Here is a 72,089-nt window from a genome sequence, read left to right as displayed (position 1 = left end):
TGAAATAATTAGTAGACATTGGATCTCCTCAAGTTATTAAACTTTTGCAAAAAGAGGACCAATGCTCTAATACCAATTGTAGGTCCCGGGGACAACTGAGAGAGGGGGGTGAATCAGTTGTCTAATAAATTCAAACCAAAATCTTATTAACCAACTTATTGCTTAATACCGATAAGATAGTTAATTGTGTTGGTAAATAGTGTTAACAGGAAATGCTGTATTGGTAAGAATTAATGCATGAAACATAAGCACAAATTCAACCACAACACATGACATAAATATTTGTACGTGGAAACCCTGTAAGGGGAAAAACCACGGTGGGAAACCTTACCCACAATTAGATGATACTACTGCAGATAGTAAGTGTACAAGTGGGGTCTGCACATGCAGAAAGGCCAACAGCCTAGAGCTCACTGCTCAAACACAAATGGGAGTCACACTGACTACAGATGGATGGTTAAATCCAATGAGAATGTACTGCACAAAATAGCATCTTCATATGCTGGATTCAATACCAGTGTAATGCTGATATGCTTTTACAAAAACCTAGCTTCACCTTCAAATGATGTCTTCATGTATACCTCTGCTTAATCTCGCATATACCTTCTTACAATTCTTTTTCGCACTCCACACATTTGATCTTACAAATAGGATCTTACATTTATAGCATACCCTAAGACCAATTTTAGTAGGTCGGCTCTACAAGATATTACAATAAAACATTTTACAAATAATACAATATCCAATGCAATAACTGATTGAACATGTCAGCTTAATGCATTTACAACAATAATAAATCATCTCCATAGCGTGCCATGCTGATCTAGAAAAGATAAACCTGCCGGTGTAACCCTAGATAACCTAGACCTATTTGCTGGTGAAAGAAAATATGCAAATAAGAATATACCAATGATATTACTTCAAGGAAAAGTGTCCACATGATGTCTTCGACATTACCAAGTGTCTTCCATGTCATTGTAGGTACTGGTGAACATTATATCCTGCTGGTTAACTATATACCAGTGATTGTTGAACAGTTTACTAATTGCCGGTGAATGTTGCTGGATCTCCAAAGTAGGTGTATTTAGCAGGTGTTGACATCAATGACAAAACCATACCAAAATACTAACACTATCATGCCAAGTTCAGTACCAGTTTAAGATCATACTATAACCATAAACCTTATACAAAATCTTCCTTAATATTCGCTCATCACTTCTCTGCATTATTCATCAATGCAAAATGATTTACAAGATCTCATCCATATACGAGTCTATTACAATATACCTTGTTGGCTTTAAAAAAATATATTTACAATTAAATACAATAAACAAAAGTTTGTTCCTATCGGTTGGGGTGCTGGTATACATTCTTGCCACTGCCGGTGAAGTGTCTGCCGGTGCTAGTGTCTGTCAGTGATTTACCAGATAAGTGTCGGGTGGCTATCTATAGGTTGCTGGTAGGTTTCCAGTAGGTATCCATCAATGACAACACCATCATTTCTCACTAGAGTGTAGAATGCCAACAATCTCCCCCTTTGGCATTGATGGCAACACTCATGAGAAAAATCCAAAAATTTGTTTCCAAAAATGAAGTCCAAAAAGTTACCAAAAATGTGTGCTCCCCCTGAGCAAATGATCTCTACTAATAACCTCATCCCTCTCCCCAAGTACGTGGTCTCTTATAGACCAGTAGGTGGTGCCTCTCCTCTCTCTCTCTACCTGGTTATGTTGTCAAAAAATTGTCAAATGAGTGCAAAATTTCAACTTGAACTTTGTAACCAGTTGGTTACAATCTGGAATACATCTGCTAATACCAAGTTTAAGCTTTGTATAAATCTATTGCTGTCCTTCATAGTTGCCTCAGTTCTCTGGATTGTACTAGTGAGATGATGCATATGTTCCTCCGGTGTCTTTTGTCCTTGAATTAATGCCTTGAAGATTTCTTTCCTTAGAGAGATAAGGTTATCTAACTTAGGATTGAGTTTGCACTTAAGCTCTCTGGATTTTCCTTTGATCCTTTCTTTCTCTTTCTCTAACTTCTCTAATTTCTCCTCAAGTCTAGCAATTTCTTGCTCAATAACTGATATTGATTCAGATGAACCAATGATATTATCAGCTATATCATTTATCTCTTTTTGAACTTTGCTTATTTCCTTATCAATGTCCATTGTTAACATATTTGTCTTGCAAGTATCTTTGTACATTTCCTTATACTCCAAAATTGTTGTATTTAGTGCCGGTAAAAGTGTATTGATGTGTTCAGTGCACTTGTTTATTATTTCCTCAAATAATTTTCCTTTTTCCTTTTCCATTTTCTCCTTGAATATTTCCTCATTTATTTGATCAACTGTCAATATATTACTAGTAATATATTTAGACAATATGTCTAACTGACTTAAAGAATCCTTTACATTATCTATATTGCATTTGGGTGCAATCATCTTAAGAATAGGAATTGTGTCATCAATTGCCTTATAGGCCAATGCATTACAATATGTTATTTTCTTTATTGAGTCCAAAAGTACTTCAGTCACATTAGTAGGTCTAAATTTTGTTAGTGAAGTACCAAATGTCTGGCCAACTACCTTTACAATTTTTGTGCTTCTAGTGGGAGTAACCAATTTGCTTGAATCGACCTCTAGTGGGTCAATCTATGTTTGCATTTCCACTAGCAATGGTTTTGGTTTCTCTGTGATTGTTAGTTTCACTACCTCAATGTGTATCTGTGACTCTGTCGGTTTCTCAGTTTGTTTTTCTGTGTTATCCACTGTCAGTGTCTCAGTTACTATCTCTGCAAGTTTCTTAGTGCTTGCATCAATATTATCAGTAACCATTCCACTGTTCAATGTTTCCACTAAATGCTCAGCTTACTCTTCTTGTGTCTCAACCCCAATATTATCTATTGGTTGCTCAGTAGCAATATCATTTTTCTTTTCCTCTGTGTTCTCCTTATCAACTACAATGTTTACTTCTTGAGTGTCAATATTCATAGCATACAAAATTTCTGACTCAGGGTTGGTATCCTCATGTGGTGTACCCACATTCTCAATAGCCTTTGTGTTGTCAGTCTGTACCGGTGGAGTAACCAAAGGTGGTGGTAGGTTGTCAGTTACTTTTATATTTGGTAATCCACCTACTTTACCTTTCCCCTTGTCTCTACCCTTTTGATAAACTTTGAAAGTTTTCTTTGGTTTATTCAGCTCTTCCTGTTTTTCCTTCTCTATAAAGAAGATATCCCACTTGTCTATTGTTTCTTCTGCAATTTCATTGACTCTACCATCCATTAGGCTTACATGCCAGTGTCCACTTGCAAAAACTGATCTATTAGCTTCACTAATTAATTCATCAATTTCTTCTACAGAGTTGATCAGATGTATAGCTAGTAGTTTTTCAATCTTTAGTTTCTTGTCAAGCTCCATAACTGCAATCCTTTTTGCATCTAACCTCTTGTACAATTCACTTGGCAAATCATCTACACCTTCTATTAATACTTTCTTCTATATATCAAGATGTATTATTATACTATTCTCAATACTTTCCTTTTCTTCATTAGTGAATGTATTGTACAGTTTGCTAACATTAGCTAAGTTACCGTCATTAGTTATCTCACTCAGTAAGTTGTCCAATGGTGGTCTAACCTATTTTTTCTTTTTTTTCTTTGGTGTTAACTTCTTTGCCAGTGGTCTCACTCCCTGTTGCTTCTACCTTGGTGTTCTTGTTTTCTTGGGAGGAGGAGAGGGTACCGGTGAAGGTTTTCTCTTCCTATCAACTCTTTTAAACTCAGTGGGTATTTCACTCTTAGAGGATGTACCAACCGGTGAGAGATGTACCTCCGGTTGTAATCCTTCTAAGTCACTTTCTTTTATTCTAGTTATGTTCATGAGATTTTATTTTATTTCCTTAAATTGTTTAGATGCACTCCTTATGTACTTTTCTCTTCTCTTTCTCTATTTCAATGTTTGTACATCACTTTCTATTGTTTGTGCATTTCCAAAATCTTTTTCTTCCAGTTCTCTAGGGGCTTCTAATAGGGCTTTGGCATAAGTTTCAATGATGTTTACATCTGCCTCATACCCTATTTCTGTTACCCATAGAGTTCTAGAAAGAACTACCTCCATCCAGATTTCATCCTTTTTAATTACAAAATATATTTCTTTTTCATATTTGTCTACAATACTTTGTGGCAGTCTCTCTCTTGTTTTCATTTTTTCTTCAAATGTTTTGAAGTACTCTGTTATATTGTTATCCTTATCAGTGCCCATACGGGTGAAGATTTCTAACAGTTGTTTGCCTACCAGTATATCATAACCAAAGCCTTTCTTACCAATACTGGGAACCTCTTTTGTGAGATACAACATCCGACATACAAGAAGATTGCCAAAATGAAAAGTACCTTTCTTATCACCTTTGATCTTTTCAGGTTGTTCATCAACTCATCCTTTAACCAATCACATACATCTATTTTTGCATCATTATTGAGCATATCATAAGTACTTTTAATGCAAAGACTGGATACTGAGTTAAGTCGATTTGCAAGTGTGGTCTTATAACCTAGGATCATGCTTATAAATCTGACATTCTCATCTTTGACATCATTTACTCTCAGGGATCTTCTATCATATGTTTCTCCTATTAATTTCATGACAGTATTGTTAGGAACCTTCTTAGTCTTACCTGGCCTACTACCGGTGGAGGGTAAACTTGTCACTACCTTAATTGCTTCTCTGGTGATTTTACAAATAGAATCTAGCCAAAATAATTCTCCACGAACTCTGTTAAGGACAATCCTTACTACCTCTTTAGGAAAATCAAGGATGTCCAAGATTTCCACAAAACCTAAAGTTTCAATTACCTTGTGTTCGGGTTTTACATTTCCATTTTCATCAAAGATAATAGTTTTAAACATTTTCAATATTTCCTCAGAACCTAATTCCTCAATATGGAAATGAATATAGATTCTAGGGTCTTCAACATAAGCAACACCTTTTGGAATTTTTGAAAAATCACCTATGGAATCATCTTGTTTTGCTATCTTGGGAATGATTTTAAAAATGGGCCTAGGGCGCTTCACAACTTCTACAATAGTAGGGTTTGCAATAAATTCCCGAGAAGAGGAGGAAGCCATTGATAAATACCTTAATCTACCTGATAATGGTTTGAGTTCTTGAAAGAGATCACTTCACTTCTTTGTCTTGGATGTCTTCGCTTGGATTTTAGTGCTCTCTAAAAGTTTGAATGCTTGGTGAATTGAAAAAGACGGAAAATCAATGATTTATAATGTCTTCTCTTCCAACAACCGCAATAAATACTCATCAGTTAAGTAAAACTTAACACATTTGCCGGTAGAGAAGAAGTCCATCTTCTCACCATCAACCGAGGGTAAACTTGCATGATTTTCAACTTGTTGCAATACCCCCAAGGGTTACTTTTTTAGTTGGATGAAGAGTTTCCTGCCGATGGAGTAATACTCTGTTCTACTGGTGAAGGAATAGTTTCATCAACATTCTAATCTATCTTTCTAATCCATTGTCTTGAAAATTCTTGCTTTACCTCATCAACCTTCTCTTTGCCTTTCAAAATGGGTCCTTTATTGTTTGTCAGTGAAGTCTTGCTTCTACAAAATTTTGTAATATGTCCAATCTTGTTCTTAGCATAACAAGTCACATTATTCTTATGAATAGCCTTTCCATATCCTATGCTAGTTTGTGTTTTGAATTGATTAGTTAAGTTCCCAAATCTTCCACAAACATAACATCTTACATTCATTCTGCAATTTTTTGAATTGTGACCAATTTTGTTGCATTTGGAACATTGACCGATGGGTGCATTAATGTTCTGATTGTTTCTATATCTACATTGATTTTCTCTATGACCATACTTGTTACAGTTATATCATTTCCCATTAAATTTGTAAGGATTAGGTTGTCTTATAGGTTTACTATGATCATGATTGTTTGTAGTACCGAAACTTTTTCCAACTTCAAATCCAAGTCCATTAGTGTCTCCATTAGGTTTCTGACTTTTCAGCATACCATCAAGTTCTTCTAAACTTTTCTTGAATTTCTCTTTATGTTGATTTGTAGTAGCCAACTCATTTGCCAAAATTCCCTTTTGTCTCATAAGTTTAGTTTTATCATGTTCCATGTGAATCAAATCTGTCTTCAACATATCATTTTCATGACTAAGTCTTATATTTTCATTTCCAACATCATTGAGTCTCCTATTCAAGTCATATTCATTCTTCTTTCTGTCTTCAATGTCTTTACAAAACCTCATAGTCAGGTCTTGCATTTCATTCCTCACAGTCATGTTTTCTTGCCTCATCTTATTTACAAGCTCATTAAGAGTTTCCTTTTCATCATCATTACTCTGCATCTTCTCATGAAGTTCTTTTCTCTTATTTCTAGCAATAGTGACATTCTCCTGAAGTCCTTGAATGAATTCCTGTGCAGTCCTTAGATCATCTTCAAGTTTGACATTTTTCAACTTCTCTGCATCATAGTCCACAAGATCTCCTTCTAATTGCTTTCTTAAGTTTTCTATCTGTACCGGTGTTAGAATCTTCCTCAAGTTGTTAGACTTTTGAAAATAGAGGACCGGGCTCTGATACTAATTGTTGGGATTAATGATAGTCCCAAAGATACTGAGAGGGGGGGTGAATCAGTATCTAACCAGTTTACGAAATATTTAACCTTATTAAGTATTTTTCATTCCAAAATAGTGTACTGGTAAACAAGAATTAATGCAGTAATTAGGAACAGTAAAGACAACATAGAAAGCACACCATAACATAAGATGTTTAACGAGGAAATCTGGTGTGGGAAAAACCTTGGTGGGATTTGTGACCCACAATATTCACTCACTAGCCAATGAATGGATATTACTTACAAGAGGGGCCTACACATGCAGGAAGGCCAAATGCCTAGAGCTCACTGCTCAATTACAAAATGGATTATGAGAATTCAATATAATGTACTACAACAATTCAGCATCTGCCATGCCAAGTTCAGTAGCGGTTTAAGCTCATACTATAACCATAAACCTTATACAAAATCTTCCTTAATATTTGCTCATCACTTTTCTACATTATCCATCAATGCAAAATGATTTACAAGATCTCGTACATATATGAGTCTATTACAATATGCCTTGTCAGCTTTACAAAAAGATATTTACAATTAAATACAATAAATAAAAGTTTGTTCCTGTCGGCTGGGGTGCCGATATACATTCTTGCCGCTACCGGTGAAGTGTCTGCCGGTGTCGGTGTCTGCTGTTGATTTGCAAGATGAGTGTCGGGTGGCTATCTGTAGGTTGCTGGTAGGTTGCCAATAGGTTGCCATCAATGACAACACCATCATTTCTCACTAGAGTGTAGAATGCAAACATACTTTGCACTTTCTCTCTCAAGAAATGATACTTCAACTCAATATGCTTTGTCCTAGAATTCAACATTGAGTTCTTAGAAATGTTTATCGCACTAGTGTTATCACATAAAATCCTTACTGGTTCTGATGGGTTCAACTTGAAACCTTCCAGAATGTGTTTCATCCATATTTTGTGGGTACAATTCATATAAGCTGCAACATATTCAACTTTTGTAGTTGATTGAGAGATACAACTCTGTTTCTTGCTACTCCACGACACTAGTCTTCCTCCAAGAAAGAATGTTGCTCTAGTTGTACTCTTCCTGTCATCAAAATTGTCTACCCAGTATGCATCTTTATAGACTTTTAAATCAAATTCTCCTACATATGGATACCGTAATCCATAATCAATTGTGCCTTTCAGATATCTGAAAATTCTTTTGGTCGCTACAATGTGTGTCTCCTTTGGGCTTTTCTGAAATATGGAAACCAATCCTACTCCATGAGCAATGTTTGGTCTATTGTGGACAACATAATATAGTTTACCTATCATTGATCTATACTCCTTTTCATCCACTAATGTAGAACCATCTTCCTTAGACAGTTTATAGCATGTAACCATTGGTGTTCCAACTGGTTTACAGTCTCCCATTCCAAATGTCTTCAAAACTTCTTTCACATATTTGGATTGTGTGATGAAAATGTTGGCAATATGGAGGAATTGATTGTGTTTCATTGATGGTTTGTCAGTGATGTCAACACTAGCTATTATGATTGGTTACCGATAGACAGGTTTTGGTTACCGATAGAAGAACTAGTGTTACCGGTAAGGGTTTAAGGTTGTACCGGTAGAGATTTTACTAAGAATCTTTGACATAATGAATAAGTGGTGTTGGTGTGGCTTCTAGATGGAATTCAGGATGCAAAAGGTGATCCTTGATCATACCTTGATTGATTGGAGACATTGCTTTGGTGTGTTGGACCCAGATTAGGTCTGGTACCTATCTAGGTTATGGACTGGTATCATGTTAACGTGTTATCTACATGTTACTAGGATGTTTTATGGATTGGTTAATGTTGTTTTGGTCTAAAGCCTACATGTCATATCATAGTAATATGGATGTATGTAATGATCTTATTGTAATATCTTTTAGGTGGCCGACCTAATTGGTTTAGGCCTTAGGGTTTGTATAAATTGATGTAAGATCTCATTGTAGATTATGGTGGTGAAAAATTTTCTGGTCATGGAATGAAATATCATATGCAAAGAAGATTTGGTTGATCATAGGTGATCGAATTGGGTCTATGTAAGAGGTCAAAGGCCTCTAGTATTGAGCTTAACCGAGGCTGTGAGCAGGCATGGTATATGCTATCTCTGGCAGTTCATTCTTCTAGATTATTGTCCAATTATATTGAGGTGGTTATAACCTCTCTGTAGTTAGTGAGACTCCTTTGTAATGAGTAGTATGCTCTAGGCAGTGTGCTTTCCTTCATGTGCAGGCCCCTTATTGTATCACATACTTTTTGTAGAAGTATCATCTGACTATGGGTAGGCTTCCCACCGGGGTTTTTCCCTTTACCAAGTTTTCCACATACATATCATGGTGTTATGTGGAATGGTTGCATTGTGTTAATTCTCTGTTTCATTCTTAAGTTTTATTGCTTACCAAAAATATGTTTATGCTATTCCCATATTCAATGTTTATGTGCTCTAGTTAAAGGTTATAAAGTGGTTTGATTAATAGAATCTATTGACAACTAATTCACCCTCCCTCTCAATTGTCCACCAGTTATCCTATCAATTGGTATTAGAGCTTTGGTTCTCTTTTGCAGAAGCTTAACTGCTTGAGGTAGATCCTATGGCAACTAGTACTTAAAATTCACCGACAACTATTTTCAGAAGAGAAATCCCTAAGCTTGATGGAACAAATTATGGGATATGGAAAATCCGAATGGAGACTCATCTTAAATGTATTGGAAAGGATATTTGGGAGATCACTAGGAAAGGTTATATACCTTATAATTCGACATCTAGCAATCCTGCCCCTACAGACTTAGACAAGAATATTGAAAAGGATTGCAGAGCAAGAGACGCCCTCTTGTGTGCACTTACTGATTAGAAAATCATGGGAATGACTGATAAATCATCTACAAAGGTTATGTGGGATAAATTGCAAACTCTGAATGAAGGTGACCCTACTGTCAAAATTGCTAAACATGATGGTTATCGGGTAAGATATGAGAAGTTGAAGATGGAAGATAATGAAAGAATTGATACATTTATGGAAAGAGTAAATGAGATTGTCATGGGAATTCAATGTTGTGGAGGATCTCTGAGTGAAGGTGAAATAGTTTCTAAAGTCTTGAGATCCCTTCCACCGACTTACAAGATGAAGGCGACTGCAATTAATGAATTGAGAAAAATGGCAAACACTTCCGTTAATAAAGACATTCTAATTGGAAAATTATCTACTTTTGAGCTTGAAGAATTTAGACCCTCTGGAGCTACAAAATTTGAACCTACTTTTCATGCATCATCATCTACTGAAAAAAGTGATTGGAAAGCCCTATATGCAAAAGTATTGGAAGATATGAGGAAAGAAGATGAAGAATTTGAGCAACTTGAAGCCTTATTTTATAGAAGAGTACCTAAAGGACCGACAGGAAGTAAGTATGAAGGAAAAGCACCTTTCAAATGTTTTGCATGTAATAAGATTGGTTATTTTGCATCTAGATGTCCTGAAAGGAATGCAAGATTTGAAGAAAGAGTTAAAAAATCATTTAAGCCTAATCAAAATAGATATAGATTCAAGAAATGAAAACAATGCTACATAGCAGATGAGGAAGGAGTAAGTGATAACTCTAAGGATGAACTGACAGCACACTCTGCTAGTGGATCCGAAAATGGAAAGGAATGGGTGTTCTATGCCTTAAAGGAAGATGAACCAGAACTGGCTATCAAGAATGAAGAAAAGGCCCTGGCAGAAAAAGTTGAAGACAAGGATGAATGGGTAATTGATAGTGGATGCTCACATCATATGACTGGAGATAAAATAAATTTTTTGTCCCTGTAAGAATACAATGGAAGTCAAGTTAGATTTGGGGATGACAAAGCATGTATGATCAAAGGTAAAGGTATTATTTCTCTTTATGGCAAGCATAATACAGATAATGTCTATTATGTAGAAGGTTTAAAGCATAATCTTTTAAGTGTTGGTCAATTGGTGGATAAGGGATTCCAACTTTAGTTCAAAGATAGAAAATGCAAAATCATTAACAAAACTGGTTTGGAGATTGCAACCGGTACTCAGACTGGAGGTAATATCTTTCACTTGAACACTAGTAATAAAACATGTTTGATTTCTCATATTGATGAGAGTTGGCTATGGCATAAGAGGTTGTGTCATGTTAATTTTGATTGTATTGTTAAGATCAGTTCAACAAAGGCAATTAGAGATATACCTAATATTATAAAGCCTCATAATCTGGTATGTAAGGAATGTCAATTGGGAAAACAAGTTATAACTTCTTTTAAGAGAATGCATGATAAATATAATGATGTGCTTGATTTGATTCATATTAACTTATGTGGTCCAACAAGGATCATAAGCTTTCAAGGTGATAGATACTTCATGTTGATAATTGATGATTATTCTAGAATGATATGGGTGACTTTTATAAGGGAGAAGTATGAAGCTTTTGAGAAATTCAAGATTTTTAAAGCAAAGGTGGAAACAGACTCTCGATTGAAAATCAAATGTCCAAGATTAGATCAAGGTGGTGAGTTCACTTCTCATGAATTTAACAGTTATTGTGAGACAAATGGAATTAGGAGACAATTATCTTCACCCTAGACTCCTCAGTAGAATGGAGTAGTGGAAAGGAATAATAGAACCATTTTGGATGCAGCAAGAACCATGATGATGGAAGCCAAATTGCCTCACATCTACTGGAGAGAAGTAGTGCATACAACAGTCTACATATTCAATAGAGTTCATATCAAAGGTGAAACCGGTAAGACCCCTTATGAATTATGGTTTGGACATACACCTACTGTTAAATATTTCAAAAATTTTGGAAGTAAATGTTATATCAAAAGGGATGATTAAATTGGGAAGTTTGATCCTAGATGTGATGAAGGGATATTTCTTGGATATTCAATTCAGAGAAAAGAATATAGATGTTATAATAAAAGATTGCAGAAAATTGTGGAGAGCACAAATGTGAAAGTGGATGAGCAGTACGGAAATCAATCTATATAATATGAAAGGGAACCGACAGTGGAAATGATCATAATTAAACTAGCAATGCCTTAATTAGTACAAGGCATTGAGATAGTTACACTAGTACAATCAGAAAATTCAACTGTGACTGATGATTAGAATAGTGAACCTGAAGTTCAGAAGACACTAAGGTATGTAAGGTTAAATCATTCTGAAGATCAAATCATTGGAGATAGGAACAAGGGAGTTATGACAAGAAGAATACTGGCAAATAAAGAGGTATGTCTTATTTTTCAAATTGAATCGACATTTGTTATTGAAGCTTGTAAAGATAAACATTGGTTAAAGGCTATGGAAGATGAATTAGATCAGATATAGAAGAATAACACTTGGACTTTAGCTCCCCGGTCTAAGAATAAGAATGTTATTGGAACTAAATGAGGATGGTCAAGTTGTAAGAAACAAGGCTTGATTGGTTTGTAAAGGATATTCTCAAATGGAAGGAATTGATTATGGTGAGACATTTGCACCAATAGCTAGAATTGAAGTTGTTAGAGTATTTCTTGCCTATGCAGCATATAAGAACTATAAGGTCTATCAAATGGATGTTAAATGTGTATTTTCGAATGTTGAACTTGAGGAAGAGGTATACATTGAGAATCCTAATGGATTTTCACTGACAAATGACAAAGATATGGTTTACAGGTTAAGGAAACCATTATATGGATTGAAACAAGATCCTAGAGCTTGGTATGCAAGGTTGGATAAATATCTTTTGAAGCTTGGTTTTACTAAAGGCAATGCTGATAGTAATTTATATTACAATATCATTGATGATGATATTCTAATTATTAAAGTATTTGTTGATGATATCATTTTTGGAGGTGAAGATAAATTGTGCATGAAATTCTCTAATAATATGAAGCATGAATTTGAAATGTCCATGCTTGGTGAGATGAAATTTTTCTTAGGTTTGTAGATTACTCAAACTAACAATGGCATTTTTATTTGTCAAAGTAAGTATCTAAGGGAATTGTTGAAGAATTTTGGTATGGATAATTCTAAACCAGTAAGTAATCCTATGGTGACAGGTGAGAAATTATCTATCAAAGACACATCTGCACCGGTAAATTTGACAAGGTATAAGTCTATGATTGGTGGCTTGTTATATCTAACTCAGACTAGATCAAATATTATGAATGCAGTAAGTATTGTTTCAAGATATCAAAGTAATCCTAAATAAAAGCATGAATGTGTAGTAAAGAGGATATTTCGGTATTTGCAAGGAACAACAAAATATGGCTTATGGTATTCTAGAGATGACAACTTCACTTTATATGCATATACAGATTCAGATTGGGCAAGAGATATTGATGATAGGAAGAGAACTTCTGGTGGAGCTTTCTTTCTTGGAAAGAAATTCATTACATGGATTGGTAAAAAATAATCATGCATTTCTTTATGTACTGTAGAAACCAAATATGTTGCAGCAACAACTAATTGCACTCAAGTCTTGTGGATGAAGAAAATGTTGAAGGATATCAAGGTAAATTATAGTGAACCGATAGTTATCTATTGTGACAACTCTGCAGCTATTGACATGTCTAAGAATATAGTATTTCACTCTAAGACTAAACACATATCAATAAAATATAACTTTCTGAAGGACAAGGTGGAAGCAAAGGAAGTCAAATTGGTTTATGTGAACACTAAAGAGAAGATTACAGATATATTCACTAAATTGTTGTCCAAGGAATCACTTGAGTATTTGAGAGATAGGTTAGGGGTATCTACCCCTCCAGCAAAAACTTAATTGTTGGAGTAGACCATCAGTCCAATACACATCATCAACTTTATCCTTTTCTCCAGGTTGATGTAGTGGTGCTACTACTCAAGGGGGGTAGTCAACTTTGAGATTCACAAAATTTTGATATCTATGTCATATCTTTGGCATTGATGTCAAAGGGGGAGAGTTATATGTGAAAAATAATGTTTATGGGATTGAAATTAGTTTTAGATTAGATTGCACTCCTCAGGGGGAGTTGCTGGGATTTTTTAGTTTTTCATTGTTATATCTTCTATGAGAATTATTTGGCATTTCTTGGCACTTAGATGTTTTCTTTTCACATCTAGTGTTGTCATCAATGCCAAAGGGGGAGATTTTTGGAAATATGGAGGAATTGATTATGTGTTGCATTTATGTTTTTTCATTGATGCCAATACTAGTTGTTATTATTGGTTACCAACAGACAGGTTTTGGTTACCAATAGAAAAATAGTGTTACCAGTAAGGGTTTAAGGTTGTACCAACAGAGCTTTTACTAATAATATTTGACAAAATGCATAAGTGGTGTTGGTGTAGCTTCTAGATGGAATTCAGGGCGTAGAAGGTGATCCTTGATCCTGCCTTGACTAATTGGAGACATTGCTTTGGTGTGGTGGACCTAGATTAGGTCTGGTACCTATGTAGGTTATGGACCGGTATCATGTTAACATGTTCTCTACACGTTACTAAGATGTTTTATGGATTGGTTAATGTTGTTTTGGTCTAAATCCGACATTGCATATCATTGTAATATGGTTGTATGTAATGATCTTACTATAATATCTTTTAGTTGGCCGACCTAATTGGTTTAGGCCTTAGGGTTTGTATAAATTGATGTAAGATCTCATTGTAGATTGTGGTGGTGAATAAATGTTCGTTGTCATGGAATGAAATATCATATGCGAAGGAGATTTGGTCGATCATAGGTGATCTAATTGGGTTTATGTAAGAGGTCAAAGGCCTCTAGTATTGAGCCTATTAACCGAGACCGTAATCAGGCATGGTAGATGCTATCTCTGCAAGTTCATTCTTCTAGATTGTTGTCCAATTATATTGAGGTTGTTATAACCTCTCTATAGTCAGTGAGACTCCTTTGTAATGAGCAGTACGCTCTAGGCAATGTCCTTCTTACATGTGCAGGCCCCTTATTGTATCACATACTTTTTATAGAAGTATCATCTGACTATGGGTAGGCTTCCCACTGTGGTTTTTCCCTTTACTGGGTTTTCCATGTACAAGTCATGGTGTTATGTGGTATGGTTGCATTGTGTTAATTCTCTATTTCATTCTTAAGTTTTATTGCTTATCGGTGTCTATTTCTGCTATTCCAGTATTCAATGTTTATGTGCTCTGGTTAAAGGTTATAAAGTGGTTTGATTAATATAATCTATTGACAACTGATTCACCCTCCCCTCTCAGTTGTCCACTAGTTATCGTAACAGAAAATACCTTCTTTCATGTATTGGATTTCCAGACCTATGATTTTTTTTATCTTACCTACCACTGACATCTCAAACTCATTCTTCATTTCACCAGCAAAGTCATGACACATATCATCATTTCCTCCAAAAATGATATCATCAACAAATACCTTACCAGTATCTTATCTCCTTCTGACTTGAGATATATGTTACTGTCTTCACTGGTTCTTTGAAAACCTATCTTCACCAAGTGAGAGTGCAACCTTTCATACCATTCTCTAGGGGCTTTCTTCAGTCCATATAATGCCTTATCTAATTTGCACACCATGTCCTTTTCTACAGTCCAAGCATAACCATCTAGTTGTTCTATGTAGACTTCCTCTTCCAATATTCCATTTAGGAATGTTGACTTAATATCCATCTAATATAATTTGAATCCTTTGTATGCTGCAAATGCAAGTAGAGTCCTTACTCCTTCTAATCTTGCAACTGGTGCAAACACCTCACCATAGTTTTCACCTTCTTCTTGTGTATATCCTTTGCATACCAATCTGGCTTTATTTTTGACCACTACTCCATCTTCATTTAGTTGATTTTTGAATACCCATTTTGTACCTATTACATTCTTGTTCTTCGGTCTAGGTACTAATGACCAAGTATTGTTCTTCTCTATCTAGTCAAGTTCTTCTTCCATTGCCTTGATCTAGTCTTCATCTACAAATGCTTCTTTTGTAGTTCTAGGCTCAATGGTGGATATCATACAAGAGTTCTCTCTAAGCCTTGATCTTGTTAGCACACCTGCATTCATGTCTCCAATAATCTAATCGAGGCTATGCTTGAGTCTAACATACCTTGGAATGACATGATCTTGATTTCTAGGTTCTTCTTCTTCTTCACTTTCTTCTTCTTCTGCTAGACCTACCCATTCTGATTGAAATGGGGCTTGTTTGTTCTATTCTCCAACTTTTGGCTTCACTAGTTCCAGTTCCAAAAATAGTGTGTAAGGTTCTTCTTCTTCCTTCTCTTTACTAGTTTCTCCTGATTTCTTAGGAAACTCATCAACTTGGACATTTACACTTTCATTGATCTTCTTGGTCCGGTTGTTGTAACATTGTAAGCTTTTCTCTTGGTGGAGTAACCAAGAAATATGCCTTCACCACTCTTGGCATCAAACTTACCAACATAATCACCTCTTTTGATAAAACATCTGCTACCAAAATTTTTAAAGTAACTGACATTAGGTGATCTACCATACTAGTACTCATAGGGTGTTTTATCCTTACCTCTTTTAACCAGTATCTGGTTCATTGTGTAAATAGTTGTGATGACAACTTTTCTCTAGAGTGTCTTAGCTACACCTCCTTGAATTAGCATAGTCCTAGCATCTTCAACAAATGACCAGTTGTTCCTTTCTACAATACTATTTTGTTGTGGTGTCCTAGGTGTTGTCTTCAAAATCTGATTCCCTTTAACATCCTCAAATTAATATGGTTTAAAGCTTGGTACAAAAGTGATATCAAAGATAAGGAAATTTTCAAGGCAACATATGACAAGGTTTGGATAGACCTTCTACACTTTGGGCTTCCTCGGAGCCCAGGTGGGTATACCTTTGTGAATTAAATTCACACTTTCGAACATAAACCCATAGCAAACCAGTCCAGAAAACCAGTGGATTTATTCACCTTGAAATCAACTGAAAACAAAGGATAGGAATTGTACTTAATCTCAACATTTCGATCAACAATGAATGCAACAAACAACTTCAATTAATACTAGTGCCTTATCCAAGGTCACAGAGTCATCTAAACTCAGATAAAACTCCTTAAACAACACATCTTTATATTACCCATTGGTTTGGTTTCTATTAATCCTTATATATGCCTGACACATACAAGAATTCAAGCATTCCAAACTAAGATATGGTCCTCAGAATTCAAAGTTCCTCCCAAAGAAATTACTGGTATGAGTGATCTCGCGTATTTAATCTCCCTCCTAAAGAGAAAAGCTAACAAACACTTATACTAAAATTGCTTTGCAATTCCATTCAAACGGAACAACCCTGGATTATTCAGTATGAAAATAGTAAACAAACTTATGAACGAACTTGAAGACAACACAAAGCTTTACTCAAAACCGCTGGCCTATATATTGATATCCAGTTCAAGAAATATTACAATAAATTCTGATTCTCCATTAAACTTAGAAAAGCTCAGATAAATTTCTGCAGCATTTTCTTACAAAATTTTGTGATCCCCTTTCCTCTAGTCCTGGTATCCATTTCTAACAACATGGATGCACAAAGCTTCGAACCTTTTGAGGAGAGTTTGTTACAATCATTTCTTTTCAAAAATTAAAAGATTACAAGTTTTCCGCAAAAAATAGTTACAAGCTCTTTTCAACCTCTACAGTTTGTTCAATAGGCTGTTCGGTTGCAACCTCTTCTGTCTTTTCAGGGACGCTCTCCAATTGTTCCGGATCATGGGTGTCATACTTAATTTCCCACTCACCATATATCTCTTCTGTCGGCCATGAAAAATTAATCACATCATCTTTATTTTTAGTCAACCTTTTCCAAGAATTCCTCAGTTTGTTGACTTCTGAATTAAGAAAACCATAATGTGACTTAATTTTTTCTATCTCTTGTATTGTCATGACAAAGAAAGAAGTATCATCAAGATCAATGATTCCTTTGACTCTTGCTGACAATTTGGCTTTTATCTCCTTAAGCCATATCTGCTTGCCTTTTAACTGATCCGGATTAGCAAAAACTCCTGGGAGCAACTCACAAACTTGATTAGTGTATTCCTTCTTAAGCAATTTAACCCTTCTATCCACATTATCCACCTCTGTTGCCAATTGCATTAAGACCTTAGCAACATTAGAAGTGGATTTGATAATGGGATTAGCTCTTGCTTCATCACAGGATACACACATGAACTCTAGATCTTGCTCCCTAGGTCTCCATCTGTCAAAAATGGGTGTCAAAATTGCCTTATCTCTTCTCAGCTCATTCCATATCTCCATAATTTTTCCCACATTGTTGTAAAGCAATGAGGCATTTATCGTATCTGCAAAACTGGAGATTGTGGCCCTTACCTTTTCCTCATATTTCCCTGCATATAAGGCCTGAGCCTGTTTTAGGTTTTCTAGTTCTTGAGGAGTAATCTCAATCATTTGAGAGCTGGAGGGTGCTGGAGATGGTGGAAATTCGATGATGGGACTAGTGGGTGGAGGTCTTGCAGGAGAAGAGGAAATCATCAGTGTTGAAGACTCACCTTGTTGGTGTTGTCCCATCAACTGGCTTTGCAGCTTAGCAATGATGCTATCTTTACCTCTCACCTCCTCCTTGGCACTGTTATAGGCCTTCAAAACTGTCTCCAACTTAATTTGGAGGGCCTCTTTTTCTTTGGCTTCCTTCTCTGCCACTGCAACACTAAATTTTGCAGCTTCCAACACAGTGCTAGCAGCCTCTACTACCCCTGTACTCTGTACTCTCTTTATCATCATTCCACCAAGGTAACTTGACCCTGGGGTGTCTTTGCCTTTCTTGCCCTCATTTCTCTTGAGAGACCACATGACCAGTGCAACATTATCCTTATGGAAGGTAACTCCTTCCATGGGTTTGGTCTCTTTTCTTACTGCATCTAACACCAGGGCATCTGCAATATCCCACTCTGGTAAGATAAGCACTCCAGCTTGTGCTACCATATCCCTTCCCTGCTCAGGGGTGATGGTTTTGAATTCCTCCATCATTTCTTATTTTATTTCTTCCTCCACTGAGGCTGAATCTTTATTAGGTTGCTCAGCCTTTCTTGCCTCACACCTAGCATTATATCTATCTATATGTTGTTTCCAAATGAATTGCATAAATGCTTCTGATGTGACAAAGTTGTCATCAGCTAAAAAGGCACTACTTGCCTTTTTAATCTCAGGATCCCATTCCCAGCCTTTGAGTTCAGTGGAGGTAATGTCCATTTCAGCATCAATGGGCTCTTCTGGCATCCCTTCCTCCACTTCATCATAGGTGTATGCGATTTCACCTAAGCTACCCAACTGCAAGAGGTATTCAGTTGCTGCTTGTTCATCTCCTATATGGATAGGGGATTGGGATGGGGAATACAAAGGTGTATCTGATTGCACTTCCTTCCCCACCCTTTGCTTCTTTGGGCTATCTTGGATGTCAATGACATCTTGTATCTTCCTCTTTCCTTTGGATGTAGAGGGCTCCCCTGTTGTAGGCACTAGCATACTGTAACCTGATTTCTTGTGCAATGTGTAATCACTAGGAGGAACTACTTTGCTGGAAGCTGACCTGCTTAGGATCATTCTAGCTTTTTCAGGGTTGCTCTTAACCACAGCTTCCCTCTTCTCCTTCAGTGTTTGCATCACATCTTCAAAGCAAACAATCAAAAATTTTATTTTTTCTTCCAATGGGAAGAAGCTAGACAATGGGTCATAGCTAGCATCAAACTGATGCACAAAATCCAAGGCTTTCTTATATGCCACCCACTTTTCTTTCCTTAGTTCCTGCTCATCTAGATCAAATTCATTCTTGATGAGGTCTTCAGGAAATTGGAATTGATGAGGCCTACCTCTGCATGCTACCTTCTTCTTAAACACACCGTTGAAGAAGTCCTCTGGGTCAGCACACCTGGACACTGTAGTGGATAAATGATAAGGTTTGAAGAAATCCTCAAAGCAATTCCAGCTTCCCTTTGTTATTACGAATTGGTGGGCTATGGTAGCTGTAGGGAAAATAGTCCCTTTACCTCTGCCTGTTAACTCTGCCTCTTGTAGGCCACCAATTTGCCTAAGGATCTCCGCTATTCCCACTTTGAGAGGGACCTGGTAAGGTAGCAAAAATGGAGTACCCCTGAAACCAAAAACTCTGAAAACTGTGGAGACTGGATATAAATAGATGTCACCCTAGTTATGAACAATTTTGATGTTCTCTGTGAATTCTTTTGGCCTTATGAATTCCAGAAGAACCTTGGGGACTCTTGGGTTATCAGAGCAGAGGAGAGTCCTTATTTTGGATGCAAAATATTTATCAAACTTTAGGAAACTAGCATCCTCTCTATCCCATGACAACACAGTACTCCATAATTGTACTGGCATTTTCTCTCCTTCCTTCTCCTTAACCAGGTCTAGTCCACTGGCGAAATAATCACCACCTTTGAAGAGAAAAAGGTGCATTAGGAGCGAATACCATCTGAAAGGTCTATCCACCTTTCCATTCTTTATTCCTATCAACCCTCCATGGACATCATCGGCAATGAAAGAGGCATAATCAAATGTGATAGCAAGAGAAGGATTCAAAATCTGGACAATCATTAGCAAGTAATGATTCGACATATTTGCTTCAGCATCTTCTCCTAGAACTTGACAAAGTGCCCAGTACATTCCCTTAGCCCTCAAGGTAAACATACTTAATAAGAAAGGCTCTTCCCTGTTAGGTCCTACAACTGCTAACCCTCCTATTTTCACAAAAAGTTCCTTGAGAGGCCCATTCCTGAGATGATTCCTCTGTGCACCATAAACTTGGGCTAATGATGTGAAATTTATAGGTTCTAAGAAGTTTGTGAACTCATTAAGCCCAAATGCTGTTCTAAATTCTTCAGCATTAATTTCCACAAGGGTTTTCCCATTTACATCCCGGATGCATCTTGTTACTGGATCATAATTTAATGCCATTTGGGTTAGCAGGTCTGTATCCATGAATACCCCTGGGACTACTAACTTCCTAACATCTAGTTCCCAGATACTATTTTGAGGAGCAGGAGAATTTCTCATTCCAAATCCAACTTTAAATAACCCCAACCCGGACAGCCCAACCTGTGGGTCTCTCAGCCAATTACCTTTGTCATACAACCCTTCTCCTATTTTCAGACGTGGAGCCCTGGGCACTAACTCTTTGGCCTTTGATGCCTGATTAGTTGATAACGTTAACTGCTCTAAAAAATCATCACATACACTTCTTTCTAAATAGTTAACCTTGCCGGAAAATTCCCTTTTAGGAGCCATTTTGAAAATGCACTGAAATGAATATCACTCTTAAACAATCCTGCAACAAAAGAATTCTTACTTAGAACACCACACAAGAATTGCTACAAAAATATGAGAGAACCTGATCTCTGCTTGAAGGAATTTTTTTTTTTTTTTGCAACTGAACCGTCTTGCTCTGGATATGAAGGAGATAACTCTGCGTCTGCTCTTCTGCAAAATCTTTTAAAAGATATCTTCACTTGGTAGTTAGGAAATCAAATATTTGTACTCAGGGCCTTAACTGTAACATTGATTCCGCATGCTCCGGCCGTCCCTTCGAAATTGAATTCACACGAGAATTCGTATTTTTCACTCCAACGGGTCACAAAATTCCTGCAAGTGTTCCATTTTGCTCTTTCGCAACTTCGCGAAGCATAACCATTGGGCAGCTTAGTCATGCGAAATAGCGCCAACCGTTCGATCAAAAGAAACTTGATCGAACATTAGATTAACTGATGGCTTTTAGCCTTTTTCTGGGTCACGCTTTTTTATTAGCTACATAATACCACGTGGCATCGAATCATTGGCCTTGAAATTCCCTTTGCATTCTGCTTGATACTGGCCGCGTGTCTTTCTTTTATACCAACGTTTCCACCTTGGCGGGCCCACACTTTCTTCTTTGACCACGTATCATCATGACACGTGGACGGTTCTCGTTCATTCTCGCTATTTCGCGGGCATAATGAGTGAGCACTTTACCCTTGTGAAATAGCGCCAGCCATTGGATCATCTCTGAAGTTGATCGGCATTTAATCCTCCAAGAAGGCTCTCAGGAATGGTGGGCCCGCTGACTCGTCATGAACACTTGGCACCCAGTCACCTGCGGAGCTGACATGTCACTTTGTCATTCGCCAGAAGGAAACCATGGGGGCCCCACATTCGTCTCAATAGCCCTATAGTCCAGGTCATCATTATGACACATGGACGGTTCTCGTTCATTCTCGCTATTTCGCAGGCATAAAGAGTGAGCACTTTACCCTTGCGAAATAGCACCGGCCATTGGATCATCTCTGAAGTTGATCGGCATTTAATCCTCCGAGAAGGCTCTCAGGAATGGTGGGCCCGCTGACTCGTCATGAACACTTGGCACCCAGTCACCTGTGGAGCTGACTTGTCACTCTGTCATTCGCCAGAAGGAAACCACGGGGGCCCCACATTCATCTCAACAGCCCTATAGTCCAGGTCATCTCCATCTACGACTTGACTCACCTCCGGGACCCACCTCTCAGCTTTTTAATTCTGACCCACTGACTGTTGTCTTCAAGTGCCATGTGCTGCCATTTTACTCGCTGTCAACAACCAGCTGGACTATCTATGTGTCATGCCATGTGGTTTTTGTAACTTCGCGGGTTTTAAACTACGCGCAACTTCACCTAGCAAAATAGCGCGAACCATGGATTAATCCACGAGATGCGCACTGGTTACCGGGCCCGACAACTTTAGAAGAAAAATACACAAGACATAAAATTTTTGATTAATCAACATAACCCGCCTAGGCAAACAACAAGGGGGAACACATCTTACGACCCCACGACCCATTACTTAAGTGAATAAAGTAACGACAGATTAGAAACCAGAGGGTTTAAAACAAATAAGATAGGATCTAAAATAAAAAACCCTTAAACCCTCAAAGGCTAGAACAAAGCTGAAGCACTTGGAACTACACCCTATTCAAAAATTTGAACAAACTATAGCCAATTATGGGAAAAGAAAAACCCAATTTTAATCAGTGATAACACCAGGTGCAGAAAGATGCCTCTTAATTCCATTGTCTTCATAGTATCTAGTGAATTCCTTTGAAGTAAATTCACCACCTTGATTGGTTCTTAAGCACTTTATCTTCTTTCCACTTTCATTTTCAACTAAGGCTCTGAATGCCTTAAACTTGCTAAATTCTTATGTCTTGTCTTTCAAGAATGTGACCCACATCATCCTTGAGCAATCATTGGTAAAAATCATGTAGTACTAATCACCTTGAATACTCCTAGTCCTCATTGGTCCACAAAGGTCGGTATGAACCAAATCTAGAAATGTTCTATTGAGAAATTTTTGCTCTTTAAGGTTGAGGATGTCATCTTCCCTAAATGACATTCCTTGCACAAAACATTCACCGGTTTGTCCAACTATGGCAAACCTCTTACTGATTTGGACTTACTGACTTTTACAATGATATCAAAATTTACATGACAAAAACTTCGATGCAAAAGCCAACTATCTTCTATTTTTGCAATTAAACAATTGTTGACTTTAGAACTTAAATGAAACAACTTACCTCTGGTTTGTTTGCCGGTTGCAATCAGTTTACCTTTTCTTCTATAAATCTTATAGACTCCATTCTTGAATTCTAGTGGGTAACCTTTGTCATTGAGTTGAGAAACACTTAAAAGATTGTGTTTCAGTCCTTCAACATAGTAGACATCATTTGCTCTACTTTTACCATTCAGAGAGATGAATCCCTTTCCTTTCACCATGTAGGTTGAGTCATTCCCAAATCTCACAACACCTCCATTAAACTCTCCAAGTAAGAAACTTACTCTAGTCACTGGTCATGTGGAGTGAACCACTATCTATAATCTAGTCATCAGAACTATCCATGTGAGAGACTAATGCCTTCTGATCTAATGTCTCTTCTTTAATAAAAACAAATACAATGTCCTCATTTTAATCTTCCTCATAGTCCTCATCTGTAATTCCTCCATCCAGTGCAATGAGACAATCTCTTTTACCTTTGCCTTTATACTTCTTATACTTATCATATTTTTTTCTCATTATCTCCATTAGGATAGTTAGGTGCAATATGTCCAATTCGATTACATGCAAAAAACTTGAAAGTTAATTTACCTTTGTACTTACCGGTACCTTTGGGTAACCTCTTGGCTAACAATGCTTCAAGATCAATCAGACTATCTTCATCATCTACTTCTTTGTTGGATCTAGACTCATGACTGTAGCTCACTTCTTTGCTTTTCCTTACCGGTAGGGTTGAAATTGAGGCTCTAAATGCAGATTCTGATCTCTAAACACTTCCATCAAAATCATTTAATTCAACTATAGTTAACTTACCAATGATGGAGTCAAGAGTTACCTTTGTTTTATCAATAGACTTGAGTTCTTAAATGGCTGCAACTCAGATAGCATAGACCGATAGAAGGGCTCTCAACACCTTGCTAACCATTGTGGTATCCTCCATTGTACCTCCAACACTTTTGATCTCTCCAACTATCTCCTTGATCCTCTAACCATACTCTTGAATGTTTTCTCCTTTAGCCATCCGCATATCATCAAATTTACCTCTCAGAATCTCTTCTTTGGCAATCTACACATGCTCATCACTGCTATAGATATCTTCCAGTTTATTCCACACTTCATATGCAATCTTCAATCCATGAACATCAACATACTTTGAATCGGATAAGGAGTTGATAATGGCCTCCAATGCTTGATTGTTCTCTTGTTGCTCCTTCTTTTGATCATCTGACAAAATCCCACTAGGCAAGTTATATTTAGTAACAACGTGTTCCCAATACTGACTTCCTAAGCTCTTGAAATAGATATTCATCCTATCACTCTAGACTCTATAATTTTCCCTATTGAACTTCAAACCTTCTTTCTTCATCATGTTCTCCTAGATCTTTTCCTCAACCTATTAGGCTAAACATAAGAGGACCTGAAATGATCTAATACCAATTGATAATATGATGAAACAATAAGGATCTGGTTAACTACTGAGAGGGGGGGTGAATCAGTAGATAGAAAAAAAATTAAACTTTCACCAAATTTAATCCCAACTCATAAACAACTTGCTAAACTAAATGGTTTAGTCACTATATCTAAAACTACAACTTCACTGTCAAACTTTACCAGTTGACCAAACCATCAATGATACAATGTAACAGATCTGAAACTTACAAACCATTTAACCAAAACATTAAACCACTTTACTAACATCGGTAATAACTCATTTCAGATCACTTTCGGTCATCTAAACATATCTAAGTGGCTTTCCCAGTTAATCATATCAACCATATCAAAACACATCACCAAAATCATTCACCACTTGACACAATGATTTTTCACATGGAAACCCAAATGGGAAAAACCATGGTGGGGATGAATACCCACAAGTATTTTGAACTCTTCTGGAGCTCACCCAGTTAGGAGCCAAGCCTTGTTAGAAGCTTATACAATAATGTCCTGTTAAAAAAAAATTCAGTTAGAGACCACTCGGTTAAGGGATTGACTACAATACCCTGTTAAAGGTAATAACCTGTTAGGAGTAACCTCGGTAGAGGATTTCAAATCCAAGCTAATGGATTACCTGGTTAGAGGATTTAAACAACACCAAGCCTGTTAAAGCTTACCTGGTTAAGGGATTTAATTGTTGTAATAGTTAGAGAATAATAGGGTCTTTGTTAATCTGGTAATAGAACTTCTCTACTTAGTTAGATCCTTTTATGCTCCTATCTACCTTCACAATATTCTATAGATACACAATTACAAAACAACTCATCAACCTTATAAGAAAATATAATAGGTTGGTAACACAATACAAAACCTACAAATCTCATAAAGATTACAAACATATCAGTTCAATCATAACTGTTGGATTACATAGCAATCAACTACACATTGTTCTAGACAACTTCAACCGCTCCTGTATCACCACACATTGGATCTTGCAGCTCATCACGCATTTTCCACCTCATGCTATGCATTTTACCATTCCCAAGATAAATGGTTATCTTCACATGCCAAAACTACTTTGAAACTCATCACATGCATCATGCTTACATGGCATCTCTGTCTCCAATCATCATTCGATCAAATATCATCATGACCGATTCACCAAGCTCCATTAGTTAGGGTTATCGGTTGATCACTTTGCTTGAATAGCAATACCAATACTGGTTTCCTTCATTGTGTTACTACCGGTTGCATTATTGCATCACTACCGGTTGCAATACAACTCCATTACCGGTTACTATTGACATCAATGACAACTTCATCAATGCAATCTCCATGCAATGCCAACACTATTCATGGCATGCCCAATAATTTGACCTACAATCTTTTGTTAGGAAGACCATGGATTCATATTATGCAAGTTGTCCCTTCCACTTTTCATAGGAAAGTTAAGTTCATCTATAACAATAAGATGTATACTTTGTTTTCCAATACCAATTTACAAGCTTGTTTGCAAACATCATCTTCTAAATCTTCTTCAACCACTTTTTATTTTTCTTCAAGCATTTCTACTTCTTCAAATACTTGTAGTGTGTCCAATACTCCTAAAAAATATTTCACTCAAATTGAATCACCATCTTCTCTTGAAGAGACTTCTTCTCCCAAGGGGGTCCTCTTAGGTGATGATTGGGAGTCTTTAGACTTTACCCCTACTTTTTTAGGAGAATATAAAGTCCCTCCAAGAGAGCCTAAGGCTGAAAAGGCAAAAGATATGGATGAACCTCAAAAGCAACCCACTTTGTCTAAGCAACTAAGTAACAACTTTGTGGCTACTTCAAAGTCTACACCTCCATCCACTTCTACTTCAACTAATTATGGTATTCAAACATATGAGGCTCTTCCCTCCCTTACATAAATGGCTTCTCTTTATGGTCTTGGTTTTCACATCTTAGCTAAGATTTGATATAATGGAAATTTTTGTGGTTCTCAAGAACAAGGGATAAAGGTTCCTTTAGAAAATAACGCTTGTGAAACATCTTTTGGACTTGGATATAATACCTTTGAACCCACCAAATCTTCTAAGAGACCACCCCTTAATGTCAATGTCATTTTATCATTTTCTAACTCACTTTCCTTAAAACATCTTGAATACATTGATTATGATTCTCATTTACCTTCCTTTGATGTCTTCTCTATCAATGATTCCTTGGTCGAGTTCCTTGGAGCCTATGATAGCCTTCCTCATTATCACCATAGTGGATTTCCCTATTGTTTGAATGCAGAAGCATACTTTGGGAAATATGTTGAACTATTTAAGGATAATGATTAGATGATAAATGAATTCCCTCAACCAATGGATGTTCCCTAAGAAAGTAACCTTCTTATAAGTGATATTGTTGATGTCAAGATGGATCCTTTTAATGAAGAGAAAATCATAAATATTGGGAAATGTTTAACCGATGAAGAAAAAAATGAATATTTTGAATTACTACATGAGTTTCCTGAGATCTTTGCTTGGATTTATTTCAACATGCCTGGCATTGATCCCAAAATTATAACTCAAAATTTTTTCCTAATTCTCGATGCTAAGCCTGTGAAGAAAAAAATTAGAAAGATGAATTCCAAAATAGGTTTGCTTGTCAAGGTTGAAATTGAAAAGCTCTTAGATGTAGGCAATATTCACCCTATTAATTATTCCCCTTGGATTTTGAATATTGTTGTTGTTGCCAAACCTGATAACAAAATTATGATGTGCACTAACTTTTAAGATCTCAATAAGGCTTCTTTGTAAGATGACTTTTCACTTCCAAACATTGATATGATAGTAGATTCCATTGTTTGTCATTCTTTGTTATCCTTTGTGGATGGTTTCTCAGGATACAATCTCAATTTCATTAACTCTCAAGATCAATTCAAAACTACTTTTACTACTCCTTGGGGTATGTTTTTTAAGGTTATGATGCCTTTTAGATTGAAGAATGCAAGCACTACTTATCAGCATGCTATGACTCATTTTTCATGACTACATGCATAAAACCTTAGAAACTTACATTTATGACATCTTAGCTAAGTCTATACTTCCTCAAGATGATTATAAGATCCTTCGTTAGATATTTGAAATAATTCGTAAATAGAACATGTGGTTGAACCTTCAAAAATGTGTTTTTGGTGTGGATAGTAGAAAAGTATTAGGGTTCATAGTTTCGCATTGTGGTATTGAGATGGATACAAAGAAAATAGATGTTATAGTTTGTTGTTCTCAAATTCCAATTCCCTCTAACATCCCTGGTAATAAAATAATAAACTCTGTCTGTAGAAGAGAAATCAAAGAGAAGGAAAACTTTAGAGCAACATATGACAAGGTTTTATGACTTTCTACACTTTGAACTTATAAAAAGTTCAGGCGGGTATATCCTAGGTGAATTCTTTCACACTTTTAAACAAAACCCACAGTAACCATTGTCCCAAAAACTAGTGGATTTCATCGCCTTAGAATTGACTGAAATAGAGAAATGAAACTTAAATTCATGTTCAGTATTGACCTACAAGATATGCAGAAGAAAACTACAACAGATACCAGTGCCTTATCCAGGCCACAGAGTCATCTAAGTTTCTACAATACTCCCACAATCAAATATCCCCACACATCCCATCACCTCGGCTTCTATAAAACCCCACATATGCCTAACATATGTAAGAATTAACCCTTAGCAAAACCAGCTTGCATTTATCAAATTCAAAGTCTTCAACAAAGAATTTACTGATAGAAGTGCTTCATGCATATTTAATTTCCCTCCTGAAGAGAAAAGCTAAGAAACTCTCCTATTTAAGATTTCCTTACAACCCATATTCAAATGAATAACCATAGATTATTCAAATCGAAAACAATAAATATTTGCAAACACATTTGAAGACAACACAAATTCTAGGATCAAAGTTGTTGGTCTGTATATTGATATTATCATATTACAAAAACATTTGGATGTTCTTCATGATACTTGGAAAAAAGCTCAGATTAATTTCTGCAACATTTCTTTACATATCCTTGCGATCCCCTTACATTGGTCCTCGTATCCATTTATATAATCATGGATGCAAACAAGCTTCGGACCATCCTTTCAAAAAGTTTGTTACAAAATACTACTTCACTCAAGAAGCAGTTACATGTCCTTTTCTGCTTCAACTGCTTCTTCAGTTGGTGGCTCCTCCGCAATGTCCTCTAACCATTCAGAAGCGCCTTCTAACTGTTCCAGAGCATCTTCTTCTTGAACCTCCACATCGGCCACCGCATACTTTTGGGACCATCCTTGGAAAACATCATCATTAGGTCATGAGTGGCCAATAATTTTTTTATTCAACTTTAACAACTTTTTCCAGGTGTTCCTCACTTTCCTTACCTCTGAATCCAAAAACCCATAATGAGATTTGATCTTCTCTATTTCATCAATTGTTTTAACAAACAAAGAGGTTTCATCTTTATTGATTATCTCATTTACCCTTAAGGATAAATTAGCCCCTAACTCATCTAGCCATGCCTGTTTATCCTTTAACTAATTCTGGTTGAGAAAACCTCCAGGGAACAATGCAAATTTATGCTCGATATATTCTTTCTGATGCAAATTAGCTTTTCTTTCCACATTAGTTCTTCCTTCGGCCAACTTTGTCAATTCTTTTGCCAACTTACATGTAGACTTGATAGTGACATTGGCCTCTGCCTCATCATATGATGCACACATCAGTTCTAAGTCCACTTCCCTGGGAAACCATCTATTCATAATAGGCTCTAAAATATCCTTATCCTCATTCAACTCATTAAGAGTATCCAAAATTCCTTTCATATTGAAATATACTATAGGAGCATCAATAGTGTCAGCAAAGCTTGAAATTGTTGCCTTTATCTTCTCCTCATACTTGCTTGCAAATAAGGCTTGGGCTTGTTTCAACTTTTCCATTTCAGGTTGATAAGTATCAGCCGGTTGGAAACCAAAAGGCATAGGAGAAAGAGGGAATTCTATAATTGGACTAGTAGGTGGGGGTCTTGCTAGAGAGGAAGCGATCATCAATGTTGAAGGCTCACCTTGATGATGTTGACTTGCCAATTGGCTCTGGAGTTTAGTGATGATGTTGTCCCTATTGTCTATTCCTTCCTTAGCTTCATTATAAGCTTTTAAAATAGTCTCCAACTTCAATTGGAGAGTAGCCTTTTCTTGGGCTTCTTTCTCTACTACTGCCACATTAAACTTTGCAGTTTCTAGAACAGTACTAGCTGCCTCCACCACTCCTGTGTCCTGAACCCTCTTGACAATCATTCCTCCAAAGGGGCTAGAATCTGAGGTATTTTCTTTCCTCCTATTCTTAACTTTCTTTAATGACCATAGGACAAGAGCAACATTATCCTTGTTGAAGGTCACACCTTCCATTGGCTTTGTTTCCTTTCTTACTGCATCAAGGATCAATGCATCAGCTATGTCCCACTAAGGAAGAATTAACACACTAGCTTTATCCAACATATCCCTCCCTTTCTCAGGGGTGATTGCTTTGAACTCCTCCATCATTTATTTCTTAACTTCTTCTTCTACTTGGGCTGCATCTTTGAGAGGCTTCTCATTTACCCTTTTCTCACATCTGATCTTGAATTGATCAATGTTCTATTTCCAAAGAAATTGTAGAAAAGCTCCTGATGTGATGAAGTTGCTGTCAGCTAGGAATTCTTCACTATCTTGCTTAACAGTAAGGTCCAATTCTTGGCCCTTTAACTCACCATCAGTTAAATGCATTTCAGCATTTGGTGGCTCTTCGGGCATCCCTTCTTGGGTCTCCTCATAAGTATAGGCAATCTCACCAAGACTCCCTAACTGCAATAATTGTTCAGCCACAGCTTGTTCATCTCCAATGTGGATAGGAGACTGAGATGGGGAATATTGAGGCTCATTAGTTTCAGTTTCTTTTCCCACTTTTTACCTCTTAGGGGAATCTTGAATGTCTACAATATCTTCAATTTTCCTTTTCCCTTTTGAAGAGGAAGGCTCACTTGTCACTAGCATCATTACAGTGTACTCTGGTCTCTTGAGCATTGCATAGTCACCTGGTGGGATTGCTTTAGCAAAAGCAGGCTTGGCCAAGACCATCTTAACCTTATCAGGATCATTTTGCATTATGGCCTCCCTTTTTTTCTTTAGGGTCTGCATTACATCTTCAAAATAAAGAATCATAAACTTTATTTTCTCCTCAAATGGGGTGAAGCTAGACAGAGGGTCATAGCTAGTGTCAAACTGATGAATAAAATCAAGGGCTTTCTTATATGCCACCCACTTATCCTTCCTTAGTTCCTGCTTGTCTAAGCTGAACTTGTTTCTAATCAAATCATCAAGAAACTAAAATTGATGAGGCCTGCCTCTGCACACTGCTCTTTTCCTGAATATGCCATTGAAGAAGTCCTTAGGGTCTGTACATCTTGACACTACAGTTGATAACCTATATGGTTTAAAGAAATCTTGAAAGAATCTCCATCCACCCTTAGTGATTACAAAATGGTGGGCCATGGTAACAGTTGGGAAAATAGTCCCTTTACCTCTATTAGTCAACTCAGCTTCCTGCACCCCTCCAATCTATCTTAACACTTTTGCAATCCCTATTTTCAATGGGACTTGATAGGGTAGTAAATAAGGGGTGCCTCTAAATCTAAACACTCTAAAAATAGTAGACACAGGGTACAAATAGATGTCTCCCCAATTGTGAGAAATCTTGATATCCTCTGCAAACTCCTTAGGTCTAATAAATTCCAAAAGAGCTTTAGGGATTCTAGGGTTTTCTCTACATAAGTGGATTCTGATCTTAGATGCAAAGAATCTATCAAACTTCAGATAACTTGCATCCTCTCTATCCCATGATAAAATAGTACTCCACAATTGTACTGGCATTTCCTCATTATCCTTGACCTTAACCAAGACCATCTCCTTTGCAAAGTAATTAGCACCCTTGAACAGGAACATGTGCATTAACATAGAATACCATCCAAATGGCTTGTCAACCTTACCATTCTTGATTCCTACTAACCCTTTATGAATGGCATCAGCAAGGTATGAAGCATATTCAAATGTAATGGCCAAAGAAGGATTCAAAATTTGGGCAATCATCAGCATATAATGGGTTGGCATATTCTTTTCAGCATCTTCCCCAAGGATCTGGCATAAGGCCCAATACATACCCTTAGCTCTCAAAGTGAATAAATTGAGGGAGAATGGTTCCATTATGCTAGGGCCTACAACTGTCAACCCCCCTATCTTCACAAAGAACTCTCTTAATGGGCCATTCCTAAGATGATCCCTCTGTACGTTGTAAATCTGGGCTAATGATTCAAAATCAATAGGCTCTAACAAATTGGAGGATTCACTGAGTTTGAAAGCTTTTCTGAATCCATCTTCATTGATTTCAATCAGGACTGACCCCTTTATGTTCCTGATGCACCTTGCCATAGAGTCATAATTCTGTGCAATCAAAGTTAATAGGTCTGTATCCATAAAAACACTTGGGACCATGAGCTTTCCTACATCTTGTTCACATATGCCATTCATAAGAACTGGGGAATTTCTTTGCCCAAAACTGACTTTGAAAAATCCTAAGCCTAACATTCCTATTTTAGGGTCTCTCAACCAATTACCCTTATCATACAAGCCATCTCCAATTTTTAGACGAGGGTGTTTGGGTACTAATTCTTTGATCTTAGCCCCAGTATTGGTGGACATAGTTAATTGTTCTAAAAAATCATCACATATATTTCATTCTTGGTAGTCCACCTTCTCGGTGAATTCTCTTCTAGGTGCCATTTTGGACGAGCAACTACACCACTGGCAACTAGCACAGACCTCTAACAAAGTAATTCACACCGCAAATATTTGAGAACAAATCAGAGTTATCAAGAAAAGCACAAAAAACCTGATTATTCGCCTGAAGAAAATCGCTCTGCAACAAACTTTGATGAAATGATATTAGCAATCAAGTTGATGGGGACTACAAAAGACAAGTTGGCATTTAAGTTTTTTAGGAATTAACTTTGCATGCTTCAGCTTTCTTTTCATAATTGAATTCACCAAATCGAATTCAAAACTGGCTCCAACAGGTCATGATTCCTCTGAGTCGTTCCTCTGTTTCACTCTTTCACTATTTTGTAGAGCATGAAACTCGTGCTCTTTTCTTTCACGAAGCAACACTAGCTATTGGATCATGGGAACTTGCATTGTCTTTATCGCCGCTTAATCTCTCTGCTTGGGTTCTGGGCCCTACCATCTTTTCACCATTTTGCAATACTTAACAATCGAGCACTTCCCCTTCGCAAAGTCACACCAAGAGTTAGATCTAACTCAAGTCACCCGGCCTTTAATTCCAATCAGGACCGTTAATCTTTCTAACTAACCATGCCTCACCCTGATGGTTAGCGGTTTTCGCCATTTCCCTAAGGTTAATCTATGGGCATCTTCGGGCCACGAATCAACAAGAATCATTGGATCAATCCTGAGATGAATGCCTTTTAAGTTGGTCCTGCATCCGTGAATCACTTACCCCACCTTTTCATCAGTAAATACATGCCACATGGTAGTAGGCCATTAGCCATGGCAGCTCACTTGGGTTCCATTTTGGATCTTCCACGTGCCATCTTTCATTACTCCCACATAACCGTCGGTTACACCTTGGCGAGCCCTTAACAATATTTTAGAACTATGTGTCACTTGACATGTCCCTATCAAGCTTCACAAAGGTAGCAACTATTTGGCCTTGTCACACCTACGTGTGACTTCCACCCGTCTTTCGCAACTTCATGAAAACTAATCATCATTCAACTTGCGGCCACGAAATCATGAGAATCGTTGGATCAAAATAGAGTTAATCAGCCTTTAACTTCGTGCTTAGCCTGCCCTTTAGGCCCACCAACCCTTTTCGCAACTTCACGATGAGTAAACCACAAGCATCTCTTGGCCGCGAAATAACGCGAGCCATCAATCTTGGCCTAACCTGATCACCTTTTAACCGAAGGGAAAGTCTTCATTGCTGGGTCCCACCAACCCTTTTCACCACTTCATGATGAGTAAACCACATTTAGCTTGATCTCACGAAATCATGTTGTTCGTCCGATCAGATGGGATTTGACCGGTATTTAGCTTTGGCTTGAACCTATGTGTCGGGTCCACCTTTTTGCCTTTCGCTACTTCGCGATAGATAAATTGTGATCAAATTTAGGTCGCGAATCAACGTGGACTGTCAGATCAACATAAAACTGTATGATGCTTACAAGGCCCGACAGACATTTAGAAAAAGGCATATTTAAAAGCGGGGATTAAAACATTTGAAGGGACTGCCTAGGTAAATTACAAGGGGGGGCAAACATTTTCATGACAAAGGGACCCATTACTTAAGTGAATAAAGTAATGCAGAAACAGAAGCCAAAGGTTTTTATCAGTCATTAAAGCGATTTAAAACCTAAACCCTAAACCCATTTAAACTTGAAACAGTCTTGAAGCAACAAGAACATACCAGACTCAAAAAACATTACAAACTTAGCCAATAATGGAAAAAGCATACCCATTTTTTAAACAGTGATAACATAGTTAACATGCCGCCTCCTTGAAACATCTCTCTATTAAGAAGTTTTCAATGAAAAATTCAATCTGTTCATAGGTTTATTTCATAACTTGCAGATCAAACCTTCCCCTTCACTCAATTTCTTAAGAAAAACATTACCTTTCAATGGAATGAGGATTGTCAACAAGCCTTTGAAGATTTAAAGACCTATTTGGCTAATCCTCCTATCCTACAACCTACTATTCCCACTCAACATTTTCTTCTATACACTGTTGCTTCTTCTCCTACTCTCACAACTCTATTGGTGAAACATAATAGTGACGATAAAGAATACCTAGTCTATTATATAAGTCAGACTTTACTCGATTATGAGGTCTGATATACTGCGATAAAAAGACAATGTGTTGCTCTTGTTTTCACAACTCAATAGTTGAGACACTATCTCTTGAATGTCGAGATTCATGTTATTATCAAATTCAATCCTCTAAAACATCTCTTTTCTAAAACTGATCTCTTAGGACGTCTAGCGAAATGGGTTATGATGTTGATTGAATTTGACCTTAAATTTGTCTCTCAAAAGGTAATTAAAGGACAAGCATTGGTTGATCATTTAGTCAACACACCTTCACCTCTCACATTACCTAATCAAGTATCTTTTCCTGATGAGTTTGTTCTTCCTATCGGTATTGATAAAGCCTGGAAATTATACTTTGATGGGTCTAAGTGGCGAACGGGTGCAGGAGCTAGTGTTATTTTAATATCTCCTTCCGGAAAACCTATCCCTTTATCCTATCATTTGAAATTCCTTTGTACTAACAACATTACTAAGTATGAAGCCTTATTGGTGGTCTTAGGGTGACTTTATCTCTGAATATTCAACATTTACATATCTACGGTGACTCACAATTGATTATAAGATAAGTTACGAGAACTTAACAAGCTAAACAAGACAAATTATCACAGTATCATGACAACCTAATCATTGTTAGAAAGGTTTACATCTTACACCATGGAGCCTATTCTCCTAAAGGACAATCAACATGCAGATGTGATGGCGTGTGTCACTTCCTCATATCCCTAAAAAATCTTTTGGTGTACCTAAATTTCACTATTCACAATCTTTCTTCCCCAACTATTACATGTAATCCTAGTGATGTGGCTAATTATTGTGCTATAGATTTTGATTAATGGTACTCACATATCTCATGATATTTGACCAATGCTACATTTCCAGATTCTACAATTTAAAATGATAGAGGTAAGGTTTGTAAGTTAGCTGCAAGATACATTATCCTTTTTAATGTTTTTTTATAGAAGAGGTTATAATGGTCTTCTCCTTCATTGTCTTAACAAATCTAAGATCTCGATTGTGCTTGAGGAGGCACATTTAGGTTCCTATGGGGTAAATTTTGGTGGTAAATCTTTGGTTCAAAGGTTGTTCTGAATGGGATATTATTGGTAAAACCATAGAAAAGGATTCTTTTCTATTCATTAAAAAATGTCATCAATGCCAAAATATAACAACTTGATCCATGCTCCTAGACAAGAACTTAGGTCACAAGTGGCCTCTTGGCTCTTTTCCTTATGGGGTTTGGATCTCATTGGAAAAATTCCCCCTCCATCCCAGGGACATAATTTTATCATTACCACTAAGTATTATTTTATGAAGTGGGTAGAAGAAGTTCCTATTCAATCCACTACTGCTGAATTAATCTGTCAGTTTCTCCTAGATAACATTGGTTGTCAATTTGGTATATCTTCCTCTTTGATTTTTGACAATGGTACCTCACTCAAGAAAAAATATGTGAAGAATTTTTTCAAGAAATATCATATTCAACATCAATTTTCAACACCTTATTATCCCTAATCTAATGGTCAAGATGAAGCTTTTAATAGGATTATTGGACAAATTCTTCATAAGACTGTAAATAAGAATGGTAAGTATTGGCACATTAAGTTGACCTATGATCTTTGGGCCTATCAGACAAGTGTTATCATAGCAATGATCACTAATCATTACAATCGTGTTTATGGTGTTGATGTAATTATGTCTTTAGAGTTAGAGATTCCCTCTTTGAGAATTTATCTTAAAGAGATAGTCGACAATGACTCTTATCGAGAACATCTTCAACTAATTTAAATTCTTGATGAACAACACATAAATGCTCTTGAGCATATTCAGGTTTATCATAAGTCCTTGGAACAAAGTTATAATGACAAATTTATTCAATGTTCCTTCTCTATGGATGACCTAGTGCTCTATAAGAGTCAACACAATGTGAATGATTTGTCAAAAGAATAAGGGAAGTTTAGCCAGAATTGGCTTGGACCATATATCACCACTAATGTTTACGAATTAGGTGCTTATAAAATAGTGGATATGGAATGTATGCCTCTTAAGGAACCCATAAATGCTATGCATCTTCATAGATATTATGCCCAGAAAATTTTTCTCTTCTTTTCTTTCTCTCTCTTAATCCTAACTATGTGATGTGTTAGCATGTCTTCATTAAATCATGATTCATAAATTATTGTTATTTAATCTATATTGCTTCATTCTTGATGAGAATCTTTTAAGTTTTGGTTGTCTTGAATTCACTGTGTATTTTTTTAGGAATTTACATTGCTAGCTCATCATGCAATTTTTCTTTATGTGTTTGAGTTAAGATGCATCATGTTGTATTTAATTAAGTCCTTAATTAGATCACATTGGTTATGTAGTTTGAACTTAAACACATTTCTACATCATCACTTGTTATATTTAATTAAACACCTTGTTGTTTACTTAACTCGCACATGTATCAATTTAATTAAGTATTGAACAATCGATCACGTAATAATTAAATTAGACATACATGTACATTTCCAAAAAAATTACTTTTAATCAAAGAAATATATACATATTGTTTTGAAATTAAAATAACACATTTGAGACAAAAATAATCATATATATATATATATATCATCAAAATTTTTAGATACATCATATATAAAGTAGACCACTAGATACAAAATGTGGTCTATACATCATCACTATCTATGGATGGTGGCTACCAAAGCCCTTTGGTCCCTACCATGGTGGTGGCCCCATGGGTGTATAATGGTGGGTAGAGGATCATGTGTGACTACTAGATGAGCTCCTCTAATATTGGTCCATAACTATGCGCTGGTACATGGCTGAATCCATCTGGGCCTTTGAAATCTTGCATCATAGATGCTTCCTCTCCTCTCATCTAAGGTCTAGCTCTATTCACACTAAATTAAATAAATCCTCATATCATCCTACACTCCTCTGGGGTCTATGCATGATCTATGAAGACTGAGGAATACATGATGAAGTGAGGATGTCAGACAATGTGCATTGGATAAGATCTCGCCATCCCCAGACACCGACTATAGAAGAGAGAACAAGATTATATAAACATTATCACTTAAAAATTCAAATGATTAAATTTAAATTCTAACAAACCTTTTCCTAGGTCACCCTCCTTCTATTGTGGGTTAGATATTATAGGGCCATGTGCCATGGTTGCCTATAGTCTAGAGTCACCCCCCTCTCCATTCTCATAGTGCCTCAGTACCTCAAGATGTAGACCTATCAGAGATGATCGATGCAATATTAAGATCGACCTCTATAGATTTGTCTCCTCCACATCTCTCACTACATCCCCTACTGTTGGAGAATCTAGGACTATGGTGTTAGGATTTGTGTCATTGGGGGCATCATCCTTCTCATCATCATCATCTTCATCATCCTCATCCTCATCCTCCTCATCATCATCCTCATCCTCATCCTTACCATCATCCTCCTTATCCTCCTTCTTGTCGACATCATCATCTCCCTCCTCTCTTCCCTCCCCCTCAATATCAACCTCCTCCTAATCTCCCATCTCCTCTCTCTCATCCTAGTAATCCTGAGTATCCTCAGGATCTTGGGAAGCCTCATGATAATCACTGTGAGAATCAACTCCTCTCATCTATGGGCTAGGATTCCCCCTCAGATAGTGTAATGGGAATATGGCTCTAGGTGAGTTCCTATCCCACCATGTTATGCAGTTATAGTGCACTTCCAACATCATCATTGAATGGGACCACTATGTCTATATGCTCACCATCTGAATCTATCTACTCTATCTCATTAGTGGTAGGCCTAGGGACCACTCTTGGTCTCACGACAACTTGAAAGTGTCGTATGTAGATCAATATGGCTAAAGAAACACCCTGATCTAAACCAATCTATCACCTCACTCAATCAAAGTAGAATGGGATGATGATGTAGCTATGGTGACCCTCTAGAAATATGTTCCTCTAGATAAAGAAAATCTATTTGTGCTAATTTGGCCATGTGGCCATCCACTGGTATGACATCCACATAGTATAATGGATCACCCCTCTACCATGGTCTAGTGAGTGGAAAAGCATATGACCTAGGCTCATCGACATCCAAATCCACTAGAAACTATGTTGGTCAAGTACATGTAATGTGATCAAACATATAGACCTATAGAAGGGTTCAGGTCATCCGACTCATTCTCTCTCCATATGAAAAAAATCCCAAAGTATTGTAGAGATGGGCTAGCATGCTCTGTCCCAGTGAGAATACAATGTGCTACTCCTCCATCACACAAATGGCATATGCAAGGCCCCCGTGCATGTGACTACCTCATCCATTGGGGCATATGGCTATCCCCATTGTAGCTATCATCAATTTCCTCACAAGTGGAACTTTTCTTGTAGGGTGAAGTAGCCAAATAATGAGGATTTGACCCTTCATCTCTGCATGCATGGGTTTGCCAATACAATACACCTACTCTCTCCCCAAATATATCAATGTGTGATCCATTTGATATCTTACCATTTGTCCTTTGAAAGGGAGTCTGAGAATGTGGTACACATCCTCTAATGTGATTGTCATCTCTCCTATAGGTGAGACAAAGATGGAGGTATCTGGATCCCATCTCTCCATCAAGGCCATGAGCATTGTCAGATGAAACTTGATGGAGGGCATTCTACACATGTACCATAGGCTCACTACTTAAAGAAGTTTCTGATCCTCCAATGACAGTCATAGATTTTGGTATGTGATCCCGACAGTGTGCTCTCACATGCATGTAAATCACTACAAAATCAACAATCATGAATTAGTAAAACCGTTTGAAATCCAAATCAATCAACTTGTCACCTATCACTTGATCCTGTGCATGCCTCCAATCACCTTGTCTAGGGACTAGAGCACCATAGTAGGACCGGGGAACCCTAGTAGGATCATGGCACCTTGGGATGACTAGGGCACCCAATAGGGACCATGAAACCCTAGGGGGACCATGATAAAATTTTAAGGCACTGAGAGGGGGGTGAATCAGTGCAAGCAAAAACAATATGAATCTGATCACCAACTTAAACAACTCAAAACTTAACAAGAATAAGAAGAATATCACCACATAAGTTAATGCCCAATTAAAAAAATTCCACATAACACAAGAGATTTATACATGGAAAACCAAAAGGGAAAAACCACAGTGGGAGTTAATACCCACAAGATTCACTATCTGCAAAATAGAAATCTTGACCAATTAAGTGTTGGCATTATGTGAACCGGTATAGGGACATAATGATATTGTATGTTGTCATTGATGTCAATATGTGATATGAAGTGAACCGGCATATGTGATATGTGAGAAGAGAGAACCGGCATATGTGTGAACTGGTATATATGCCAAAGTGAAGCGGTATACTTGTTCAAGATGAACCGACACATGGAAGCACTGTGTGACTACCGATTGATAGGTAGCTTCCACTTCAGGATTTTTGGTTGGAGTACCTCAAGCCTGTGTGGCTCAATCTATGATCTGTGTGTGATGAGTTAATAGTATAACAAAGAACAGGTCATGTTTCCATGTAAGCTCTATGTGCATGAAGGATCTTGCATGAAGAAGACTATTCCTATCTACCTCGGGAATGTGCAAAGTTTGTCAAATGGTGATAACGTGTGATGGGTTATCAGCCGCCATGAAATCGGTGGATAATGGACGATGGAGAATATCTTGAGATCGATTCAAGACTATTGCATTTAATGTAGTATGATTCAATGGTCAGGATTGAACCACTTGAATTGCTTAACCTAACAAGTTTAGGGTTTAGGGTTTTTGCTACTGACCTATCTGTTTCCTATAAGGTCGATGTTGTGTTTCTTCCAAAAGTTGTTGGCAAAAGTTGTGAGTGTGTATCCAAGGGAAGTGATATGTGATTCTTGCCAGACCAAAGGAGAGAAGAGATACTTGCAAAGTGAATGTGCAGAAGGTGAAGAGGAGCCAAAATGGATCTACATTAGCATTGAGTGTTGTTACCAGATCATTGTAATACCTTTTGATCTCTAACCACTTCAACAGTTGGGAAATCCCTTAACAGGGTAGCCTTAACCGACTTGATTCAAATCCCTTAACCGGGTAACTTGAAGTTAATGAGTTATGAGAAGATATAGAGCTCTAGAGATCCTCTAGCTATTGAGTTCTTGAAATCCTCTAACAAGGTAACCCCAATTGGGTTTAACCCTTAACCGGGTATTGTAGTCATCCCTTAACTGGGTGATCCCTAACAGGATCGGTTCCTAGCAGAACCTATTGTAATGTCTTTAACCGGACAAGGCTCCTAATAAAGAAGACTTCTAAAGAGTTCAAAAGCAGATTGTGGGTATTCATCCCCACCGTGGTTTTTCCCAGTTGGGTTTCCACGTGAAAAATGTGTGTCATGTGTGATGCTTTTGTCTTGTGATGCTTTGTTATTACCTATTGAGCATATGATGGTTCTGTGTTTTATGCTTGTCTATAAAACATACTGAACTAATTGTTGTGAAGATTAGATGATAGTTTACCTGTTCATGCATGAGGGTGTAATGGTACTACAGTATTGAGCTAAGAGGAAAGCTTAGTGAGTGACCAGTTTATGATTGTTTTAGTTATTCTGGGTCTTACCAGTTGCACTCTGTTTCAGCTAGTATCACTGCTTGCCAGTCATTTGAAGTATTTGTTGTCAAACCAGTTTTGGACTATATTTTTGTGTGTACTGATTCACCCCCCCCTCTCAATACCGATTTGGTACTATTGGTTCATCATTGAGTTATCAATTGGTATCAGAGCACTCAAGGTCCTTTGTGTTGTAAGCTTAACTGCTTGAGGTAAAGATCCCAGTCAAATGATGAAGAGGGAAGGTCCGAAGTTTAACAGGGAAAATTTTGGTATATGGAAAGATAGGATGAAGATATTCATCAGAAGCATGGGAGCTCAACATTGGAGTTATGTTGAGAATGTCTATGTTGTCCCTACCAGTACTCTCACTGATGACCAAAAGAGAGAGATACAAGAAAATGGGCAAGTCATGGAAGCCCTCATCAGTAGTCTATCTGACATTGAGTTTATTGATGTTCAGGACAAGGTAAATCCCAAAGAGGTATGGGATGCTCTTGAAAATATCTATGGTGGTGATGAACATGTGAAACAGGCTAAGGAAGAAAGCCTGAGAGGGAAGTTTGAAGATATGTGGATGGTTGAAGGAGAGACAGTTCAGTAGTATGGAATAAGAATCAAAATAGTTGTTGGAGAAATCAAGAGTGTAGGTGGTAAAATAGAAGATTCCACTATGGTAAGCAAAGTCTTGAGATCCCTGTTGTTGGTCTATGCAATAAGGGTTGTTGCTATCCAGGAGCTGAGATCAATAGACAAGTCTAAGGTATCCTTGGACTCCATCATAGCCAAGTTAACAACATATGAGCTAAATAGTTTTGATGGCAGTGTTCAAAAGACTGAATCAACATTCAAAGCCTCTGCTATACCATCCAGAAAAGGAAAAGAAGCTAGCCCTAGTGGGGAACCTTGTCAAAGCAGAGAAATGAATGATGAGGATGTAATGCCCATACCCTAGTCGGACTTTTAAAACCCGTTTAACCTTGATTTACTTCCTATGTGACATTCTTGAATGGTAGATTAACCGATATGCAATGTGTAGTTTAGATAATATAAATAAATTGTGCATACTTATTATTGTGCTTTTGCATCGATTTTCGTGTAAATGTAATTGTTCCTAACCCTTGTGATAAATCTTGAGCTGACGTCTTCATTGAATATGTATTTGTATATGCATGCTTGTATGAATTCATGGGTGCAGGAGATTGTAGGTACAACATCGCTTAGGGCAAGGTTCATCTCCTTTGGAATTTGCAAGGTTGAGTATGCCCTTTCATCTTTTGAATTCGGAATTAGTGGTCATATAACGCTCGTCTTGCCTTAGCCATGGTTAGGTGAGCATCGTGCGTGGATTCGTGGAGCTCGCATTTTATTGGGATGCGTGTCGAGAGACTTGGAGGACTACCTCGATTTGCGTGCCTTGCACGAGGTAAGTGAGGTTTGTTATCCTAAGTATTAAATTTAAATTTATGGGTAGGCGAGCACATTAGAAATTTAGAAATTTAAATGGGTAGCTTCTTCTATATGATTAATCATTAATTTAAGAGATTGCTTAAAATTGTGATTGTAACAAGCTTAAGGTGTTTAACTGGGGTTAGTGTGCTCATTTACGCATTTGTAACATTTACGCAATTGTAGTCGAGAAATTAGAATAAATTAAAACTCTTGCATTAGATTAGCCATTTATTTAAAAATATCGCTTTATTATGTTATAGCGAGTTAATTTAATAGCTAATTTTAAAAATAATGAATTTAATGAGTTATGCGTTTTTGGAAAGGAAAAATTTAAAGACATTTGGGAGATAGCAATAAATTACGCATTTTCGCATTTGGAGGGAAAAAGGGAAAATTATTATTATTTAAAAGAAATTATTTCTTCTTACTTGTATAGTTGATAAAATATAAAAGTTTGATTTTCAGTAAATTAAATTAGAGTTGAATATGAAATAGAAGCTTTTAAATTTTAAAAGAAAAATGAACAAGGAAGGGATGAATGATTCCCATTTGGATTTTCATTTATTGTATTTTAGAAATAAAACCCTAAATTCGAAATTGAAAAGGAGGACAAAATTAGGGTTTCATTTTGAACCTAGTTGGTAAGCATTTTTGGGGGTTCTTTGGCTTGGGAGTTTTCTTGGGGAGAGAAATGAGGGATTTGCTTGGGAGCAGCAGATTGGGAAGCTTTTCATTCAAGATTCATGCCTGGATTTGCATTACGAGGTAGGATTCAAATCCACTACCTTATTCATTTGTTGAATGCAAAAAAAAAAACAAAAAAAAAAAACTAGTCTTATCCATTCAGATTTGGTTGTTCTTGAAATAAAACCCTCATTCTTGAGGGATTTTGTGATGTTAGATTGGTTAGAAAATCTATCTCCCATAATGGAGATCTTGATATAAATCTGGAAATGTTTATTTTGAAGTGTTGTAAATCTTCACATCTTATATGTGTTAAAACTTGCTTTTGTGTTTTAAAAAAAAAAAAGAGAAAAGGGGGTTATCACCCATTATCATGTACCCAGAAAGAAAAAAACACACAGTTCGTTTAACGAACTTATCATTTTGTGCCTGTGCATTTTTACCTCTTATCATCTTGTGGCGGCGGGTGTTTTGGTTTCCATTGTTCGAACTGTGCAAATGGTAAATATATATATATACAGAACTGGGCGTGTAGTTTATTTTGTTTAGACTGTGCGTTTGTTTGTTTTTTTTTTTAAAAAAAAAAAAGAAATATACATGGGATGGGGTTTGGAGGGCGGGGAGCGGAGCTCCGCCCGCTCCTCCTCCCCCTCCCCGCACACTATTCCCCCTCCCCCGTTCGCACCGTTAAACGCCCCCGCCCGTTTCCCCGTGAATCTCCCCGCCGCCTCCCTGTTTGTCCTCCTTCCGTTCGCAAGTGTTGCGAGCCGTGGCCACGGCACCTGTGGTGGCCGCAGGGCCGCGGTAGCCGCAGGGCGCCGCGGGCCTGCGGGCACCGCAGTGGCGCCGCCCGCCACAGGAAAACCCTGCGTTTAGGGTTAGTTTTCTTCCAAAAAAATAAAAACGACGAAAAATGAAGTTTGATGATATTCTTTTATAATTGGTTTTAAACAAGAAAATTACATTATAAAAAAATTACCATGGGAAGGTAATAAAAAAAAAAAAAGAGAAGATTTTTGGTGGAAGGGCTCATTGTTTTGGAAATTAGTTTTAATTCAATTTTTTTTTATATATATATCGTTAAATATAGTTTATATATATATATATATATATATGTAAAATACGAAGTTTGTGTAAATAATAAAATAATAAATTTTTAAATGAGGTTATTAATTACTTAAAATATCACTGCTGCTTCTTGTTTATTTAATGTAATAAAGTTGAGCATTTACATTTGAGAAACTAGAATTTGAATATTTAGAAAACCCATATAGTAATACAATTTTGGCTGCACTTGGATCTGTGCAAATGGCATTAATAATTGTTAACTATAAATTATGGTTAAACGTGGGGTTATTTCTAAATTGGTTAGTAATGATTGGGGGGTGTCTTTCTTTCATTTCAAAGGTCCCTTTTAATGTGTACCTTCTTTGATTTGGGTACTAGTGTATAGTTTTAGACCAATTATGTATTTCCGTCCGCGATGTCTGTTGTATATTGTTGGTATTCGCCTAAGTGGGCAAGATGTAAAAGACATGTAAATATGTAACTTTAACTATATTAAATTCCAAAAAGGGTCTTGCAGTTGAGCAGACCCGGAGATGTAGCCCATCCGGGGTGAACTCCGAGATCATATCTGTGTTATGCGGGTTTATGGCGTACTTTGTTTTATGTTTTAATTTATCTTGATGGTTGTATTCTTGCTTAGTGTAAAGTGTAAATTAAATGAATTCAAATTTAAATGTATAATGTTTTTCAGATGGATAAACGTAGTTAATCAAGTTCATAAAATGTTGTGAATTATGAATATGGCATGGTATTTAAATATTGAAATCAAAGTGTGGGAAAAAGTAAATTGGTAATGCTAATTTGGAATGTAATTGTGGAAGAAATTTAATTAGAATTATTTCATTGGATTAATTGTTAAAAAGTATGTTAATTGGAATGAATGTAAAAAGGGGAAAACAAAGTTAAAAAAAAATTAGGTCACAATTCCTAGATTTAAAACTAAAGAATGAACATCATATAAATATCTATCTTTTTACCTTAGTGAATGAAATCACGCCATGTCAATTATGTTTCATTACATTGAATGAATTTGATAAGTTATTTCACGTTTAAATCTCAACAATAATCCTCATTAGATAAATTTGATAATTCGTGAGGACTCAACTGGGTATCCATGTTGTATAATTGGATGAATATACTTAATAATTCATGTTGTAATTATAACCAATAATCTTCACCAGATTTATTTTATAATTGGGCGAGCTCAATTAGATATCCATATGTAATCCTTATGAATGGAATCCCTCATGATTGCTAAAATTGATCTAAAGTGGGAAAGTAATTGATTGGTGGGTGATACATTAAACCTAGTAAAAGAATCTTCCTCACACTATCTTTCATTTAACAAAAAAGAAGATATACAATAAGATAATTGTATTTTAATTCTAAGAGAAGAACGTCATTATGATCTTACTTCCCTAACCTCGAAATGATGAACGTCATCTAGTTAACGATACTTTGAAAGGGAGGATGCTCTCGTGTGTTCTCATGCATATCCACCTTATTGAAATTAGTCTATTTAATTGCGTTATTAAAACTTCAGATGAATTCCATGTCTACGCACATTTTATCTTTCATTTAAGGACTGCACCTCAATAGTTGGTTATGTATGAAACCAAGCGAAGGGACTTCACTAAATTAATTGTGGTTAATCCTTAAGAAATAAATTTCTCTCATTAACCATGCTTTTAATATTAAAAAAAAAGGAGATAACAAATGTGGGTGAATATTTTAAAATCAAATGATGAAACCCTCACTTTACTAATCATAGTTTAACCTTGAATGAATGAATCTCATTAGGCATATTTTTTAAAAACATTAAAGGGTGAAATCAATTGTGATTAGATACCACAACCCAAGGAATGGAATTCATGAACCCATTTTGGGGGCCTCTTAAAGTAATTATGAATTAAAGTGCAAATGAATAAATAACTTCTCAATGGCCTCCTAACCATCAAAGTACTTGAACGCTTCCTAAAGATATAAGGTGTTAAACCATTGAACACATATTTAATCAAGGACTATGCATTACCTCGTAATTAAGTTATCCAGTTTAACGGATCTAATGACGCAAGAAGAGTTAAGTGTAAGGTTGTGTAATCGCGTTAGGAAACTCCTTAGGATTGGCTGAGCCTTCCGCTGTGATATCTAAGTTGTCAGATAATCTCCATTGTATTTTAATGTCGTGCCTAGTAATGAATTGAGTTAACTTCAATTTATCTTAATATTGTAACCTCTTCATTAACACTCTTAATTATTATAAAAAAAAAAAAAAAAAAATTTCACTCTATTTGAGTGTTTCTAATTTTAAAACCCCTTAGGGGTTTCCTGGCGGGGCATTACAGAGGAGATTCTGATGGCATTTGAAGCTCTCCTTGTCAGGAAGCTTCCTAAAGGAACCGGTAAATACAAAGGTAAGCTACCTTTGAAATTCTTTTCTTGTAACCAGATAGGACATATTGCTATAAACTATCCTAATGGTGATAACAAGGACAAACCAAAAAGGTTCAAGAAATTCAAAGAAGGAAACCAGAGAAACTGTTTTGTGGCAGTTCATGAAGGTGTCACAGATGAGGAATCAGAAGATGAAGAGAATGAAGACATTGTGTTTGTTGCTATAAAGGAAGATGTGGCAGAGAAGAAGGCTCTTATCTCCTGGTTTGATAATTCCAATGAGTGGATCATTGAAAGTGGCTGTTCTAACCATATGACAGGTGACCGGAGCAAGTTTCTATCCTTGGAGGAGTATGATGGTGGTGTGGTTCACTTTGGCAATGATGCACCATGCATGGTCAAAGGCAGAGGGTCCATCTCTCTGAATGGAAAGAGCAGTGCTGACAATGTGTACTGGGTTGATGGTCTCATACACAACCTTCTAAGTGTTGCCCAACTAAATGATAGTGGCCTCACTCTGGAATTCAAGAATGGAGTTTGCAAAATCAAAGGAAAAGATGGTAAGTTGGTGGCCACCGGCATGCAGACCAAAGGTAACCTATTTCATCTGAATGCAAATATAAGTACATGTCTTATGGCTAAGCTTGATGATAGCTAGATATGGCATAGGAGACTCTGCCATGTAAACTTTGATAACATTGTGAAGGCTAGTAAGATCAAAGTAGTTAGAGGGTTGCCAGTGCTAAGAAAACCAGATAATACCTTGTGCAAAGAGTGTCAATTGGGTAAAATGTCTTCCTCAACCTTTAAAGGTAAATCTTTCACTGCTAACAACTTGCTTGATCTTGTGCATACTGATTTGTGTGGTCCTATGAAAACTAGAAGTGTGCAGGGTGATAGGTACTTCATGATTCTCACTGATGACTGCTCAAGAATGATATGGGTCACATTCTTGAAAGACAAGTCTGAAGCCTTTGTGAAATTCAAGGCTTTCAGAGCATTAGTGGAGAAGGAAAGCGGTAAAAGAATCAAGTGTCTCAGAACCAATCAAGGAGGGGAATTCAATAAGTACTGTGAAGAATTTGGCATCAAAAGGCAACTGTCTACCCCCCAGACTCCACAGTAGAACGGCCTAGTAGAGAGGAATAACCAAACTGTGGTTGAAGCAGCTAGAACCATGTTGATTCAAGGAAAGGTTGCTCACACCTTTTGGAGAGAAGCGATGAGTACTGTAGTCTACACTATGAACTAGGTACTCATCAAGAGAGGTAAGGACAAAACTCCTTGAGTATTGGACTGGTAAGACACCTGTGGTCAGCTACTTTAGGGTATTTGGTAGCAAATGTTACATCAAGAGGAGTGAACATCAGGGAAAATTTGAAGCTAAATGTGATGAGAGAATATTCCTAGGATATTCCACCAAGAGTAAAGCTTTCAAGTGTTACAACAACAGGACTCAGAGAATTATGGAAAGTATCAATGTAAGAAATGATGAATCCTTTGAGAAAACTAAGGAAATTGATAGTGAGCAAGCTATGAATGAACCGATTGTAACCTTCTGGGAATTGGTTGTCAGTCAACCAAGTACCAGTAACAATGTCCCTGAACCGGTGAATGCTGATACTGATGAAGATGAGGATGAAGAGGAAAAGCAAGAAGAACCAATTAAGACCATTCCTCGGTATGTCAAGCTGAATCATGATCCTAAGCAGATCATAGGAGATAAGGATGCAAGAATCCTTACAAGGAGAAAGATCAAAGAAAACTAATGTATGATCTCTGAATTTGAGCCTAAATCATTTAAAGAGGCTCATAAAGATGAAGACTGGATCAAGGCAATGGAAGAGGAACTTGACCAGATAGAGAAAAATGGTACATGGTCCTTGGTACCCAGACTGAAGCATAAAATGTCATTGGCACCAAATGGGTGTTCAGAAACAAGTTGAATGAGGATGGCACAGTGATTAGGAATAAAGCCAGATTGGTGTGCAAAGGATATGCTCAAGAAAAAGGAGAAGACTATGGAGAAACCTTTGCTCCTGTAGCCATATTGGAAGGAGTTTGTATGCTTCTTGTATATGCAGCTTTTAAAAGGTTCAAAGTATATCAAATGGATGTAAAATCTACATTCCTAAATGGTGTACACAAAGAGGAGGTATATATAGAGCAACCAAATGGGTTTTCCCTATCTGAAGACAGTGATATGGTGTGCAGGCTACATAAAACCTTATATGGTCTAAAGCAAGCACCTAGGGCATGGTATGAGTTCCTACATTCCCATCTTGTGAAGATTGGATTTGAGAGAACAAGTGAAGATAGCAATATCTACTTGAAGTCTGAAGGAGATTAGATCCTGATCTGTGAGGTTTTTGTTGATGGCATTATCTTTGGTGGAGATGACAAGATGAGTCATGAGTTTGCTGATGAGATGAAGAAAGAGTTTGAGATGTCACTCATAGGGGAGATTAAGTTCTTCATTGGACTGCAGATCCAATAGATGAAAGATGGAATCTTTATCACTCAGTCCAAATATGTCAAAGAGGTGTTGAAGACTTTTGGCATGGAAGATAGCAAACTGGTTGGTACACTGATGGTGACCGGTTGCAAATTGACAAAAGAGGATGATTCCACACTGGTTGATGAGAAGGAATACCGATCAATGATTGGTAAGTTGCATTATGTAGTGCACAATAGACTGGATATTGCACATGCAGTTGGCATTATTGTAAGGTTCCAGAAAAGTCCAAGAGAATCCCACTTGATTGCAGTCAAGCGGATTCTTAGGTATCTAAAGAGAATAGTTGACTATGGATTGTGGTACCCATACAACAATGATTTCAATCTGAAAGTGTTCACAGATGCTGATTGGGTAGGTAATGTGGATGACCGGAAAAGCACAACTGGTGGTGCATTCTTTCTCGGTGGTAGACTGGTCTCATGGATGAGTGAAAAGCAAAGTTGTATCTCTTAGTCTATAGCAGAAGCGGAGTATGTTGCAGCTTTCATGAACTGCACTCAGACAATTTGGATGAAGCATGTACTGGAAGGCTTCAAAATCCCTATATCTAAACCGGTAAGTATATTCTGTGATAACACAAGTGCTATCAATATTTCAAAGAATCCAGTTTTACATTCCAGAACCAAGCATTTTGAGCTTAAGTATCATTTCTTGAGGGAAAAGGTTCAGAATAAAGAGATTGCACTGGAACATGTTTCCAGTAAGGAGCAGTTAGCAGACATATTCACCAAGCCTCTTCCAAAGACTACATTTGTGCATTTAAGAGGTGAATTGGGGGTACTGCCCCTTCAGGTGGTGAACTAAAAGTATATGTTCCACATCAATCAGGTATTATACAGTCAAATTTTTGTTGATTGATGTGTTGAAGGATGCTACTCCTTAGGGGGAGCAACATAATGGAACAGGGTTTCTTGTGCCTCCACTTTGGCATTGTTGTCAAAGGGGGAGAAGGAGTGAAGCAGAAAAGATATCTGTAGGAGAAGATGTGAAGCGAAGAGATATCTTTCTATATTGCCATCAATGCCAAAGGGGGAGATTGTTGGCATTATGTGAACCGGTATAGGGACATAATGATATTGTATGTTGTCATTGATGTCAATATGTGATATGAAGTGAATCGGCATATGTGATATGTGAGAAGAGAGAACTGGCATATGTGTGAACTAGTATATATGCCAAAGTGAAGTGGTATACTTGTTCAAGATGAACTAGCACATGGAAGCACTGTGTGACTACCGGTTGATAGGTAGCTTCCACTTCAGGATTTCCGGTTGGAGTACCTCAAGCCTATGTGGCTCAATTGGTGATCTGTGTGTGATGAGTTAATAGTATAATGAAGAACAGGTCATGTTGCCACGTAAGCTCTGTGCGCGTGAAGGATCTTGCATGAAGAAGACTATTCCTATCTACCTCGAGAATGTGCAAAGTTTGTCAAACGGTGATAACGCGTGATGGGTTATCAGCCGCCATGAAATCGGTGGATAATGGACAATGGAGAATGTCTTGAGATTGATTCAAGACTGTTGCATTTAATGCAATATGATTCAATGGTCAGGATTGAACTGCTTGAATTGCTTAACCTAACAGGTTTAGGGTTTAGGGTTTTTGCTACCGACCTGTCTGTTTCCTATAAGGTTGATGTTGTGTTTCTTTCAAAAGTTGTTGGCAAAATTTTTGAGTGTGTATCCAAGGGAAGTGATACGTGATTCTTGCTAGACCAAAGGAGAGAAGAGATACCTACAAAGTGAATGTGCAGAAGGTGAAGAGGAGCCAAAATGGATCTGCATTAGCATTGAGTGTTGTAAATAGATCATTGTAATTCTTGTTGATCTCTAACCACTTCAATAGTTGTGAAATCCCTTAACAGGGTAGCCTTAATTGGCTTGATGCAAATCCCTTAACAGGGTAGCTTTAACCGGCTTGATTCAAATCCCTTAACTGGGTAACTCAAAGTTAATGACTTCTGAGAAGCTATAGAGCTTTGGAGATCCTTTAGCTATTGAGTTCTTGAAATCCTCTAACAAGGTAACCCCAACCGGGTTTAACCCTTAACTGGGTATTGTAGTCATCCCTTAACCGGGTGATCCCTAACAGGATCGGTTCCTAGCAGAACCTATTGTAATGTCTTTAACCGGACAAGGCTCCTAACAGAGTAGACTTCTAAAGAGTTCAAAAGTAGATTGTGGGTATTAATCCCCACCGTGGTTTTTCCCAGTTGGGTTTCCATGTGAAAAATATGTGTGTCATGTGTGATGCTTTTGTCTTGTGATGCTTTGTTATTACCTATTGAGCATATGATGGTTCTGTGTTTTATGCCTATCTATAAAACATACTGAACTAACTATTGTGAAGATCAGATGATAGTTTACCTGTTCATGCATGAGGGTGTAATGGTACTACAGTATTGAGCTAAAAGGAAATCTTAGTAAGTGACCGGTTTAAAATTATTTTAGTTATTCTGGGTCTTACTGGTTGCACTCTGTTTCAGCTAGTATCACTGCTTGCTAGTCATTTGAAGTATTTGCTGTCAAACCGGTTTTGGACTGTATTTTTGTGTGTACTGATTCACACCCCCCCCTCTCAGTACCAGTTTTGTACTATTGGTTCATCATTGAGTTATCATTAAGGTCTTACAAATATGCCTTGTTAGGAGCAGATTCGGTTAGGAGTCATCCAGTTAAGGGATTTAATATGATGAGCCCTATTAGGAGCTTTGACCTGTTAGGATCAACCTCGCAAGAGGACTTAAGACTTTGATATAGAGATACCCTATTAGGAGATTTACAAATTAAGGCCCATCAGGACCTACCCGGTTAGGGGATTTTTTCTGCTGCAAACTATTAGGAAAACAATAGTCAAATAATCTTCATGTAACACCTCTATGTCTAATAAGATCCACTTCAAATTCTCAAAAATTCAACAACACATCAATACAAAGCTTCACTAATCATCACACAATCAAATTCCCATCCTTCGCTAATGATCTCACACTCTTCATACACACACTGACTTGATACCTCATCACACTCTTTATAAACATCTCTTAGTCAGCTACATCCTTGGAACAATTTCCTAGGTTCAATGAATCTATACATTCTTATATTACACACCTTACTTATGTCAGCCACTAACATAATAAATCAAAATTAAGACAAAACTTGTGTCGGTTTATCAATCATAGTGACTTTATCACTACTGGTCAAGTGTTCTTCCAAATAGCCTATTATGTACATCAAATCTTAATCATCCTGTTGAATCTACTAATGTGATCATGAATATAATACCAAATACCTGTCTCCATCACTCTTGTAAAATTGTATCATCCAAATCTTCATCAATCACCTATACCAGTTGTATGAATGTAACTATATTCCTATTTACCGGTTGAGGACCTAAATGTCGATTCACTAGTAAATTGTCTTTTCTACCAGTTATGCTTTATCGGTTGGTCTTATAGACTTAGATGAATATCAAAACATAATTGCCATCAATGACAACATAGAACAAGTCATCAATCAACTCTTTACCTCAAGACATCATCATCAAGCCAATAGACAATGGTGCCCTTGCTAGGGGAGCATGCAAATTAGGGTTTCCTACCGAGCCCAAAAGTCAACTTAGTCAAACAAAAAGTTAATGGAAAGTCAACAAGTAGTTGAGTGGACCTACCTCATCAAGTGGGGCATCCTCAATCATGGTGCACCATAGAATCTCCATCCAAGTGGGCATCATAAGTCACCATCAAGGCACTTGTACTGCGTGGGCACCTCTCCTACAAGAGAAAAAAAGATGAAAATGACAAAGGAATATTGTCATTGTTGCTATTTAACGTATAAATTATTTTAAAACCCCTAACTTTGTATTTACACTTAATCATTCGTATCTTGCACTAGAGAGCTTTGATTCTCACATAGTTGGTTGCGTTGGAATCATGTCTCGGTTCTCTTTCTTACTAAATGTTCCATTATATCCTTTGATCTTGTATCAGGCTTCTATGAGAGCATTTGTTATCACCTTTTTTTAATAATTAGATATGGTAAACATGATACTCTATTTCAACTCACTAAGAAGCAAGCCAAAATAGGGGGCATATAGCTACCCACAAATTTCATCATTCCTTAGTAAGCATTTAGATGATTTCATGATTGTATCTGACAATGTGGTTTTATAGGATGTTGTTCCTAATAGTGTACTACAGATTCTATTGAGGGTTTCATCAAGCACCTTATGTATATATCCTTTTTCATGAATGTTTACGTTTTTGTAGTTTAGCTTGCATATGCACATAGTGTCATATGGCTACTAAAGTGGGGCCTAAATGTAGTTTCGTAAATTGTACACCCTTAATTGGGTGATACAATTTCATTCTTAGGTTAGCACATGCCTTAATGTGTTGCATTTTACATTTTTTAAATTCTCTTTAAGCATTTAATTAATTAATTTAATTAAATCTAAAGTCCTCTTTTATCACTCCACATCATGAAATTGGGCCCTTAATCCTAAGTGTTCCCCTTTTTATTTTATCCTTTCGATTAATTAATTCATCAAAACCCTGATTAAGCCCTATTTTGGCTTTTAAGGCTCAATTTTTCATATCTAAACACCTCAAATGATTGTAGAGAGCTAGGATTGACTTTGTAATCATGATACCATACATCCCTAAAAATTTGGAAAAAAGTTGGCCGAATCAGAACGCAGCATTTTGATCCCAACTTTTTCTCTTCAAATTTCAGGATCATGTTTTGGTGGCATTATAATATTTAAATCCTTCTTTGTGTGAAAATATCTCAATTATAGGTTGGCCTTTGATCAAAAATAGAGTTAGGGTTTCATATATATAGTCTTTTCTTTCCTCATTTGAAGGATCCACTCTCTAGCAATTGAAGGAGCCTCCTATGAAGTGAAAGTGTAGGTTATGTGAAGTCTTTAATAAAAAAATCAAGCATTCATGAAGTCTACATCAACCATTTTTCATCATCAATTGGATCTTTGAAGATATTGAAGAATAATAGGAGATCACCGACTATTGATTGGCTTGTACCTCTCCCTTAGGGTTTGTATGGTTTCAAGTTATTTCCATATCTTTATATGAGTTCCACAACACTCATTTGAGATCTACATTATTGATTTGGATCCATTATTGTATTTGTGATTTGAATCATTCTCATTTACATTATGTTCGTTTAGGGTTTATACTCAAAGCATAGGGTAGAGCTCTAATTATTGCATTCCAGCTCATTTAGGATCTTGTAAACACATAAGATTATAGCACACACACATTTCAATACATTATTGGCTATTTGTGGAGGTGGACGTCACCAAAAAAAGGGGTGTGACTAAATAAAAACCCTATATAGCCACCCATACACCATTTTTAAAGTTGTAGGTTCAGTGATAGGAATCCGTTGGAGTTGTGATCTTTAGGAAAGCTAGAGATTGAAAGTATAGGTCCAGATCTAGAAGGAGTTCCCCGATCCCTAGGACCAGAGTGCCTAGTTATTTAGTCCATGACAAGAGTGCCCAACACCCCAATCCTCTTCCTTTTTGTGCTTTTTGTGGTAGTTCCACATCTTAGAGCTTCAATTTGTAGATTCCAAAAGATTAGCTTATTGCAGTAACAGAGACCAGAGCGCCTAGCACCTTGGTCCAGCTCAATTCAGCTTAATTTATAGTGATAGGTGCACATATGATTCTCATTCCCTACTCTATAGTTTGTCTCTCAATATCAAATCAGCATTTTTTGTTATTTTAGTTTATGTTATCAATATTGTTCACCTTCTTATCATAGATTGTCATTTGCTTGTATTTAGTTCATCTCCTCTTCATAGCAACAAAGGAATAGAAATGCTAAATATATTCCTTGAATCTCTTTCATAAGAATAATTTAAAGTGAACCATCTCCTTAGGATATTTCGTATTCTAATGTGTGAATGAGAGTGCGATTAGGTCCTAATTCACTTGATTCTATTTTCATCCATCACAAATAGTAACCTGCAAAGGCCATGAAACTACAAATTTTTGAGACATTTATTAGTATTGGCTAATCCACAATAGCCTGAATCTTAGAGGGATCCACTGTGATATCCACTCATGAAATGATAGGACACAAATACTTCACATCGATATGGAAGAGCTCACACTTGGTCAAGTTGCCATAAAGTTGGTTATTGAGAAGGCACTATAGAAGTTGATGCAAGTGGTCCTAATGTTCCTTAATAGTTCTTGGATAAACCAATATATCATCAAGAAACACAAGGACAAAATGTTCAAGGTAGGTACAAAACACCCCATTCATTAGACTCATAAAAATTGAAGGTGTATTATATTGGATATTGTTGAGAAGTTTGTTGAAATGATGTTTTTTCATTGATGTCAACATATTCTTCTATGTATTCAAGTGTTGCAGTCAAATTAAATGAGTTGATTTGGCTAGTGTGTTGTAGACGAGTAATTGTAGTTCGATGGGTTTTTAGATAAGTATCTCTAGTTGATTCAATAGAAGTTTTAGTGGTCTGCATGATATATTGATTGAGTTGTGTGATCTGGTATTATGGTTGATATTCAGTTGTTCGTGTTATTCAGTATTTTGGTTTGTGCTCCGAAATGGCTCCGAAATTACAATATCTTGGTTTGCAGTTTTGGCATAGTGTTTGGGATGTTCAGGTGTGTCCTCAATTTAGATGGTTCATGATTTGGGAGTCCGTAAGTGAATTTTTTAGTTTGATAGTCAGTTGATTTGATGTTCTTGAGGTTCAGTATAATGATGATGAAGATTTTAGTAAGATGTAATGTTGTGGTTGTTGCTATGGTAATTCACCTTTCTTTTGGATGTTTCTAGATCATGCTCTATCTATTTTGTTGGTTCGCATTGATCATTTTATTTCTCTGGTGGTGTTCTTTGTGTTATGTGACATTCTTGGTGATTGTAGTATGTTGAAAATGATCGAGGCACAATTCTTGGAGGTGTTTCATGATTCATGATGGTGATTTGGGTCTAGAACATGTCTTAGTTGACATTGTTTTGGTCTTCATGTGTTGTTGTAGCATGTGAGGTTAATATTTTTCTATTAGTGTTGAGGGTTTAGTCAACCTTGAAATATAGGTTCATGAATTGTATAAATATATAAAATATTCATGTGAGAGATGTATCTATGTGTGTGAACATTGTTTTGATCTTTTAGTAGTAGAGGAAAAAAGTGAAGAAGTGTGAAAGAGTGTGCAAAAGTGTGAAAGTACAAAGTTTGAGTATATGTGCTTAACCAGAACTATTATAAGGCATTTGGAGATGCTATTTTTAGATTTTATGTAATATGGATTGTTGTACGAATCTTGTAAGGTAGCGAGACTTCCTCAAGGTTGTAGGCCTTCTTGTATTTGAATAGTGAGCTCTAGGTAGTGTGCTTGAATGCATATACATTCCCATTGTAATATTTCAGTTACTCCTAATAGGGTATTATCTCATTGTGGGTAGGTTCCCACCATGGTTTTTCCCTTACCTGGGTTTTCCACATCAAGAATCTTGGTGTTATATGTGTTATTGATGTGGTGATGGTTTATGCTTTCATTTCTAATTATTAGATCTAAATTTGTGTTTAAGTAAAGTAAAGTTTGTGTGCAAACTGATTCACCCCTACCCCTCCCTCTCTATTTGTTGCATTGTTGCCAACAATGGTATCAGAGTTAGATCCTTTAGAAGAATCTTGACCTCTTGAGGAGATTTGAGATGACAACCTTTTGTTTTAAGAAGTATAGTCCAAGGTTTGATGGAATGAATTAAAATATTTGGAAGAACCAGATGGAATGTAATTGGGATGCATCGCTGAAGACTATTGTAAGATTACTAAGAATGTGTATAATGTTCCTTAGAATGGTCCTACATATCCGGATGAGATTAAGGAAGATAAATTCAATATTAGAGAAAAGGAAGCATTTTTGAGTGCCTTGTCTAATTCTGAGATGACTAATGTGATGGATTTGCATATTGCTCATGAGATCTGGAAGAAGCTAGAAACTTTGTATGAAGGTGATAGTCATGTGAAAGTTGCTAAGTTGCAGAGCTTAAAAGGAAAGTATGAGATGATGAAGATGGGTGAAGACGAGAATATTACCTTCTTTATTTAGAAAGTAAATGAGCTGGTATTGAATATCAGATGTGTCAGTGGAGTATTGGAAGAATCTAAGATTGTTGCTAAGGTGTTGATATCCTTGTCTCCTTATTACAAGCACAAGGTTGTTGATATTGAAGAGATCCAGATTGTGACAGATGTGACTAGAGACATTTTAATTGGAAATCTTGTTTCTTTTGAGTTGAGTGAATTTAGTGAAGCCCCTCATAAGTCTGAATCTACATTCAAAGCTACTTTATCTAGGAAGCAGAAATATGATCCCGGAGAAAGTTCTATAAGGGTGTCCAGATATGAGAAGGAGATGAGAGAGCTTGAAGAGCTTGAAGCCCTGATTGATAGAATATTACCTAAAGGTACTAGTAAGTATGAGGTTAAGTTACCTCTTAAATGTTTTTCATGCAATAAGATAGGAAATTTTGCCTCAAGGTGTCTGAAAAGAGAAATAATTCCTAAGAAGTCATCGAAGCCATATAAGCCTAAATATCAGAAGAAGTGTTATTTTACTATTGATGAAGGTGTGAAAAATGATGAGTCTGAGAAGGGAAATTCAAGAGATGAATGGGTGTTCATTGCTATCAGGGAAGATGATCTAGTGAATTTTGATTCTACTTGTTGCATTGTTGAAGAGAAAGATTTAGCTGCTAAAGTTGAAGAGAAAGATGAATGGGTTATTGACAGTGGTTTCTCTCATCATATGACAGGTGATAAGAGTAAGTTTGTGAGTATGGAAAAGTATTATGGTGGTGTACTAAGGTTTGGAGATGACAAAGTTGTTATAATCTGTGGTAGAGGTTCTATTTCTCTTGATGGTAAGCATAACACTGATTATGTTCTGTATGTTGAAGGTATAAAGCATAATATTTTGAGTGTTGGACAGATGGTTGATATGGGTTATGATTTACAATTCAAGAATGGAAAATGTAAGATCTTGAGTAGCTCTGAAATTGAGATTGCATCAGGTACAAACACTAAAGGTAATATCTTTCACTTGAATGTTGGTGGTAAAATTTGTTTGACTGCTCAGATTGATGAAAGTTGGGTATGTCATAGAAGGATGTGTCATGTGAATTTTGATTGCATGGTTTTAAGTTCTACTCAACTAGTGAGATCTACCTAATATTGTAAAACCTTATAATCTTGCATGTAAGGAGTTCCAGTTAGGGAAGCAAAAAAGAGTTTATTTCAAAACCAAATAGTATACTTCTAATGGAATATTGGATCTTGTGCATACTGATTTGTGTGGTCCTTCTAGAGTGAGAATCTTGCAGGGTGATAGGTATTTCATGTTGTTGATTGATGACTACTCAAGAATGATGTGGGTTACCTTCTTAAGAGAGAAGTCTGAAGCATTAGAGAAGTTCAATATTTTCAAAGCTATGGTTGAGACAAAGACTGGACAAAAGCTGGAATGTTTGAGATCTAATAGAGCTGGTGAATTTACCTTTGGTGAGTTCAATTCTTTTTGTAGAGAGAATGGGGTGAAGAGAGAGTTATCTACTCCGTGGACCCCTCAGGAAAATGGTGTTGTGGATTATAACAATATGACAATTTATAAATCTGCTAGAACCATGAGATTAAAGGAAATATTCCACATATCTATTGGAGGGAATCTGTGAGTACTGCAGTGTATACCTTTAACCGAGTTCATATCAAAGGTGATACTAGTAAGACTCCTTATGAGTTATGATTTGGTCATGCTCCCATAGTTAGATATTTCAAAATTATTGGTAGTAAATGATATATCAAAAGAGATGAAGATCTGGGGAAGTTTGATGCTAGAAGTGATGAAGGAATTTTTCTTGGTTATTCTACTAAGAGTAAGGCCTACCGATGTTATATTAAGACATTGAGAAAAATAGTTGAAAGTGCTAATGTGAAGGTTGATGAAGGAAATGTGAGATAGATTAGATCTTGCAGATATAATTTTGTTGATCAGGATATTAGTGTAGATAAAGGAAAGAAAGTGTAGACCCAGAACCAAGTGATGACTATTCCGAAAAAGCTTGAAAATGAAGGAGAAGGTGCAAATGCTAGTGTAGAAGAAAGAGTTTAAGAGTGAAAACAGAGAAAATCCTAAGACTCCCAAGTATGTAAATTTGAATCATTCAGAAAATAAGATAATTGGTGATAAGAATAGAGGTGTGATGACCAGGAGAATAATTGCTTAAGAGTATTGCTTGATTTATAAGATTAAACCTAAGGATGTTGATGAAGCTTGTAAAGATGAAAATTTGGTTAAAGAAATAGAAGAAGAATTGAATCAAATTGAAAAGAATAATACTTGGATTCTTGTTCATGGACCTAAGGATAAGAATGTAATTGGAAATAAGTGGGTATTTTGAAATAAATTGAATGAACAAGGTGAAGTTGTTAGGAATAAAGCAAGACTTGTTTGTAAGGGTTATTCTCAAATAGAAGGTATTGATTTTGAGGAGACATTTTCTCTAGTAGCTAGAATTGAAACTGTTAGACTATTTATTGCTTATGCTTCTTACAAAGATTTCAAAGTGTATCAGATAGATGTCAAGTCAGCCTTTCTTAATGGTGAGCTAGAAGAAGAAGTCTATATTGAGCAGCCAGATGGATTTCAATTGACAGAGTAAAAGGATATGGTTTACAAATTGAAGAAAGAACTGTATGGATTGAAGCAAACCCCAAGAGCCTAGTATGCTAGATTGGATAGGTATTTGATGAAGCTTAAATTAAATAAAGGTACTTTTGACAGTAATATGTACTTCAAGATTGATAATGATAACATTTTAATTTTTCAAGTTTTTGTTGATGACATTATCTTTGGTGGAAATGATGGCTTGTGCAAGAAGTTTGCTGATGATATGTAGAATGAGTTTGAGATGCTTATGATTGGTGAGATGAAATTATTTTTGGGATTGCAAATTACTCAGTTGGATAATGGTATTTTCATATCTCAATCTAAGTATATGGAGGAATTGTTGAAGAATTTTGGTTTGGATGATGCAAAGCCAGCTGGTACACCTATGGTGACTGGATGTAATATGACTAAGGATGATGATTATTCGAAAGAAAATTAGTCTAGATATAGATCTATGATTGGTGGATTATTATACTTGACTCAGACTAGACTAGATATTATGCATGTTCTTTGTCTTGTTGCTAGATTTCAAGATGATCCAAAGGAATCTCATGTTGCTGTGAAATTTTTTTTTCAGATATTTGAAAGGGATAGTTGATTTTGGTTTTGTGGTATCCTAGAGATGATTATTTCACTTTGATTTATTTTACTGGTTTTAATTGGGTAGGTGATGTTGATGACAAGAATAGTACTAATGGTGGTGCATGTTTCTTGGGTAAGAGATTGGTTTCATGGGCAAGTAGGAAGCATAATGCTATATCTTTGTTTACTGTAGAAGTTGAATATATTGTTGTTGCTAGCAATTTTACCCAAGTGATTTGGATCAAGGATATGTTGAAGGATATCAGAGTTATTTTTCATGAGCCTACTGCTATATACTTGTTAGGATGAACCGAAGGAAAACTGAGAGGGGGGTGAATCAGTTTTGCACAAGTTAAACAATTATTATGGATTATAAACCTTCTACCGGAGAAAAATGAGAACAACACTATGAAAGATAAAGAATGGGAGTACATAAAACACAACACCAATATTTTAACATGGAAAACTTGGTGAAGGGAAAAACCATGATGGGAAACCCTACCCATAATCAGATAATACTTTTGTAGTAGTATGTGAAAATATTACAATGGGGATTGCACTTGCAATCAAGCCAACCACCTAGAGGACACTCTTCAACACAAAAGGAAAGTCTCACTGACTTACATAATCTTCGAATTACAATCTAGAGGAAATGAACTATGGAAACAACATCTCCTAATGATTGGTTACAATTCCGGTTAAGCACATTGTCTATAACACAACCCAAGGACTAAATCCTCATACAACTTGATCAACAGCCTCTATCAACCTTGAAAACCTTATTTTGCATCTACATATATTCGTTAATCTCTCATCTATGTATCAAATCCATCCATCATTAATTCATGATCTACAATGAGATCTTACAATCATATTTATATGTTACATAGACCTAAACAGGTAGGTCAGCCACCCTAATATAAATTTATCAAAACAATAATTGGATCACAACTCATATCGGACAAGGAACCAAATAAAATCCTCAAAATCACCAAACACTTTCGGAGAGGATTCTAGATCAACCACAACACGTTACACCAATTGGGAAAAACCCTCAGTGTCAATAACACATAATATCCTATCAGACCTAAATAGGATCACCAAATCTTCACGCTAGCCAATGCGAGGCCACCAAACAATTGGGACACGATCAAGAACACCTTTAGCACATTAAGAACCATTTCTAGAATGCACATCAAAACCACTTAATCATTTCATCAAATATCATCAACCGGGACCAAGAACATCAACCAACAATCTAGAACATAATCAATAGCTTTCAGAGCACCAAATCATGAACCAAATGAATATGGCATACATATAATCATCATGAACATCCTTCCAAAACCGAATCCAACAATCTGAACATATCGGAGAAGAATATTTGATAACCTCTTCCAAAACCATGTCCAACCAGAGCAGGTCAACAACCAACCGGAGCAGTGTTGACATCAATGATGACACATAATCAATTCCTGCATATTGCCAACAATCTCCCCCTTTGGCATTGATGGCAACACTAAATGTGAAAAACATCCAAGTGTCAAGGAATGCCAACAATCTCCAAGAATCTCTCTCGTAAAAACCAAGAAATGTTAGTAGTCAAAATGAAACTCTCAAATAGTCTTCCCCAAGGAAGAACAACAAAATCTCTCCCAAGATAACAACAAAAGAGTTGACTGATCTCTGATTGATCTGATATATCTAGTTCTCACTTTTTGAAATATCTCTCCCCCATACTGGAATATAATTTTTTGTTTTTCATATGGACATCTCTCCCCCTTTGACATCAATGTCGAAGGGCTAATGCCAAGGTATTGAACCAATCAACTAACTACTCCCCCTGAGTAGAAACACCATCTCATCAACTTGGATCAAAAGATATTTCTGATAAGCTCACCGGATTGATGCATCTCTACATCTCTAAGTCTCTTCCGGAGGGGTGGTGACCCCCAATTGATTTTTGAGATATTCAAAAATATCTTTAGGGAATGGCTTTGTTAGGATATCTGCAATCTATTCTTGAGTGGGCACATATACCAATATGACTTCCTTTGCTTCAATCTTTTCTTTCAAGAAATTATATCTTATATATATGTGTTTTTATTTGGAATGAAATACCGGATTCTTTGACATATCAATAGAAGTTGTATTATCATAGTGAATAAAAATAAGATCATCATAAATTACCCTTGTATCCTTTAACATTTGCTTCATCCATAAGATTTGAGTACAATTAGTTTCAGCAGCTACATATTCAGCTTTAGCAGTAGATAATGAAGTGCATGATTTTTTTTCTAAGCCATGAGACTAATTTCTTTCCAAGAAAGAATGCACCACCTATAGTGCTCTTCTAGTCATAAACATATCCTACCCAATCTGAGTCTATATAGGAACATAATCTGAAATCATCATCCTTCGAATACCATAACCCATAATCTGTTGTTCCTTTCAAATATTTGAATATCCTTTTAACAACGATTTCATGATTTTCTCTTGGATCGGACTGAAATCTAGAAGCAATGCAGACGACATTCATTATATTTGATCTAGTTCTAGTTAAGTACAGTAGTCCACCAATCCTTGATTTGTATTTAGTTTATTTCAATGTAGAAGATCCATCTTTCTTTGATAGTTTGCAATCGGTTATCGTAGGGGTTCCAATTGGTTTTGAGTTTTCAAGTCCAAATTTCTTTAGCAATTCTTTCACATATTTAGTTTGACAAATGAAAATACCTTTATCAGTTTGAGTGATCTGCATACCTAAGAATTTTTTTATCTCGCCAATCATAGACATTTCAAATTCGATCTTCATGTCATCAACAAATGTCATGCATAGATTTTCTTCTCCAAAAATGATATCATCAACAAAGACTTCAATGATCAATATGTCATCATGCTCAATATTATAATATAAGTTTATATAAACATTATCTTTGCTAAATATGAGCTTCAAAAGATGTTTATCCAATCTAGCATACTAGGCTCTAGGGGCTTGTTTCTGTTGGTGTAAATAAATATTCATTATGGATATTATTACACTTTACTTAAGTTAACTTAGGATAATGCATCTCTTCGTAGTTTGGATTTGAGACACTTAGGGAAGTGTGAACATAGGGATAGAGCTTATAGGAGAAATTCCACCTTTTGTGGTCTTGTTTTGTTGTTACACTCCACATTCGGTGGGTCATCCACCTCTTGTGGAATATTATATTATTTCTCCTACCTACCCCTAGTATTTCTTACCTACCCTTGTTTCTCATTGAGCCACATGTCATGATTGTGTGCTCGTACATCCATATGGCCTTGCCTATATAAGCAAGCCTATATTCATTGTATTGGTTAATCCAGTTGATCATTTGCATATTGATGAGAATACAGTTTGTTCTTGTCATTCTATTATCTCTCTTTTTATGCTTTTCATTGTGCCCTTGATCTTGGAAAAATCCTATAGTTTCAAACCAATCTAGATTTGTTTCTTACAACCTGTCCTTCTTCATTTAATTTGTTTTTGAATACCCATTTAGTTCCAATAACTTTTTTATCTTTAGGCCTAGGAACTATGTGTGTGAAAAAGTGAACCTGTAGCTGCAAGCACAACACTTCAATTAAGTCATTATATGCATGGTTAGTAATCAATAATCAATAAAAATAAACCATAGCAAAGTGACCCATTGCCTTCTAAATGATGCGAGTATACGATTGCTCTTAGTTTGTTATAAGCAATACCAGTGACTAGACTACACCAAGACGAAGGATTTAATCTATATGATATTAAGCTATATGGATGCAAGATAAATGGATAATTCAAGCAATAATCACTTCAAGCAACAATGGATGCAAGCAATAATGAATGTAAAATGGATGCAAGATAATCTTAAAAAAAAAGCAATAATGATCAATCAATGACTCCAGAGAAAAATTAGTATAATAATGATGTATTCTCAAAAATCTCCGGGGTGAATTGGAATGAGAGCTGATGACTGAATTTATAGAGAATTACAGAGAGATGATGAAAAAGCTCAATTTAGGATTAATTGAAAATAATTGAGAAATCAGGTTGAGTTAACCTTGAGATAGATTCCAATTATCGTTTAATTTGAAATGCATTCGAATTAGAAGTCCAAGTTGCATTGGAAAACAATAATAAATCAATTCCATGCATTTGTGATAAAAATAGATAATTCTTCAATTTAATCAAGAAAAGAGTCTTTTTAATGCAACTGAACTTCTTTTTTCTGAAAAGCTTTGAGTTCCAATTTAAGAGAATAATTAATAATTCAATTAATTGCTTTTCTGATTTCAAATTCTCAATTTAGAAAAAGAAATAATATCTCAAGTTTGATTTCTCTCTCAATTCAATTCTTTTTTTTTTTTCAATTCAACTCTTTGTAATAAATTAATTCATCTTTTGTAATAAATTAATCCTTTCGCATGATTGAATGGCAAATTTATTGATTTAATTAAATATGCAAGGATATTTAATAAATTAAAATGGGATAATTGATCAAAAAATGATATTCTTGGAAATGATTCAATTAATTAAATAAATATTTAATTAATATTGGGTAATTGATTTTGCCATGTGATATTTGATAATTAAAGAATTAATTATGTGCTCAAGATTGATTTAATTTCCTTTTGGTTAGGACCTTGGTGATGTTGTCGAGATTAGGGGCCCATGGTTTAGATGACCAATTTTAGGGTATTACATTTGCCTCTCTTTGAATTAATGTGCGAGCAGCGCGTTGGTTCAAAGAATGTGTGATGTCTAGGAGATGTCAGTTCTAAACTTGACTAATCATGAACTAGATAAAAAAGAAAGATGTTAGCTTGATTCAAAGTGACAAAGCTAAATGAGGTCTAATTAAAGCGATATCGATCCTGAACTTGATTGAATTGAGGAACGATAGAAAACAAAGATACCGAACTTGAACTTGATTGATCTTAGATGTAGTGAGTGATGATAAAAATTGATCTTGAACTTGATTGATCAAGACACAACAAAGATAAACTGTTCAGCTTGATCAAGAAATGAATACTGAACACTTGCTTAGATTTAGAGTGATCAAAGAAACTCTTTAAACTTTTGATTGAGTTTAAACGAATAATCAGCTTGATTTGAAGCGATGAAACTGATTAATGTTAAGAGATTAATTCAGATGAAAGACAAATATCAGCTTGATTTGAAGCAATGAAACTGATATGCCCTTAGTGATTGATTTGATTCAGATGATCGAGAGAGCTCAACTTGATGTGAAGCGATGAAGCTGAGATGTCTCTTAGCAATAAGGATTGATTTTCTTTTAATTGAAAAGATTTTGCTCAACTTTTGATGAAAATTTGAAAAATTTCTCAACATTTTGAAGATATGAGGTCATAAGGTCACAAGTATGCCCCCTCGGGAGCAAAATCGAAAGATAACAAGGGTAGTTGATTTTAGGCAATTTTGAGCGATGATAAGTCATTTAAGTGCAAATTGATTTTGAAGAATTTTGAAGATGGAATTGATCGCAAAATTGATTCGTAGAATTGAAATTGAGATTTAGTGTTGAGATTGACATTGAGATTTGAAATTGAGTGCAAATCGAAGAAAGGCTGAGAATTTGATAAAAAGAGTGCTAAGTGGTCCAAATTCTGAAATTGACTAGCAAGATGATCTCGAATTTCGATTTCGATCCCGAAAATGGAATTAGAGCAGGCACATTAGCTAAGGGTACAATTTTCATGACCATCGGAGCAAGTTAAAAAATTAGGTTTTTGGCTATATATAGGACAAAAGTGTCATTTTCAATTCATTTTAACCCTCCAAGTTTGAAAATTCAAAAAGCCTTCTGTGAAGAAAAATGGTGGTCCCTACTCGTCAGCATCGATTTGAGTGCCAAAGAAGATACAATTGACCCCGAAACTATGAGCCAGTGGTAAGTGATCGATCTTAAGCCTATTTATGTTTCCAATTTTGAAATTTTACATGCATTTTTCACGTTTTTCACATTTTTTGGGTCGGGTATCGCGGTTTATCATGCGAGACAAGATCCTGTCTTGTATGAGAAACTGGCATTCTGTGTTTGCTCATTTAAACCCATTAGAATTTTTGTACGAGAGCTACCCTTGTGTCATGCGACAGGTCTGCTAAAAGACCATTTTGTCGTGCGGGGTATGAAAGTTTGTCGTTTGAGGCTGTTTTCTTGTACAAAAGCCATTTCTGATTTGTACAAGATTCTGTCTAACTGTGTTTTGTCGTTCGGAAAACAGTGTCCATTTTTGAAAGTGTAAACATGAAATTTTGGTTTTGTAATTGACTTATTTGGATTTGCATGATGTTTAACTTCTATTGTAGACTCATTTGGAATGTTTTCAGATGTTTCATTGTTGGATTGTTGCAGGTTTGCTTACCTCTTGTGCTCTTCAGATGTGTATATCCACCCACTATGGCTTTAGTTCAGGATTTGTCTAAGGTTGAGCAGGTCCATATTGATATGTGTGGCTTTACCCACCTGATGGGGTTACCTGATATCCATGTGAACCATGGGATGCTCACAACGTTGGTAGAGAGATTTCACTCAGAGCATAACACCTTTCATTTGCCAGTTGGGGAGTTGACCATCACTCCCGAGGATGTGTACAAGATCCTTTGTATCCCTTTTGCTGGGGATAAAGTGGATTATGATACCGCATTGTTACCTGGACTGCAGGCACTGAGGAACATATTCAAGGATCCAGATATCTTGACTCATTCTATGAGTTGGGATATATTGATAGGCAGGTACAGTGAGGAGTATCCACTGGCATGTGTCCTAGCAGGGTTCATCGGTTGCTTCCTAATGCCGGACAGAGGGAAACAGGGTTTTCAGAGTGGATGGGGCTAGATGCTCGAGCGATTGATAGAGTCCCCTCAGAGACTAGGCTGGGGTTCATGTTTACTAGCCCACATGTATCGAGAGATGCATGAGATCATTTATAGAGAGGGGCGGAGCATGGCTGCTGGGGTGTATATTTTGCAGGTGTGGGCATGGGAGCACCTTCCTGTGTGTCAGCCGATAGTGATAGACAATAGGGAGCCAGGACAACCGATCATTTATAGATATGCTGGATATATCACACAACCCCATCTGGGCTAGACAAACTTCTGGAGACGGCAGCTCGATGACTTGATAGCTGTCGTATGGCAACCATATAGAGGGTTAGAGCCATGGGATGACTAGCGGGTAGTGCGGAGAGATCTGTTTGTCACACGCCCACTGATTCAGAGATCGCAAACTGTTGTGGAGCGATTCATCATTTCACAAGTGATGAGGCAGTATGGTCGGCCTCAGGGGATCTCACAGGAGTTAACAACATATGCTAGGTATGCTGACAAGGAGAGGCAGGGTTGGGCACCTAGGCTATCTTATGCCTTAGCTATGCAGGAGCTGATAGGTTTACACCGTCTAAGGTGGGATTACCTGGATGATATAGTAGATGCGGGGGTATTGCCCCAGTACAAAGATTACTTTTAGTAGCATCCTTTCCCACGTTTGATAGATCTGGGTGAGCAGGCTCCTCACATTGAGGGTGTTGAGGAGGATGTCCCTGCACTAGCATAGGGACAGGGCTAGAGATAGGGCCAGAGGTAGGGACAGGGCCAGAGACTAGATACTCCATGATAGACTGGTGGTGATCCTGGTGCCAGCAGCAGCAGAGTGCGAGCCAACATTGGACATCAGAGGGGTGAGGTGGACCCCTTGGGAGAGTAGGCATGAGGGTGGATGGGGGAGAGGAGGAGCGAGCAGCTCTGAGGTAGGTCCATCAGTGGCGAGAGGAGTAGGGTGGAGCCACAGGTGGAGATGGCAGCAGAGAGCTTGTGAGAGAGCAGGGGGCTGACACGGGTCAGTCAATGAGAGCACACCTTGCAGAGCTACAGTCACAGTTGATAGTGGCACAGACTCAGCTGGCGGAGTGAGACCAATAGCTGGCTGAGGTGAGGACTGAGCATGTCGCTAGATTGTGGCTTTCAGAGTAGAGTCCAGAGCAGAGATAGAGTCTCTACGACAGGAGGTCCTCCTCCAGAGTAGTAGGGCATCTTATTACATAGCAATGTATAGTGTTGTAGTTCCTGTTGCATAGTAGGTGCAAACTTATTCGCAGTATATGGCCAAATCAAAGGGAGCACGAACACCTCAACAGGATCCCAGGCATCAAGATCCTCCTCCTCCACCAGGCGATGAGGGAGAGGGTGCTAGCTAGATGATTCTTTTTGTAGCTAGGATATTTTTTTGTATACACACCCATATTTTTGTAGCCTATACGATTCTTGCTCTGATGGGAGTTTGTACATGTCATTGGACATCATTTTGTACTCTTAGACTTGAGATGATATATATATATATACGAGATGCGATTTGACTTCATTGTACTTGTGTCAATTGGTTATGAGATGTTTCTATATGCTTTATTCTATATGTATGCATTTCTGTTTTAGCATGAATGTATGTATTGCAAATGATTATGGATGTCTATGTTTTTGTTTCTTTTCATATGCAAATAAATGAATGAAAATGAGCAATAATGAAATGAATGAATCTATATAAGATGTTTATGTATGCAGCTAACATCTCAAAACACAAGTACTCGATCGAAGAAATGATGAAGAAGAGACCACTTAGCGAAAAAATGATGAAGCTTCTAGCTCTTATTCAACAAATAAAGAGATCATTATTATTACACCAAAATCACTCTAAAGTCACAAAATGTAAAATGATATGCAAAATGCAACCTAAACATAGTCACTAGATTTAAAATGCTTAAGATTCATCATTGAGCATAATGAACACAACAGGCAAGTTAGAGTTCCTTTCTTTTTCCATGTGCAATATTAATTATCTTGTCCATAATGAAACTTTTTTTGTTCATATCCTTGGACAGATTTCGTAGGGACCTGAATTGCATCATAAAGAAATTCCCTCAAAACAGACAAAGAAATGATATGGACCTCCCTGTAGCATACAAATAAGTGGAGTCGAGGTATGTGAGGTGAGTTCACCTTAATGTGAAGGCTCTTATCACAGACACCCAGCTAATTTATATGTTTCCAGATCATCGGGATCATTCCTACAAGCAGAAAACAAAGAAAATATTATGCCCCCAATCCTTGCTCCTCTTAGTCACAATAGACTTCCTCGAGTTACTCAAAGGGACAATAATAAAAAATTAATATAAAAGACAACATACAAAGAAAATTTTCATTCATAGCTCAAACTGTTTAGTGATTGTTTTCCGTTATGTTGTTTTGCTTGTTAACTTAGTAATAAAAACTTTGTAGTAGTCAGGAGATAGATGACTGACTCAGAGTGGATGACCAGGTTTCACTGACGGAATAATGACTTGGTTGACATTGCTTAGGATATGTAATATGCTCTATTTATTTTCCTAAGACTAGGGCATTGATCAGTTTCAAGTCATGTGGGTTCCAACAAACCAGGGTGTCACGAAAGTGACTGCAAAATATGTACAAGTGAAAGCAAAGATGCATGAAAGCGGGAAATGTCAACGTTGTGTTGATAGATGGAGCGCTTGAGTACAAGAGGCGCTTGTTTACCAAGTTTTCACTTGGCTGAGAATTAAAATTTTTTTTTACCAAGGTGCCTATTTACTAGGTTTTCACCAGGGCATTTTCTCTTTTACATTTTTTTTTTGTATTTTATGATTTTTCCATTTTTTTTTTTTTCAAGACTTTTCCAATTTTTAGGATTTTTTTCAGAACTTTTTTTAGCCGTACAGTTTGCTGGAGCAGAGAATGCTAAGTAAAGAATCTTTTCAGGTGGATTGTGTTAATCGGTTCTTGGAGCTGTTCTCCTTCCAATGTTGAGAGCTGATAGGCACTAGAACCGAAGACTGCAGTAACGATATAGGGACCCAACCAGTTGGGTTCAAACTTCCCTTTGTTGTCTCAAAACTGTTGATTTTTTGGATTTTCTCTTAGTACTAGGTCTCTAGCCTAAAATTATCTTTATCTAACCTTCTTGTTATATCCTCTAGACATTCTCTTTTGGTACACTCTGAGATGATCAAACGCCACTTGCCGATGTTCATCCAACAATTTGAGTTCTTGCAATCTAGATATTCTATGATCTTCATCAGTAACAAGACCTTGCAATGAAACTCTTAGAGATGGTATTTCTACTTCAATAGGTAATACTGCTTCAGACCCATACACCAAAGAGAAAGGTGTAGCCCCAATAGGTGTTCTGATACTTGTTCTGTAAGCCCATAGTGCAGGATTGAGCTGCAGATGCCAATCCTTCCCGGATTTGTTCACTCTTCTATGCAAGATAGTCAGTAGGTTTTTGTTAGATGCCTCGGCTTGTCCATTACCTTGAGGGTAATATGCTGATGACCAGTGTTGCTTTATTTTGAATTTCTCACAAAGTTCATCCAGGTCTTTATTCTTGAGCTGTCCTCCATTATCAGTCATGATGGAAGAAGGTATCCCATACATGCAAATTATATAGTTTAGGATGAATAAGGCGACTTGTTTACTAGTTGCTTTGATGAGTGGAACTGCCTCTACCCACTTGGTGAAATACTGAGTGGCTATTATGATGAATTTATGTCTGTTGGATGATGCAGGATTTATCTGACCAATGAGATCAAAGGCCCATTGCTGAAAAGGCCAGTGTGTAATGAATGGTATGAGATCCCTCACCGGGGCATGCATGAGATTTCCATGAAGCTGACATTTCTCACAAGTCTTAGCAAATTTTATGGCGTCTTTTTCCATATCTGGCTAGTAGTAGCTAGCCCATAATAGTTTCTGAGCTAAAGTAAAACCATTTGAATGAGATCCATAAATACCTTCATGGACTTCCGATAATGCACATTTAGACTCTTCAATTTTTTAGACATCTAAGCAAAGTACCATCCAAACCTCGTCTAAATAAATCGTTAGCTATGATAACATACCACGAAGCTTTTCGAGTTAGGTTTCTTTTCTCGTTACGAGTAAGGTTTTCAGGGATAACTTGGTCATGTAGATAGGAGTAGATGTGGCTATATCTGGATGAGTCGTGTCCAATAATAGAATAGACTATTTAGGTTTTAGAGGAATCATAAGCAGGGTAATATAACTCTTCCACCAGGAAATCAAAGCAAAAATTGGACTCTTGCAACTCAGGTATAGATGCCAAGGTAGCCATAGCATCTGCTGCTCTATTCGCTGATCTAGGAATTTGTTGGAATTATACAAAAGAAAAATACTTCTTGAAATCATCTACCATCCTCTTGTAAGGCATCAATTTCTCATCCCGAGTCTTATATGTATCATTGATTTGATTGATGACCAACTGAGAATCTCCATAAATATGTAATTCAACAACCTTCCATTCAATGGCTAGTTTTATTCCATTCACCAAAGCTTCATATTCTGCAATATTGTTTGTGTAGGGGAATAAAATCTTGTAAGATTTTGGGATGGAGTACTTTTGAGGAGTAATGATTAATATGCCAACACCTGAACCATTTTGAGTAAAGGACCCATCAAAGAACATCTTCCAAGGTTGTTGAGTAAGATGC

This window comes from Cryptomeria japonica, chromosome 11 (assembly GCF_030272615.1).
Source record: "Cryptomeria japonica chromosome 11, Sugi_1.0, whole genome shotgun sequence".
NCBI lineage: Eukaryota > Viridiplantae > Streptophyta > Pinopsida > Cupressales > Cupressaceae > Cryptomeria > Cryptomeria japonica.
Note: the sequence above shows the minus strand (reverse complement) of the source record.